This window comes from Oncorhynchus nerka, linkage group LG6 (genome assembly GCF_034236695.1).
Source record: "Oncorhynchus nerka isolate Pitt River linkage group LG6, Oner_Uvic_2.0, whole genome shotgun sequence".
Taxonomy (NCBI): Eukaryota; Metazoa; Chordata; class Actinopteri; order Salmoniformes; family Salmonidae; genus Oncorhynchus; species Oncorhynchus nerka.
In genome coordinates, this window is record NC_088401.1 from 52,321,287 (window position 1) to 52,392,593 (window position 71,307).

The 71,307-nt window shown below is 43.2% G+C and overlaps 4 protein-coding genes across 10 annotated transcripts; 1 reads left to right on the forward strand and 3 right to left on the reverse strand.

Moving 5' to 3' along the window:
* Nucleotides 1–5,734: 5,734 nt before the first annotated feature.
* LOC115130594 (protein phosphatase Slingshot homolog 3-like) lies at nt 5,735–33,140 on the forward strand. Of its 6 annotated transcripts, none has more exons than XM_029661885.2 (17): nt 5,735–5,908; nt 6,415–6,575; nt 12,651–12,688; nt 14,095–14,284; nt 15,787–15,902; nt 17,244–17,312; nt 25,436–25,501; nt 25,720–25,902; nt 25,994–26,087; nt 26,454–26,582; nt 28,596–28,642; nt 28,773–28,919; nt 29,112–29,312; nt 29,385–29,577; nt 29,701–29,811; nt 29,938–30,045; nt 30,125–33,140. In XM_029661885.2, exons 2-17 carry the CDS (start codon nt 6,528–6,530, stop codon nt 30,317–30,319), a joined length of 1,935 nt encoding a protein of 644 aa, XP_029517745.2. In that variant the 5' UTR covers nt 5,735–5,908; nt 6,415–6,527; the 3' UTR covers nt 30,320–33,140. The 6 variants fall into 6 exon arrangements, with proteins under 6 accessions (XP_029517745.2, XP_064875724.1, XP_029517742.2 ...); XM_065019652.1 differs by having other exon boundaries at nt 29,938–30,036; XM_029661882.2 differs by having other exon boundaries at nt 29,112–29,577.
* mrpl18 (mitochondrial ribosomal protein L18) lies at nt 33,141–36,494 on the reverse strand. The gene is made up of 4 exons (XM_029661887.2): nt 36,218–36,494; nt 35,906–36,074; nt 35,353–35,587; nt 33,141–33,337 (listed from the first exon to the last, which is right to left on the reverse strand). Exons 2-4 carry the CDS (start codon nt 36,064–36,066, stop codon nt 33,260–33,262), a joined length of 474 nt encoding a protein of 157 aa, XP_029517747.2. The 5' UTR covers nt 36,067–36,074; nt 36,218–36,494; the 3' UTR covers nt 33,141–33,259.
* A 3,897-nt stretch (nt 36,495–40,391) lies between these two features.
* LOC115130596 (V-type proton ATPase 116 kDa subunit a 3-like) lies at nt 40,392–55,132 on the reverse strand. Of its 2 annotated transcripts, none has more exons than XM_029661889.2 (20): nt 54,865–55,132; nt 53,915–54,049; nt 53,621–53,699; nt 53,189–53,427; nt 47,748–47,812; nt 47,460–47,586; nt 47,036–47,118; nt 46,826–46,919; nt 46,421–46,633; nt 46,045–46,195; nt 45,663–45,802; nt 45,387–45,544; nt 45,143–45,233; nt 44,824–44,942; nt 44,238–44,451; nt 43,843–43,953; nt 42,613–42,672; nt 42,298–42,418; nt 41,995–42,166; nt 40,392–41,829 (listed from the first exon to the last, which is right to left on the reverse strand). In XM_029661889.2, exons 2-20 carry the CDS (start codon nt 54,029–54,031, stop codon nt 41,736–41,738), a joined length of 2,448 nt encoding a protein of 815 aa, XP_029517749.2. In that variant the 5' UTR covers nt 54,032–54,049; nt 54,865–55,132; the 3' UTR covers nt 40,392–41,735. The 2 variants fall into 2 exon arrangements, with proteins under 2 accessions (XP_029517749.2, XP_029517748.2); XM_029661888.2 differs by having other exon boundaries at nt 42,586–42,672.
* A 7,346-nt stretch (nt 55,133–62,478) lies between these two features.
* LOC115130599 (pre-mRNA-processing factor 19-like) lies at nt 62,479–67,295 on the reverse strand. The gene is made up of 16 exons (XM_029661894.2): nt 67,092–67,295; nt 66,732–66,881; nt 66,474–66,550; nt 66,221–66,362; nt 66,056–66,129; nt 65,870–65,935; nt 65,690–65,731; nt 65,481–65,555; nt 65,311–65,386; nt 65,088–65,197; nt 64,766–64,921; nt 64,526–64,595; nt 64,263–64,436; nt 64,091–64,173; nt 63,848–63,953; nt 62,479–63,665 (listed from the first exon to the last, which is right to left on the reverse strand). The coding sequence occupies exons 1-16, from the start codon at nt 67,108–67,110 to the stop codon at nt 63,568–63,570; spliced, it is 1,518 nt and encodes a 505-aa protein (XP_029517754.1). The 5' UTR covers nt 67,111–67,295; the 3' UTR covers nt 62,479–63,567.
* Between the last annotated feature and the right edge of the window lie 4,012 nt (nt 67,296–71,307).

A 71,307-nucleotide genomic window follows, 5' to 3' on the forward strand; every position in this document is an offset into this window, starting at 1 on the left:
AATTTACAAACAGAAAACCACATTTTCGTACCCTACAAAAAGAAATTGAACTGTATTTTAAGACGGTTAAATGCTCTACTAACAAAAAAGCTGTTAGAATTGTAAGTATATGCATGTCCCTTAAGGTCCTTGTGTAATTGTAATGTGATATTGTACTCCTTAGCCCCGCCCCCAGCCCCACCCCTAGCTCGATTGTCTATTGTTTGTAATCTATGTATGCTTGTGTTCCCTCATGTGCTTTATGTATTGATTTGTTATTATTAAAAAATATATGTAAAACAAATAATTACAAAAATAATGTGTAAAGTGATCAAAAAAATGAAGTGAATTGTGCAAGACATTTTTATGAATAAAACAATAAGTAGAATATTGTTTTTAAACTTGTGCATGTTTTTCTCCTCTGACAAAACAAAAGCAGATTTAAAAATGATTATGCGTTAAAAATAGGATTTACATCAGTATCCTCGATGAAAGGTGGCTATTAACGAGAGGACACTTCTGTTTGCCTACTAAAGGGTGTCCACTAGATAACACAGCCACAAAGTCAAATGGTCTATTATCGTACAAATTCATTAAAAAAATATATACATTTTTGGTCTTAATTTAAGGTTAGGGTAAGTCTATCAGTGTGGTTAAGGTTAGGTTTAAAATACAATTTTAAGAAGATCAATTGTAGAAATAGGCGGGGCTTATGAGTTTGTGGCTGTAGTAACTAGTGACGACCCTACTAACGAAATATCACGCTCCTCGAACACGGGTCACGGAGGAGAGAGGATATGGAGGACCGTCTTTTTTTCCGAACGAGAATCTCTCTTGGATGCGTTTTGCTGCGTTCATATGCCGCATTTACGTGCAAATCGGAACTAGGAATCTCAGAAATGCCCGACATGCAAACTGGTTGTAGTTATACACGTGCCGCGTTCAATCAGTTAGCAAGAATGTCAGAGTTTCCAAGTTCCTGACTAGCACGTAAATCATAACGTGTGTACACTAGCACGTAAAACATAACATGTGTACAATGAATTGGTTAGAGAGAGGTCTCAAATACCACTTTAATTTGTATCCCCTGTAGCTGCATGCTGCGTTCCACTTGAACAGCCCTCCAACTGGCAATTACTAGTGGGAAACTCATCTATCATTCTATTGGTGCTTTCAAGACAAATGGGAAATCTGGTTCAACAGATCAATTCATGACGTCAGTATCATTAGGTCAGAAAGTTGGAGCTCTAGAGAGATGCTTGAGTTTCTGACTTGGAATTCCAAGTTGGTTCCTGAGTGGTGCAGCGGTCTAAGGCACTGCATCTCAGTGCTAGAGGTGTCACTACAGACCCTGGTTTGATTCCAGGCTGTATCACAACCAGCTGTGGGAGTCTCATAGGGAAAAGGTATATTTTAAGCTTAGGCGTTAAGTTTAGGGTTATGGTTAGAATTAATGTAAGGGTTTGGGGGTTAGGTTCAGGGAAAATATAATTTTGAATGGAAATGAATTTTAGATCCCCACAAGGATAGAAGAACATAACGTGTGTTTAAATGTGTGTGTGTTCTTCTATGCTAAACACTATTGTGTGTTTGCAGTTGAAGGACCTGCGGTTTGAGTGGACGAAACATAGGACTTTGCTGCTGAATGACGTCACACACCGTGACCAGGGGCTCCACTCTATCAAACTGTCCTCTGGATTCACCTATGAGACCGTTCGCCTCACTGTCTCAGGTTCAGGGGCTCCCAAGTGGCGCAGTGGTTGAAGGCACTGCATCTCAGTGATTGAGGCATCACTACATGCCCTGGTTCAATTCCAGGCTGTATCACAACCGGCCTTGATTGGGAGTCCCATAGGGCGGCTCACAATTGGCCCAGCGTGGTTAGGTTTTGGCCGGGGTAGGCCATCATTGTAAAAAGAATTTGTTCTTAACTGACTTGCCTAGTTAAATAAATAAAAGATGACTTGTTCAAAAAAAAATCCTAGTCGGAGCTAGTTTTTTTCAGAGTTCCCAGTTATCTTGAATGCACTGAAGTCGGATGTTGGAGATTTCTGAGCTCTGAGTTCCCAGTTCCCAGCAGTTTTGAACATGACATTAGCTCCCACTTCTCCCACATGTTGATCTCTGACGTCACCTACTAAGAAAATAACCTTGACGACAGCATTTCCGGCAGTTAAATGCAACAACAAAACTTTATTTTTTAAAATAAATCTACTAATATATTTTTTTTAAACCATAAATTGTTAACAAGCATGATAGCTGTACTTATAGTTTATGGTTTATGTAGCTTGTTTGCCATTAGCAAGTCAGCGTTTCTCAACAAGTTCAAAGCATGTGAATGCTTCCAACTGGTATTTACGACTTCACAACTGGTCAATTCCCTCCTCCCACTTGGTTACGAAAGCAGCATTAGTCCCTACACACTGAGTATACAAAACATTATGAATACCTGCTCTTTCCATGATTTAGACTGACCAGGTGAATCCAGGTGAAAGCTATGATCCCTTATTGATGTCACTTGTTCAATCCACTTCAATTGGTGTAGATGAAGGGGAGGAGACAGATTAAAGAAGGATTTTTATGTCTTGAGGCATTGTGTATATGTACCATTCAGAGGGTGAATGGGCAAGACAAAAGATTTAAAACCTCTACAGGATCGGTGTCCCTATACCGGGGCGGTTGATGCTAACGTGCGCTAACGTTTGCTAATGTGACTAGAAGGACGTTGTAAGTAACAGAACACTTTCGGGAACATAGACACGTCTTATATGGGCAGGAAGTTAAAACTCTCGTTAATCTAACTGCACTGTCCAATTTACAGTAGCAATTACTGTGAAAAAGGACCATGCTATTGTTTGAGGAGAGTGCACAACAACAAAAAATGTATCACGGAAACTGGTTTGATACATTCACCTCTGAAGGTGATTTGTCATCCTGAGGGTCCCAGAGATAAAATGTAGCATAGTTTTGTTTGATAAAATACATTTGTATATTCAAATGCAGGTAGTCTAGTGGTTAGAGCATTGAACTAGTAACCGAAAGGTTGCTAAAATGAAGGTAAAAATCTGTCGTTCTGCCCCTGAACAAAGCAATTAACCCACTGTTCCTAGGCCATCATTGTAAATAAGAATTTGTTCCTACCTACCTCATTTGCACACACTGTATATAAACTTTTTCTATTGTATTATTGACTGTATGTTTGTTTATTCCATGTGTAACTCTGTGTTGTTGTTTGTGACGCATTGCTTTGCTTTATCTTGGCCAGGTCGCAGTTGTAAATGAGAACTTGTTCTCAACTAGCCTACCTGGTTAAATAAAGGTGAAATTAAAAAAATTTAAAAACTGACTTGCCCAGTTAAATAAAGGTTAAATAAAAATACAAAAAATAACTGAACCCCTGCTGTCTCTGGCTCCACACCCACCCCGCCCAGCCATCTAGATGTGTGAAAGTTAGTGTGCTGTATAAGCTAATGATCCATCATGAATGACATTCCTGGGAGTGTGTAAACTTACATTTTGTATTACCATATCATGTTTGTATGTTCTCTATAGTTATGTACTTGAAAATGGATCAATTGACCAATTCGGCACATTTTGACAGACTTGATACAAAATACTGTGCAGTACTGCAATGCTTCACTGGGTCAATCTGCAACGTTGGACACACTGCTGCCATCTAGTGGCCAGAATCTAAATTGCGCCCAAACTGCAATATTAAATCATGGCCTTTTTCTTGCATTTCAAAGATGATGGAACAAGCAAAAAAAAAATGAAAACGCATGTTTTTGGTTTGTATTATCTTTTACCAGATCTAATGTGTTATGTTCTCCTACATTAATTTCACATTTCCACAAACTTCAAAGTGTTTCCTTTCAAATGGTATCAATAATATGCATATCCTTGCTTCAGGTCCTGAGCTACAGGACTTGGGTAAGTCATTTTAGGCGAAAATTGAAAAAAAAGGTTTGATCCTTAAGAGGTTTTAAGTGCCTTTTTAAAATGTATTTTTATTTAACTGGTCAAGTCAGTTAAGAACAAATTCGTATTTACAAAGGCGGCCTACAAAAGGCCTCCTGCCTTTTATAATATAGGACAAGATACAGATCATGACAAGAGAGACAACACCACACTACATAAAGAGAGACCTAAGACAACAACATAGCAAGGCAGCAACACAACATAACAACAACATGGTAGCAACACAACATGGTAGTAGCACAAAACATGGTACAAACATTATTGGGCACAGGCAAAAGCACAAAGGGCAAGAAGGTAGAGACAATAATAAATCACACAATGCAGCCACAACTGTCAGTAAGAGTGTCCATGATTGAGTCTTTGAATGAAGAGTTTGAGATAAAACTGGGTATGGTAGTAGGTGCCAGACGCACCAGTTTGTGTCAGGAGCTGCTAGGTCTTTCCCGCTCTACAGTTTCCCATGTGTATCAAGAATGGTCAAAGGAAATCGAGCCAACTTGGCACAACTGTGGGAAGCATTGGAGTCAACATTGGCCAGAATTCTGAAGGCATTTACAGAGTCATATTTGACAACAAAATCTTTCTTTGGCTGTACATCCCATATGTGATCTCTCATTTCGGTTAAAGCTATTTCTGTCTGTTGATTTGTTTTTGTTTGTTTTTCTGCTTTCCATAATGCCAGGACAATTTCTTGTTGTTGATCTAAAAAAATATAATAATTGGGTGGGTACTTAAATTTGTTCTATTTCACATGTACAAGTGTGTATTACATGCATATGTGAACAGTGGTGTAAAGTACTTAAGTCGTCATTTTTGGTATCTGTATTTTACTATTTTTATTTTTGAAAACTTTTACTATTACTTCACTATATTCCTAAAGAAAATAATGTACTTTTACTCCATACATTTTCCCTGACTCACAAAAGTACTTGTTACATTTTGAATTCTTAGCAGAACAGCAAAATGGTCCAATTCACGCACTTATCAAGAGAACATCCCTGGTCATCTCTCCTGTCTCTGATCTGGTGGACTCACTAAACACATGCTTCGTTTGTAAATTATGTCTGCGTGTTGGAGTGTGCCCCTGGCTATCCATAAATAAAAAAAACAAGACTGGTTTGCTTAATATAAGGAATTTGAAATTATTTAGACTTTTACTTTTGATACTTAAGTACATTTTATAAATCACATTTACTTTTGATACTTTTCTATCTTTTACTTAAGTATGAGAATTGGGTACTTTTTCCACCACTGTGTGTGAATTAGAAATATGTTTTTTTGCATATCCCAACTCCACTTGAGACACCCTCGAAGAGTGGAATCACGGCCGGGTCTGCCATTAGCAATTGGGGTTAAGTACCTTGTTCAAAGGCACATCACCAGATTTTCACCTATTCATCCTTTCCCTGCCTTTACTGATTTCTGGGCATCCAACGTCCAATGAATGAATAAATAGATACTCATAATAAGATGATCAATATGAAATAAATAAAAGCATCATCAGTGTTCTTGTTTGTTTATGCAGTAGCACATGTAACAGTTAATGAGATGGAAATATGTCAATACAGTTTGTTATAGGCCTACACAGCAGTTACGTAGTTATATAACAAGTATATGGTTTGTGGAAAGTAGCCTGCACTATACATAACTAAAATAACCGGATTCGTGCAGATAACTCACAAAAGCAAAACAACCTAAATCAATAGCATATTCATCATTATAGAAATCTTGCCATTTCCCCTTTAAGAAAACCCATCCTACATGCCCCTCCTTGTAGATTGCTTTTCTTTGCCGATGTCTTCCTTGTTCTATGAAATAGTAAACTCTCCATTAATTTGGATATCAGAGTGCCACATAACTTTTGCCAACGCGAAGGATTAAAACATACATATATCCAAGATCACTGCATGTGAGGGAGAAGCATCAGAAGGAGGCATTTGGTCGGAGGCAGGTAAAAATAGGAACTTTTGCTCTTTCTTTAACGTTTTCTCTTTCACACTTGTTTTTAGTTAGCTAGCATGGATCAGTTGCCTATCCACTGTACGCGTTAACAGCTTGTTGATTTGCAGACGATTAACAGCAGATTGTCCACTCAAACTGAGTTGATGCTTTACATGTTTTCCATATGACATCTAGCATATGAATGAACTTCATGCTCTAGATTCTCAAATGCTGCTATTTTTCAGAAACGTCTAGTCAGTTAGCCACATTGTTTCATTGTAGCAACATTCTATTTATTTTGTAGATGTACGCTCGGCCGCAGTGCAGCGCGCATTCATTTCATCACCATACGTGGTCGTTGTGAAGGAATGCTTTGCATGTAACTACAATGGCATATCTTCCATCAATGCCTATAACGTTACATGTCATTTTCTGTCTCCTCCACTATCCATTGTGTCTGCGGATAATGTGTCTTTATAAACTGGTATTTAATCATCAGCTCCAACTTCGTTCCAGATTTGTGTGAATACATCCATCCTATAGCCTCCACGCCCACACATTTGAGGGGAAACCGCTGCTTCTCACTCGCCTCTTGTTTTGATCGGTGAAAAACCGAGCGGTGCCTTGCCATGGCTCTTCTGACCCTGCATCGTTCGCCGTCCATCTCCACCGCTCCGGTAAGTTTCCCGCGAGCCCCACACATATCTCAACGCAGCTTTTACTGGCCTCTTTATTTTCCATGGCAGCGCCTTCACTTCACGTCATATAACGCTCTGTTTTACAGTGTGCCATTCGATACACTGGCCAAGCCTGCTATTGCCTATGATCCAGAATCCATTTGCTTTGGTTAATGAACAACAGTCTTTGCCTGAGGCTGTCCAATAACCTGCTTGGTGTATTCATTTGCGATGTCATCATCACAGCATTGTAGATTGTTGGTCATGTAAAGGGTATTTGAGGCTGTCTGGTAGCCGAGGCAGTGATTTGTATTGACAAGCAGCGATGACGTAACTAAGTAGAGGGCAAACATGCCATAAGCTGAGTATCCCTCACTACCACACTGACAGGGTTTCAAATGATAACCCCGTTCTTGTCGTGCTTTCACTTCTCTTTAAACAGTTAGAGCGACTTTAACAGGCTAATTTAAACTGTGTTGCTTCCAAGGCCTCGCTGGTATGTTACGAGTGTGTCGCCTGATGTTTTGGCATTCTCACTTTTGTTTTCCCAGCTTCCCCGGACAGGCAGACATAACGTTGCCTTCCTCCGTCCCCCTGCATACTACTACTCTGTCATCTCTACTACTGTTAACTCATCTCTTCCTTTCAAACCCTTAACGCTCCTCTCCAGCCTACCCTCTGTGTCTGTCTTGACATGTCTGCGCATTATGCCCTGAATATATTCTACCATGCCCAGAAACCTGCTCCTCTTATCCTCTGCCCCCAACGCTCTAGGCGACCAGTTTTGATAGCCTTTAGCCGCACCCTCATACTACTCCTCTGTTCCGCGGGTGATGTGGAGGTAAACCCAGGCCCTGCATGTCCCCAGGTACCCTCATTTGTTGACTTCTGTGATCGAAAAAGCCTTGGTTTTATGCATGTCAACATCAGAAGCCTCCTCCCTAAGTTTGTTTTACTCACTGCTTTAGCACACTCTGCTAACCCTGATGTCCTTGCCGTGTCTGAATCCTGGCTCAGGAAGGCCACCAAAAATTCTGAGATTTCCATACCCAACTATAACATCTTCCGTCAAGATAGAACTGCCAAAGGGGGAGGAGTCGCAGTCTACTGCAGAGATAGCCTGCAAAGTAATGTCATACTTTCCAGGTCCATACCCAAACAGTTCGAACTACTAATTTTGAAAATTACCCTCTCCAGAAATAAGTCTCTCACTGTTGCCGCCTGCTACCGGCCACCCTCAGCTCCCAGCTGTGCCCTGGACACCATTTGTGAATTGATCGCCCCCCCATCTAGCTTCAGAGTTTGTTCTGTTAGGTGACCTAAACTGGGATATGCTTAACACCCCGGCAGTCCTACGATGTAAGCTAGATGCCCTCAATCTCACTCAAATCATCAAGGAACCCACCAGGTACAACCCTAACTCTGTAAACAAGGGCACCCTCATAGACGTCATCCTGACCAACTGGCCCTCCAAATACACCTCCGCTGTCTTCAACCAGGATCTCAGCGATCACTGCCTCATTGCCTGTATCCGCCACGGAGCCGCAGTCAAACGACCACCCCTCATCACTGTCAAACGCTCCCTAAAACACTTCTGTGAGCAGGCCTTTCTAATCGACCTGGCCCGGGTATCCTGGAAGGACATTGACCTCATCCCGTCAGTTGAGGATGCCTGGTCATTCTTTAAAAGTAACTTCCTCACCATTTTAGATAAGCATGCTCCGTTCAAAAATGCAGAACCAAGAACAGATACAGCCCTTGGTTCACTCCAGACCTGACTGCCCTCGACCAGCACAAAAACATCCTGTGGCGGACTGCAATAGCATCGAATAGCCCCGTGATATGCAACTGTTCAGGGAAGTCAGGAACCAATACACGCAGTCAGTCAGGAAAGCTAAGGCCAGCTTCTTCAGGCAGAAGTTTGCATCCTGTAGCTCCAACTCCAAAAAGTTCTGGGACACTGTGAAGTCCATGGAGAACAAGAGCACCTCCTCCCAGCTGCCCACTGCACTGAGGCTAGGTAACACGGTCTCCACAGATAAATCCACGATTATCGAAAGCTTCAATAAGCACTTCTCAACGGCTGGCCATGCCTTCCGCCTGGCTACTCCAACCTCGGCCAACAGCTCCGCCCCCCGCAGCTCCTCGCCCAAGCCTCTCCAGGTTCTCCTTTACCCAAATCCAGATAGCAGATGTTCTGAAAGAGCTGCAAAACCTAGACCCGTACAAATCAGCTGGGCTTGACAATCTGGACCCTCTATTTCTGAAACTATCTGCCGCCATTGTCGCAACCCCTATTACCAGCCTGTTCAACCTCTCTTTCATATAGTCTGAGATCCCCAAGGATTGGAAAGCTGCCGCAGTCATCCCCCTCTTCAAAGGGGGAGACACCCTGGACCCAAACTGCTATAGACCTATATCCATCCTGCCCTGCCTATCTAAGGTCTTCGAAAGCCAAGTCAACAAACAGGTCACTGACCATCTCGAATCCCACCGTACCTTCTCCGCTGTGCAATCTGGTTTCCGAGCCGGTCACGGGTGCACCTCAGCCACGCTCAAGGTACTAAACGATATCATAACCGCCATCGATAAAAGACAGTATTGTGCAGCCGTCTTCATCGACCTCGCCAAGGCTTTCGACTCTGTCAATCACCATATTCTTATCGGCAGACTCAATAGCCTCGGTTTCTCAGATGACTGCCTTGCCTGGTTCACCAATTACTTTGCAGACAGAGTTCAGTGTGTCAAATCAGAGGGCATGTTGTCCGGTCCTCTGGCAGTCTCTATGGGGGTGCCACAGGGTTCAATTCTCAGGCCGACTCTTTTCTCTGTATATATCAATGATGTTGCTCTTGCTGCGGGCGATTCCCTGATCCACCTCTACGCAGACGACACCATTCTATATACTTTCGGCCCGTCATTGAACACTGTGCTATCTAACCTCCAAACGAGCTTCAATGCCATACAGCACTCCTTCCGTGGCCTCCAACTGCTCTTAAACGCGAGTAAAACCAAATGCATGCTTTTCAACCGATCGCTGCCTGCACCCGCATGCCCGACTAGCATCACCACCCTGGATGGTTCCGACCTTGAATATGTGGACATCTATAAGTACCTAGGTGTCTGGCTAGACTGCAAACTCTCCTTCCAGACTCACATCAAACATCTCCAATCGAAAATCAAATCAAGAGTCGGCTTTCTATTCCGCAACAAAGCCTCCTTCACTCACGCCGCCAAGCTTACCCTAGTAAAACTGACTATCCTACCGATCCTCGATTTCGGCGATGTCATCTACAAAATGGCTTCCAACACTCTACTCAGCAAACTGGATGCAGTCTTATCATAGTGCCATCCGTTTTGTCACCAAAGCACCTTATACCACCCACCACTGCGACTTGTATGCTCTAGTCGGCTGGCCCTCGCTACATATTCGTCGCCAGACCCACTGGCTCCAGGTCATCTACAAGTCCATGCTAGGTAAAGCTCCGCCTTATCTCAGTTCACTGGTCACGATGGCAACACCCATCCGTAGCACACGCTCCAGCAGGTGTATCTCACTGATCATCCCTAAAGCCAACACCTCATTTGGCCGCCTTTCGTTCCAGTACTCTGCTGCCTGTGACTGGAACGAACTGCAAAAATCGCTGAAGTTGGAGACTTTTATCTCCCTCACCAACTTCAAACATCAGCTATCCGAGCAGCTAACCGATCGCTGCAGCTGTACATAGTCTATTGGTAAATAGCCCACCCATTTTCACCTACCTCATTCCCATACTGTTTTTATACTGTTTTTAAAAAAAATTTATTTACTTTTCTGCTCTTTTGCACACCAATATCTCTACCTGTACATGACCATCTGATCATTTATCACCCCAGTGTTAATCTGCAAAATTGTATTATTCGCCTACCTCCTCATGCCTTTTGCACACATTGTATATAGACTGCCCATTTTTTTTTTCTACTGTGTTATTGACTTGTTAATTGTTTACTCCATGTGTAACTCTGTGTTGTCTGTTCACACTGCTATGCTTTATCTTGGCCAGGTCGCAGTTGCAAATGAGAACTTGTTCTCAACTAGCCTACCTGGTTAAATAAAGGTGAAATAAATAAATTTAAAAAACATGTCAGTAGAATAACACGTATTGTGTGATGGATTTTCATGAAGTTTTATCCATAGAATGGTCTTTTGGAAGAAGGATTGTTGACATGTTTGACATTTGGGCAATTCCACTATAACTGAATGATGATGATGACAACTTTTCACTTTAAAAGTATGACAAACAAAAACCATTGATTCCAAAGTTAAACAAACCATACAACTATGCAGAATGACTAGTTTTAACAATCAATATATTTACTCAAAGAACCGGTGTAAAGTTTGGTAACAGAATGACCCTAAAATCTCCCTCAGTTTTATGTGACCACCTACCAGTTGAAGTTTGGACATCACAGCAGAGTGCAGCACAGTACAGTACAGTTCAATACATAACAGTACAGTAAATTATACTGTGCTCTAGTAATGTACTGAACTCTACTGTACTGGCATAACTTGTGAAACAGACATCTATGATTGGTTCAGATTTGGACTGACAAATTTCAACCACTTTTCAATGTCCGGTGTGAGCATTTCCATGTAAAAAGCCCCATAAGCAATGTAATCCATAGAATGTTCCTTGACACAAACTTGACATTTATATCTAAAAGCATAGTTGAGAAATAATTAATGGAAGTTAGAATATTTTATATTTTGGCCTTACCCACGCCTCCTTTAAGACTCCTTCATTTTTCATCTGAATCTGTCACAAAGGAAAAATTGGTGTTGTATGAAGCTTTACCGCTTGCTCTGTAATATGAGGAATATTTCGAGTTATGTAACAATTTTTATTCAATTAATTCAAATCAAATAACAATGTATTTGTCACATACACATGGTTAGCAGATGTTAATGCGAGTGTAGCGAAATGCTTGTTCTTCTAGTTCTGACAGTGCAGTAATATCTAACAGGCAATCTAACAATTCCCCAACAACTCCTAATACACACAAGTCTAAAGGGGTGAATGAGAATATGTACATGTAAGTATATGGATGAGCGATGGCCGAGCGCTATAGACAAGGTGCAATAGATGGTATAAAACACAGTATATACATGTGATATGAGTTAAGTAAGATATGTGAACATTATTAAAGTGGCATTATTTAGTGGCATGTAGGCAGCAGCCTCTGAGTTAGTGATTGCTGTTTAGCAGTCTGATGGCCTTGAGATTGAAAAACAGCTTCTGTCTCTCGGTTCTCTCCTTGTCTCCCTAATCGTCTCCCTATCGTTGTAAATGCACATTTTACTCTTGATCCTGCTCATTCTTTCAGTACATGAACACTGAAATACCCACTTCTCAATGCCACATAACTGGTTTTAGAGATGAAATAAATCCCTTAATAAATCTGAAGAGGGTTGTCACTCTGTAATCAGCAGACTTCAATATGTGACACAAGATGGTATATTTAATAGATTGTAGTAAATTGTTTATAGCCTGGGCCCAGATCTGTTTGTGCTCTTAAGTTATACATTGCTGTCATTGTCAAGTGAAGTTTGGCAAGAGAAACAGACAGGGAGTTGGCATGATGGCACAAAATAACTGGCGCTAAGGCAGTGGCGGATGTCAATCTCTCAATATCAAGTTTCGCATGGACCCCCTAGTCATTTGATGTTGGGGCCCTATAATTTGTACACCGGACATCATTAGTCAATCGTGTTGTTTACATGAAAAAATGCGAAAGAACTCATGCTATTAGACACCTACAAGTGATTGCTGGGACGTAAGCAAATACTGTCCAATGGTTAGAGCAAGGATTTGGAGGCGTGGCTTATTGGGGTGCATGTCTTTCAGTTAGTTATTTTTGGTCACCTGTACGTGTGAATGTCTTTCCAGTTCATCTGGTCTGTTGACTTTGTTGCTCTTCTGATTTACGTTGGGGGTCCACTGATAAATCTAGTACGGGCCTGTGACGATGTAGTTACGCCACTGGGCTAAGGAGTTTGTTAGTAAATTAATCATCTTTCATATCATTTTTTTAAAGGATGAAAGCATCCCAAGAAGAGGGAGACTTCAGAAAAGGTAGATTAGTGGGGGTTTTTGGGTTGTGAATTTAATTTGTATGTACAGTGCATTCAGAAAGTATTCAGACCTTCCCTTTTTCCACATTTTGTTACATTACAGTCTTATTCTAAAATGGATTTAATTTAAAAAAAAATCCTCATCGATCTATAAACAATAACCCGTAATGACAAAGCGAAAACAGGTTTTTAGACATTTTTGCACATTTGTTAAAATAAAAAGCAGATAACTTATGTAAATAATGTTTCAGACCCTTTGCTATGAGACTTGAAAATGAGCTCAGGTGCATCCTGTTTCCATTGATCATCCTTGAAATGTTTCTATTAACAGTTGACAGTGCATGTCAGAGCAGGAACCAAGCCATGAGGTCGAAGGAATTGTCCGTAGAGCTCCGAGACGTGATTGTGACGAGGCACAGATCTGGGGAATGGTACCAAAACATTTCCGCAGCACCTTGGCCTCCATCATTCTTAAATGGAAGAAGTTTGGAACCAGCATGACACTTCTTAGAGCTGGCCACCCAGCCAAACTGAGCAATTGGGGGAGAAGGACCTTGGCCAGGGAGGTGACTAAGAACCCTATTGTCACTCTGACAGAGCTCCCAGAGTTCCTCTGTGGAGATGGGACAACCTTCTTTGCAGCACTCCACCAATCGGGCCTTTGTTAGAGTGGCGAGACGGAAGCCACTCATCACTAAGAGGCATTGACAGCCCGCTTGGAGTTTGCCAAAGGGCACCTAAAGGTCTCTCAGACTATGAGAAACAAGATTCTCTGGTCTGATAAAACCAAGATTGAACTTTTTGGGCTGAATGCCAAGCATCACGTCTGGAGGAAACCAGGCACCATCCCTATGGTGAAGCATGGAGGTGGCAGCATCATGCTGTGGCAACGTTTTCAGGGACTGGGAGACTAGTCAGGATCGGGGGAAAGATGAACGGTGCAAAGTAAAGACAGATCCTTGATGAAAACCTGCTCCGGACCTCCGACTGGGGCGAAGGTTCACCTTCCAACAGGATAATGACCCTAAGCACACAGCCAAGACAACGCAAGACTGGCTTCGGGACAAGTCTCAATGTCCTTGAGTGGCCCAGCCAGAGTAAAGTGTCTGAAAACATATGTACATTTGATAATTCCGTTTTTTTAATATACATTTGTAAAAAAAAAAAGTTTAAAAAGAGAATTCTAAAAACCTGTTTTTCTGTGTCATTATGGGGTATTGTGTGTAGATTGCTGAGGAAAAATAACAGTTTGATCCATTTTAGAATAAGGCTATAACGTAACAAAGTGGAAAAAGTCAAGGGGTCTGAATACTTTCCGAATGCACTGTAGTTTGGATGTGGTCATATGGAAGTTTGATTGCAAACATCTTTCAAAGTAATAATTCAGTCTTCCATCCTCCAAAACAGAGAGAGCTTTGCTCTGGTTAAAGGGGCCGTCCTTCTCCTGGAAGAGGGGGAGGGGGAGGGGCCACATGAAGAGACGTCGCCCAATCACTCCCCTTCACCCCTGAAGCTGGGGGGCGGAGCTTCAGACACACAGCACAGACAGCTGCACGCCATGGTGTCACTACTAAGACCAGAGGACACTATCAAACTGGTGAGACCTGTCAGCAGTCACATGCCCAGAGGTAGAATGTATAGAATAAGCATACAATGGAAAGGTCAGGCAGTGTGTGAAGAACTGGGTTTAAACTTGGGTCATCTGTAGTCTGCACACCACAAAGCTGGGTTCGTGCTTAGATAATGCCTGGGCATCAGCAAGTCTTCAGGTCTCAGGCAAGGTTACTTATCACTGTTGTGTGGTTCACCAAACCACCTTTGTTACAATAGCATGACTAGACCCGGCGTGATGCCTGGAGCACTCTGCAATGTCATGTTAAAAGCTTCTATGGGTCACATTCATGTAATGCGTTTCACTAGGTCTCAAAGTGCCTTTTACATTATATAAAGTATGGTAACTCACCCTTGTACACCTCCAACATGTAACATCCTAGCCTGGTGGTCCCAGATCTGATTGTGCTCTTGCCAACTCCATTACTTATTGTCAAACCAAACCTGTTTGGCATGACAAGGTGTTGGCGTGATAGCACACCAGACTGGCACTCGGGCTAGTAACATCCACCTACACATATATAGTGAACAAAAAGGACCAACGCATGTTGCGTTTTATACATCTTTCTTTCAATGAGCTGAAATAAAAGATTCCAGAAATGTTCCATACGCACAAAAACCTTATTTTTCTAATTTTGTGCAAAAACTTGTTTACATCCCTGTTAGTGAGCATTTCTACTTTGCTGAGATAATCCATCCACCTGACAGGTGTGGCATATCAAGAAGTGGATTAAACGGCATGCACATTACACAGGTGCACCTTGTGCTGGGGACAACAAAAGGCCATTAAATGTGCAGTTGTCACACAACACAATGCCATAGATGCCTCAAGTTTTGAGGGTGCGTGCAATTGGCATGTTGACTGCAGCAATGTCCACCAGAGCTGTTGCCACAGAATTGAATGTTCATTTCTCTACCGTAAGCTGCCTCCAGCATCGTGTCGTAACTGACTTCAATGGGCAAATGCTCACCTTTGATGCCACTAACACACTGGAGAAGTGTGCTCTTAACGGATGAATCCCAGTTTCAATTGTACCGGGCAGATGGCAGACATGTGGGCGAGCAGTTTGCTGATGTCAACGTCGTGAACAGAGTGCCCCATTGTGCGCCCCAGACGTGTCACACACTGAGCATGTTTGGGATGATCAATGTGTACGACAGCATATTCCAGTTCCCGCCAATATCCCACAAGTTCGCACAGACAATCAACAGCCTGATCAACTCTATGTGAAGGAGATGTGTTGTGCTGCATGAGGCAAATGGTGGTCACCTTTAAGGTACCTGTGATGAACAGATGCATATCTGTATTCCCAGCCATGTGAAATCCATAGATTAGGGCCTGTAACTCAGTAACATCTTTGAAATAGTTGTTTATTTGTGTTCAGTGTATAAATGCCCTTTACCCCTCTCTCAACCCTACCTGTACATGTCATCCCTTATCTCTCCTTTCTCTCCTCCCCTCTCTCTCACCTCCCTATCTCCATGCAGGCGGTGAGGTTGGAGTCGGTGAGTCCAGTCAGGGTACGGTATCTGATCATAGTCTCCACCTTCAGTAACAAACAGGAGAGCATTCTACTGGGGATGGACTTCCCCGACACAGACAGGTGTGTGTGCTGTTATCATTGTTTCAGTAGAGAGGTGTACAGCGGTTGTTGTTTTTTACCTTAGACCTTTTGCTGGGCGGTATTCCGTATTTACGATATACCAGTACTGATGCACGTACCGGTTTAGGTTTTTGCTTTACCTTCTATAACGGTATTTGAATGTTTGGTTTGTTAAATGTGATACGCCGTGTGTAACGTCCATTTTTATAGTTCGCTACTTGAGTCAACGCTCTCCTCTCTCTCTCTTTCTCTCTCTCCATGCCGATTTCCACACATACCTAGCCCTGCCTCCTGTCACTAAAGGAGCGCATTTTGTGGTCCTCGACCACGAGACACTTGTATTCAGTCTGCATGGTCAATGCAGCAATGTTGATGACAACGATACTGTTTTCACTTTCCTTCATATAAATCCATTAGCGTTCTATAATTACACTTAGTTTGCGCTTCTTACATCTACAAACAGCATGTTTGTCTTAGCAAGTTGGGCCTGAATCTTGTTTGCCGCTAATCGCTAGTTCGTTAGCTAACTAATAAATGTACTCAGTCAGAGCAAATGTAATTAGCTATACAGCCTGATAATACCGGTGATGGTGTAGACCTAAATCAGCATGTTGTTTGTACAACCGTATCGTCTAAATCTAGGAGGAATATGCAAAGCATGAAAATGTTAGCTACATGAAGTAGCTAAGAGAAAACATTCAATGTAGCCAAAGATTATAGGGTCCCCTAGTGAACACTTATCAACACTTTGGTTCCTAACCTGTCACAATAACTCCCCCCTGGCATTTTCATTCGTTGTCATATCAAACAACACTGTATTCAAAGTGCCCACTATACTACTCTAACTAGATAATTAGAATAATCATTCCATTTCCATAATTCAAAACTTAACCCAAGTGTTTTTGCTCTAAATCGTAAGTGCAATATTTGGTTAAAAATAATGGCTAGATTGTTTGCCCATATCTTGCAGCCCTACATGGCAGTGTGGAAATGATCTCAAATGGATGCGGAAATGGTTGAAAATAATTTTTGTTGAATTGAACAGTATAAAACAATCAGTATGGAGAAAGACCCATTGAAATAACTTAGAATGTATGTGTTGCTGCAACCCTAGGATTACGCACTACTCAAAGCAAATGTAGAACTTTTATTATTCAAAAACATAAAATACCATCATACAGTCCAATTATAAAATACTGTGATATGATATTTTGGCATTATCGCCCCGCCCTACCTTAGACCAGTCTAGAGAATGACTTGCGTTGATAGAAAATACATCTAGTAAATGTTGCCAAATGTTAAGAAAAATGTATTAAAATGGTCTGTCTCTGTTTCTTTCAGATGTCAGTGTACTATCGGTCTGGTTGTGCCGGTATGGAGCGACACACAAGTGTATCTGGACGGAGATGGGTAAGAGTTTAAAAACGTGTTGTGAGTGAAAGAGAAAGATGGAGGGGTGAACTGAAAGAGTCAAATGAGGAAACTAGGAAGTAGCTAGCTGAGCCTGTGACACAGCACGGTTGGCCTGGCATCTTGCTGGCTGGCCAGTCATGGTAATACCAATGAGTAATCCTTTTCTGTTTATGTACTTGGATGATTCTCATTCTGTTTCTGTCACTATGTCACCCCTTAGGGCAACACTTAAAACATCTGCATTCACTGCATAAGGACTTCCTAATCAAATCCAATAACATTTTGTCACATCGCTGAATACAACAAGTGCAGACTTTACCGTGAAATGCTTACTTACGAGCCATTTCCCAAAAATGCAGTTAAAAAGTAAGACTGTTAACAAATAGATAACTAAAATAACAATAACGATGATATATGATGCTATATACAAGGAGTACCGGTACAGAGTTGGGGTATGAGGTAGTTAGGGTGATTGATTAAGGTAATATGTACCTGTATGTTTGGTTAGGTGATAGATTGAAGTACATGTAGGTAGGAGGTGAGAAATAGAAGGTCCGGGTAGCCATTTAATGAACTGTTCAGTCTTATGACTTTGGGGCAGATGTTTAGGAACCTTTAGGTCCCAGACTTGGCGCTCCGGTACCGCTTGCCGTGCGTGAACGGACTGTGACTTGGGTGGTGGGAGTCTTTGACCCTTTTTAGGGCCTTCCTTTGACACCGCCTGGTATAGAGGTCTTGGATGGCAGGGTGCTCGGCCCCAGTGATGTACTGGGCCGTACGCAAGCAGTTGCCATACCAAGCGGTGATGCAGCCAGTCAAGATGCTCTCAGTGGCGCAGCTGTAGAACTTTTGAGGATCTGAGGGCCCATACCAAATCTTTTCAGCCTCCTGAGGGGATGAGGTGTTGTCGTGTTCTCTTCATGACTGTATTGGTGTGTTTGGACCATGATAGGTCCTTAGTGATGTGGACACCGAGATCCCTGTCTGGAACTGCGAGGAGTAACTGTGTAACCTACGTTGCCAGCTACCATGACAAAGACCAAAGCCGGCGGGATTACCATTGAGGACAGTGATGTGTCTATCACAGGTGAAGGATCTTTTAAACTAATAAAAAATAGTTATACAAGCAGTTGTTACAACATCAAGAAAATAGCTTCGAGTGTTTTTGTCCAAATACTAATAAAATAACAACCTGACCAGAGAGGTCCAGGACCTGAAGAACAGTTTGCAGTTCTCCCAGGGTCAGCTCGGTGAGTTCAAACAGGAGAATGGCAAGAGCACAGCAATCTGTATCATTGAGAGAGGACATCTGTTCTGTGTGGGAATCCATGATAACAATGACCGATAAATCTCGAGGGACAATCGATGTGGAACAACATGGTTGTGGACGGTATTGCAGAAGATTGAGGTGGAGCGCCCCCACAGGACTGGAAAACCCACCAAGTTTGTGAGGTTCAAGGACAAGGTAGCTGTTCTGGGAAGAGCCAAGAACTTGTGAGGATCACGGACAAGGTATCTGTTCCGGAAAGAGCCAAGAACTTGAGAGGAACGTATATCTTCCTCAACGAGGACTATCCTGAAGCTGTGCGCCAGAAGAGGAAAGAACTGATCCCACCCCATGAAAGCTGCCAGGGTACGTGGGGACATTTGCTTACATTCGCCATGACAGGCTCATTGTCCACTCTCCCTTCCAGAAGCCTGGAAGGGATGAAAGCCAAGCCTATGGGTTCGTAGCTTCAACCCCACAGCACACACACACCAATTGATAAATGAACTGCTAAATTTGTAGTATTCTTGCTTTGTTGGCTCTTTTCAGTATTATGTCTATCTCTGATAAGCTACCCAGGAAAGGGCTGAAAATAGCCCCTATTAATATATGTTGCCTTAGAAATAAAGTTCATGAAATCAATAATTAGCTAACATCAGATAACATTAATATATGAGCCATTTCTAAGACTCCCTTAGATAATTAATGTGATGATACGTCAGTAGCAATACAAGGCTATAACATCTATAGAGACCGAAATGCTTATGGGGGAGTTGTTGCTGTATATATTCAGAGCCATATCCCTGTAATGCTTAGAGAAGATCTTATGTCAAGTGTTATTGAAGTGTTCTGGTTGCAGGTTCACTTGGCATCTAAATCCTTTTATTTTGGGGTGTTGCAATAGGCCACCAAGTGCGAACAGTCAGTATGTAAACAATATGTGTGAAATGCCTGATAGTTTATGTGATGTAAACAGAGAGGTCTACTTTCTTGGGGACCTGAAATATTGACTGGTTTTCATCAAGCTGTCTGCTCAAGAGGAAGCTTCTCACTGTAACCAGTGCCTGTAATCTGGTTCAGGTTATTAATCAACCTACCAGGGCGTTTACAAACACTACAGGAACAAGATCATCCACATGTATCGATCACATTTCTACTATTACTGTAGAACTTTGTTCTAAAGATGTATCTGTACCCATTGGATGCAGTGATCACAATATAGTGGCTATATCCGGGAAAGCCACAGTTCCAACAGCTGGGCCTAAAATAGTGTATAAGAGCTCATACAAAAGATTTTGCTGTGACTCTTATGTGGATGATGTAAAAAAATATTTGTTGGTGTGATCAATAAGGAGCATCCAGACGCTGCACTTGATGAATTTGTGAAATTGCTTCTTCCAATTATTGATAAACATGCACCGGTTAAGAAACTGGCTGTTAGAACTGTTAAGGCTCCATGGATTGAGGAATTGAAAAACGGTATGGTTGAAGAGATGGGGCAAAAGGAGTGACTAATAAGTCTGACTGCACATCTGACTGACTGATTTACTGAAAATTAAGAAATTGTGTGACTAAACCCAACAAAAAGAATAAACTGTATTATGAAGCTAAGATCAATTATATAAAGAATGATATAAAAAAAGATTGGAGTACTTTAAATGAAATTATGGGTAGAGAGACATTCAACTCCATCTTTCATCGAATCAGATGGCTTATTCATCACAAAACCATTTGATGTTGCCAATTATTTTAATGACTACTTCATTGTCAGTGGGCAAACTTAGGCAGGAAATGCCAAACAACGAACAGTGAACCATCCTATTCATGCATAAAAAAACAAATGATGAAAGAAAAGCATTGCAAGTTTGAATTTTGCAAAGTTAGTGTGACAAACCTCCTGGCATTGACAACTTAGATGGAAAGCTACTGAGGATGGTAGCTGACTCTATAGTCACTCCTATCTGTCATATCTTTAATCTGAGCCTAGATTAGTCTTTTTCCTCAGGCCTGGAGGGAAGCCGAAGTAATTCCGCTACCCAAGAGTGGTAAAGCGGCCTTTACTGGTTCTAACAGCAGACCTATAAGCTTGCTCTTAGTGAACTGTTGGGGAAAAATAGTGTTTGACCAAATACAATGCTATTTTTCTGTTAACAAATTAAGACTTTCAGCATGCTTATATAGAAGGGCACTCACAAATGACTGATGATTGGTTGAAATAAATAGATAATAAGAAGATTGTGGGAGCTGTACTGTTAGATTTCAGTGCAGCCTTTGACTTTATTGACCATAACCTGTTGGTTAAAAAACTTGTGTTATGGCTTTTCAACCTCTGCCATAATGTGGATTCAGAGCGATCTATCTAATATAACTCAAAGGATTTTCTTTAATGGAAGCTTCTCTAATGTCAAACATGTAAAGTATGGTGTACTGCAGGGCAGCTCTCTAGGCCCTCTACTCTTTTCTATTTTTACCAATGACCTGCCACTGGCATTAAACAAAGTATGTGTGTCCATGTATGCTGATGATTCAACCATATATGCATCAGCAACCACAGCTAATGAAGTCACTGAAACCTTTAACAAAGATTTGCAGTCTGTTTTGTAATGGGTGGCCAGTAATAAACTGGTCCTAAACATTTATAAAGCAAGGATCATTGCATTTGGTACAAATCAAGTTCTAGACCCCGGCTGAATCTGGTAATGAATGGTGTGGCTGTTGAACAAGTTTGGGAGACTAAATTACTTGGCGTTCTCTTAGATTGTAAACTGTCATGGTCAAAATGTATAGATTCAATTGTTGTAAAGATGAGGAGAGGTCTGTCCGTAATAAAGAGATGCTCTGCTTTTTTGACACCACACTCCAAAAAGCACGTTCTGCTGGCTCTAGTTTTGTCAAATTTTTGTTATTGTCCAATCGTGTGGTCCAATGCTGCAAGGAAAGAACTAGTTAAGCTGCCGCTGGCCCGTAACAGAGTGGCACATCTTGCTCTTCATTGTAATAAGAGGGCTGATATAAATACTATGCATGCCAGTCTCTCTTTGCTAATAGTTGAGGAGAGACTGACTGCATCACTTCTTTTTATAAGAAACAAATTGTTTGCATAGTCAACTTACACACGACTCTGACACACACACTTACCACATCAGACATGCCACCAGGGGTCTTTTAAGTCTCCAAATCCAGAACAAATTCAAGAAAGGGTACAGTATTATAGAGCCATTATTGCATAGAACTCCGTTCCAATCTCATATTGCTCAACTAAACAGCAAACCTGATTAAAAAAAACAGATAAAGCAACACCTCACGGCACAACGCCTCTCCCCTATTTGACCTAGAATGTTTGTATGTATTGATATGTAGGCTGTGAGTGCCTTAAAAAACATGAATGTAGTTCTGTCCTTGAGCTGCTGTTGTCTAATGTTCTGTATTATTTCATGTTTTGTGTGGACCCCATGAAGAGTAGCTGCTGCTTTTGCAACAGCTAATGGGGATCCTAATAAAATACCAAACTTAACGCTCTCGACCATCTTCACTACAGCCCCGTCGATGTGATTGGGGGCGTGGCTCGGCCCTCCGTTTTCTGTAGTCCACGATCAGCTCCTTTGTCTTGCTGACGTTGAGGGGGGAGTTCTTGTCCTGGCACCACATTGCCAGGTCTCTGACCTCCCTGTAGGCTGTCTCATCGTAGTCGGGGATCTGGCCTACCACCGTCGTATCGTCGGAAAACGTAATGATGGTGTTTGAGTCGTGTGGGGGTAGGCAACAACACATCCGCCACACTGGTCCTCAACACGCAACCCTGAGGGGGCCCTGGGTTGAGGGTCAGCGTGGCGGATGTGTTGTTACCTACCCCCACCATCTGGGGGCGGCTTGTCAAAGTACAGTATCCAATTGCAGAGGGAGGTGTTTAATCCCAGTGTCCTTATCTTAGTGATGAGCTTGGATGGCACTATGGTGTTGAGCGCTGAGTTGTAGTCAATGAACAGCATTCTCACGTAGCTGTTCCTTTTGTCCAGGTGGGAAAGGGCAGGGTGGAGTGCAATAGAGATTGCATCATCTGTGGATCTGTTGGGGCGGTATGCGAATTGGAGTGGGTCTGTGATGATGGTGTTGATGTGAGCCATGACCAGCCTTTCAAAGCATTTTCATGGCTACAGATGTGAGTACTACGTGGCGATAGTCATTTAGACAACTTACCTTAGTGTTCTTGGCCACAGGGACTATGGTGTTCTGCTTGAAATGTGGGTATTACAGACTGGGTCAGGGAGAAGTTGAAAATGTCAGTGAAGACACTTGCTAGCTGGTCAGCGCATGCTCTGAGTACGCGCCTGTTTTATGGTTCGTCAGAGGGTGTAGCAGGATTTTGTTTATATAAACTTCCGGATATGTTCCGCTCCTTAAGTGGCAGCTCTAGCCCTTAAGCTCAGTGCGGATGTTGCCTGTAATCCATGGCTTCTGGTTGGGATATGTACGTACAGTCACTGTGGGGACTACGTCATCGACACATTTATTAATGAAGCTGATGACTGATGTGTGTAACTCTTCAATGCCATCGGATGAAACCTGGAAAATATTCCAGTCTGTGCTAGCAAAACAGTCCTGCTTCATCTGACCATTTCCGTATTGAGCGCGTCACTGGTACTTCCTGTTCTGAGTTTTTGCTTGTAAACAGGAATTAAGAGGATGGAGTTATGGTCAGATTTGCCAAATGGAGGGCGAGGGAGAGCTTTGTATGAGTCTGTGTGTGTAGAGTAGAGGTGATCTAGAGCCTCTCGTTGCACACGAGACATGCTGGTAGAAATTACACTACCGTTCAAAAGTTTGGGGTCACTTAGGCATGTCCTTGTAGTTTGAAACGACAGATTATTTTTTAAATGGAATATCTACATAGTTTTACAGAGACCCATTATCAGGAACTATCACTCCTGTGTTCCAATGGCACGTTGTGTTAGCTAATCCAAGTTCACAATTTTAAAAGGCTAATTGATCATTAGAAAACCATTTTGCATTTGTTAGGACAGCTGAAAACTGTTGTGCTGATTTTAAATAAGCAATAAAACTGGCCTCCTTTAGACTAGTTGAGTATCTGGAGCATCAGCATTTGTGGGTTCAATTACAGGCTCAAAATGGCCAGAAACAAAGTACTTTCTTCTGAAACTCGTCAGTCTATTCTTGTTCTGAGAAATGAAGGCTATTCCATGCGAGAGATTGCAGAGAAACTGAAGATCTGGTACAACACTGCACTACTCCCTTCACAGAACAGCACAAACGGTCTCTAACCAGAATAAAAAGGAGTTTGGAGGCCCCGGTGCACAACTGAGCAAGAGGACAAGTACATTAGTGTCTAGTTTGAGAAACAGACGCCTCACAAGTCCTCAACTGGCAGCTTCATTAAATAGTACACGCAAAACACCAGTCTCAACGTCAACAGGGAAGAGGTGACTATGGGATGCTGGCCTTCTAGGCAGAGTACCTCTGTCCAGTGTCTGTGTTCTTTTGCCCATCTTAATCTTTTCTTTTTATTGGCCAGTCTTGGATATGGCTTTTTCTTTGCAACTCTGCCTAGAAGGCCAGCATCCCGGAGTCGGAACACAGGAGTGATGGTTGCTGACAATGGCCTCTTTACACCGATGTAGATATTCCATAAAAAAATGTTCCGTTTCCAGCTACAATAGTCATTTACAACATTAACATCTACGCTGTATTTCTGATCAATTTGATGTTATTTTAATGTGCTTTTCTTTCAAAAACAAGGACATTTCTAAGTGACCCCGAACTTTTGAACGGTAGTGTAGGTAAAAATGGATTTGCAGTAAAATCCCTGGCCACTAGGAGCGCTGCATCTGGTTGAGCATTTTCTTCTTTGCATATGGCCAAATATAGCTCGTTGAGTGAGGTCTTCGTGCCAGCATCAGTTTTTGATGGTAAATGGACAGCTACGAAAAATATTGATGACAACTCTTTTGGTAAATATTGTGGTCTACAGCGTATCATGAGGTAATCTAACTCCGGCAAGCAAAACCTTCCTTAATATTAGAAATCACCTACCCATCAACAGCTGTTGACCAAGAGACAAACTCCCACTCCCCTCAGATTACCAGACACAGCTGTTCTGTCCTACTGATGTATAGAAAACCAACTAGATTTATATTTTCCATGTCCTTGTTCAGTGGCGACTCAGTGAAACACCGGCTATTACAGTTCTAGAGATCACGTTGATGTTCGCCAATAGAACACAGGCTAATGGTGACTTATCCAGTCGCCGTCACAGTTTCGTTAAGATATCCTGCACAGCGACTTCTGCAGCTCCGCTTCCTCGCAGTCAACGGGGCTAGTCTGGGATGAGCATTATGTCCTTCGCCTCCGATTCGTTGAAATAGAACTCCTCATCCAAATTATCCAAATTGAGATTAGTAATCGTTGTATTCATGTCCAGAAGCTCTTTTTGGTCATATGAAAATAACAGCTTTTGTCTGTTGTGGTGGGAATGTGTTACTTTGTTGACCTGGGTGTGCAGCAGTGTCGGCTCAAGGGAGAAGATTCTGTTTACCACCGATCTAGGATCAGATTACTCCAATCTTACCCAGGAATAAGAAACCACGTTAAGTTGATGTTGTAGCACTGTCTTGTTCTGTTGTAGAGGTAATAGGGCTCACATGCTGTCTCTGTGATGTCTCTGTCACACCATGATTCTCTCACACCCACTGACTGGGTGTCTGCCATTAGCAGGATCATACCTTCACACTGCAATGATCCTCTCTCACACACACCATCTGTCTTGCACTCCTCTCTCTCTCTCTCTCTCTCTCTCTCTCAATCTCCCTCCCTTTTTTTTCTTCTTTCACCTTCTCAGTGGTTTCAGTGTCACATCGGCAGAAAAGACGAGAATCTTCAAGCCTGTTTCCATACAGACTATGTGGTAGGTTTTAATCAATCCTGTTTCCATACAGACTGTGGTCGGTTTAATATTGTCTGACAAATACAGTAAACACACACACACAAAATACTCCCTTTCTGTACTGTAGTAGGATGACCTAAAACCTCTACGCTTTCATCCATAATGGCCTTGTCTGAATTTGCGTCTTTTGCCTCCTTCCACTGTGTAGACCCTGATGTGTGTGTCTCCGCTGTCCCCAGGTCAGTGCTGCAGGCGCTGCATGGCTGCTGCGAGCGGGCAGTGAAGGGGTCAGTGATCCCAGGCTGTGGGCTGGACTGGGCACAATACTACTACGGTCATGTGGAGTCTGACCGCCTCTGTCTCAACGAGTGGGGAGCCATGACGGGCCTGGAGTCAGTCAGGAGGGACAGTGCCGGGCAGAGGTGTGTGTGTGTGTGTGTGTGTGTGTCAGCTCGATGTGGAAGAGGATGCAGGTAGTCATACTCTTTCTCTCTCGGTCTTGTCTGTATGCAGCTCGACAGAGAGGGTGTCTGTGGAGCGGCAGATCAAAGAGGAGCTCCGAGACATCATGAGAACAGAAGACCTAGAGAATATCACGTCCAAACAGGTACCACGGAGGGAGACCGATGGAGATGGAATATAATACACTTCAAGAAATAAGCCCGATACTTGTCAAGGTCACAGGCGACTGGAATAGTTGCCACAAGTGGCTGAAATGCAACCAGAAGTAGATCACTTGATAGAATTGATCACAATCCATCTGGTAATATACAGGGAGTCTATGGCCTAAATGACTTGTAGAGTCTGTGTCCGTATCTATGACACCTTATCTCTAACACAAGCCATTTATACCGGTCAAGTCAGAACCAGAGCTCAATAGTTTAGTTTAACCTCATGGATGGATTGAATGCTCATTGGGAGCAAACATGGCGTTGTGCTGTTGTTCGGTTGGCCATCCTCCTCCTTTCTCCAGGTCCGCAGTGCCCTGGAGACCAGGATAGGCATGGACATGAAGAACTACAAGGAATACATCGACAACGAGATGATGGTCACTATGGCGCAGATGGACAAGCCCTCCAAAATATTTGACTACTTGTTCCTGGTGAGTCCCATCTGACCCTTTAATAATGTCACCTTTGACCTATGCCACACGGCAGTAGCCCCTAACCACAGATCTGATCAGCTTACCCGATCCCAAATCCCTAACCTTGATCACGAGGAGCGGTAAAAAGTACTGTACCTCCATTCATTTCGATGGGTTGCTTTAGACGAGTCTCGTGACACTTGTGGGGGTCGTAGAGCGGTCATATTGTAGGCCAAACCGTTCGAAATGCTGGAGATGTTTTTGTGAGAAGACCGATAATACCGATAAACAGCGTTGTAGCTCTGCCACTTTCCACCACAGATGCGGAAGGGTGACATGGAGCAGATGCAGGGGATTGAGATGCGGAAGGGCGACATGGGGCGGATGCAGGGGATTGAGACGCGGAAGGGCGACATGGGGCGGATGCAGTGGATTGAGATGCGGAAGGGCGACATGGGGCGGATGCAGGGATTGAGATGCGGAAGGGCGACATGGGGGCGGATGCAGGGGATTGAGACGGAAGGGCGACATGGGGCGGATGCAGTGGATTGAGATGCGGAAGGGCGACATGGGGCGGATGCAGGGGATTGAGACGCGGAAGGGCGACATGGGGCGGATGCAGGGGATTGAGACGCGGAAGGGCGACATGGGGCGGATGCAGTGGATTGAGATGCGGAAGGGCGACATGGGGCGGATGCAGGGGATTGAGACGCGGAAGGGCGACATGGGGCGGATGCAGTGGATTGAGATGCGGAAGGGCGACATGGGGCGGATGCAGGGATTGAGATGCGGAAGGGCGACATGGGGCGGATGCAGGGGATTGAGATGCGGAAGGGCGACATGGGGGCGGATGCAGTGGATTGAGATGCGGAAGGGCGACATGGGGAGGATGCAGGGGCGGATTGAGATTGGGAAGGGCGACATGGGGCGGATGCAGGGGATTGAGATGCGGAAGGGCGACATGGGGCGGATGCAGTGGATTGAGATGCGGAAGGGCGACATGGGGCGGATGCAGTGGATTGAGATGCGGAAGGGCGACATGGGGCGGAGGCAGTGGATTGAGATGCGGAAGGGCGACATGGGGCGGATGCAGTGGATTGAGATGCGGAAGGGCGACATGGGGCGGATGCAGGGGATTGAGATGCGGAAGGGCGACATGGGGCGGATGCAGGGGATTGAGATGCGGAAGGGCGACATGGGGCGGATGCAGTGGATTGAGATGCGGAAGGGCGACATGGGGCGGATGCAGGATTGAGATGCGGAAGGGCGACATGGGGCGGATGCAGTGGATTGAGATGCGGAAGGGCGACATGGGGCGGATGCAGGGATTGAGATGCGGAAGGGCGACATGGGGCGGATGCAGTGGATTGAGATGCGGAAGGGCGACATGGGGCGGATGCAGGGGATTGAGATGCGGAAGGGCGACATGGGGCGGATGCAGTGGATTGAGATGCGGAAGGGCGACATGGGGCGGATGCAGTGGATTGAGATGCGGAAGGGCGACATGGGGCGGATGCAGGGGATTGAGATGCGGAAGGGCGACATGGGGCGGATGCAGTGGATTGAGATGCGGAAGGGCGACATGGGGCGGATGCAGTGGATTGAGATGCGGAAGGGCGACATGGGGCGGATGCAGGGGATTGAGACGCGGAAGGGCGACATGGGGCGGATGCAGGGGATTGAGATGCGGAAGGGCGACATGGGGAGGATGCAGGGGATTGAGACGCGGAAGGGCGACATGGGGCGGATGCAGGGGATTGAGACGCAGCCCATGTAAAAATATAAAACAACAGAGATCTCTAGTTTAAACTGACAGATTTTGTTTGGGATTTTTTAAATTATGTTACTTAGATTGACGCACCACTCTAGGGGATTTAAGTTGCGAAATCTCCTCAGGGATGATCATCACAGGAAGTGTGCTATAAGAGTTGGTCACATGACTCGAGCCTAGTGTTTACAGCTGGTAAATAGAAAGCTCTGACCCTCCTCTCCAGGCTGGTGAATTAGGCTCTGTGTGTCTCTGTCTTTTAGGGCTCTGAGTGGAATGCTGCCAACTTTGAGGAGCTACAGAAAAACAAGTAAAACTTGAATGTACTGTGTGTGTGTGTGTGTACACTTGCTATTGACTTGTATAAGGTGCGTAAGCAAACGAGCAAGCCAATGTGTTGTTGTTGCTGGGTAACTAAGTGTCTGCCAATGACATTGCAGTGTGGGCTACATCCTGAACGTGACGCGGGAGATTGACAACTTCTTCCCAGAATCCTTCAGCTACATGAATATCAGAGTGTACGACGTGGAGGCTACAGACCTGCTGTCACACTGGAAAGACACATACTCCTTCATCAACACAGCCAGGTAGTCCCACCCTGCTCTCACTCTTAGACCTTCTCCCTGCATTGCACTGTAATGATATGGATTTTAAGTCGTACAGTCTAATCTAGAACATTGTGCCTCCCTGAATAAGCAAGTGAAAGTCTCAACTATGGCACTGTTCATTTTAGTCACACAATGATGACCCATCCCCATTCTGCCCCCCCCCCTCTATAGGCAGAGTGGCCAGGCGGTGCTAGTGCACTGTAAGATGGGCGTGTCTCGCTCTGGTTCCACGGTGGTGGCCTACGCCATGAAGCAGCAGCGCTGGCCCCTGGAGGTGGCTCTGTCCTACGTCAGGGAGCGCAGGCCCATCGTCCAGCCCAACGACGGCTTCATGAAGCAGCTCCACACCTACAGCGGCATCCTCAACGCCAGGTTAATTAACGTGTGTGTGTGTGTGGGTGTAACCTATCATAGCCTGTATGTTTACTGTACCCTCCATTCCAGTCAGCAGCGCCACAGCGCTCTCTGGAGGTGGAAGTCACGGGCAGAGAAGGAGCAGCGAAAGATTGAGAGAGCGCAGTCTGCTGCTTCACACAACAATGAGGAGGAGGAGGAGGAAGAGGAGGAGGAGAGCGAGGATGAGGAAGAAGAGTTAGAGAGTCCAGATGAAGTCGATGAGGCAGATATAGAGATGAAGGTTAGGAAATATTTATGGTTAGGATGATATTGTCAAGATCCAGATGAATTTTATTTTGTGGCAATTTAATTATATTTTTAATTATTTGAAGCAATCATAAATCTCTGTCCCTCTCTTGACCAGGTACTTGAAGAGCCTGCCCACAAGTCTGAGACTAACCCAGAAGCTCCACCCACAGAACCGGCTGCTCCATCCACGGAACCGTCTGTACCCAATCCCTTCATCACTGTACAGGTGGGCGACCTCTCTCACAAGTGTAGTGACATGACAATACCTTCTCTAACATTTATATTACACTGAATCAATGTCAAAACCAACCCGTTTATCCATCTCTAATACCCTCCCTGCCATCCTCTCTAGGTGGCTTCTCACAGCCCCAGTCGCAGTGGCAGGATGAACCTCTTCTCTCTCATGCAGTCCATCAACGAACTGGAAGACGAGGACCTAAGGAATGAACAGGTAAGAGAGGTAAAAGACGGGGAAGGATTGAAAGGGTAGAGTTGAAAGAGCAACAGTTTTTCTTACCCGTTGTCATTCGCTGGCGTAGATTGCCAACAGTCACCGGAGGTCTCCAGGGCAACGGAGGCGGAGTTATAGACGGAAAGGCCTCATGCATCAGAGGGCCCATGTGGACGTTTCACCCGAGCCAAGCCGCCTATCGGGACTCAGAAAACTGGAAGGGGCGGGGCCAAGCAAACCTGAGACCGGGGAAGGAGATGCCAAGACAACGGAGGTGCGGTAAAGAGGAACAGAAGACGAGGCGGCGGGGGAAGGGAAGGAGAATGAGAAGCCTAGAGGAGACACTAATAGGACGAGATTAAATGTTCTGCCCACTTTCAAGCTATAAACATGAAAGAATTACCCTAATATAGTTCTATACATCAGACCTTAAGACTCTAACTATCATCGTTATATTATAGATTTTTTAACAGTCATGCCTTTTGCACAGTATTTCCTGTTTTGGTTCTTTCAATGTAGTGGTCACCAACCGATCGATCACGATTGACTGGCTGATCTTCAAGCCATTCTAGTCGATCACCAAACACTGTAAAAAAACACACACACACAAAAAAACAACGATAAGGCCTTGGATTCCCCTTTTCTTTTCATTGTTCTTTTTTTTCTCTCCCTCTAGCACTTTTGACAGTAGGTGCACTTGGAAGGTAAAGTGTTCATATTTTTAACCATTTCGGGAAGGTAAAGTGTTCACATTTTTAACCATTTCATGTGTCTGAAGGTAGAACTCCACTTACTCGGCCGGCCCAGAGAGCAAATCAAGTGCAGCTATAGGCCTACCGCTGGCCAATCGTATAGCTCAGATCACCGTGTCTGCAGTGTCCTCGCGCTGTAACAAGACTGTAAGAAGAAGCCTCGAACCCACAGCAAAGTTGATCATGTTGAGATTTAAAAACTTTTAAAAACCATGACTAAAGGGACTCAACGAATACAGCAAAGAGCTGCTGTTAGAATGAGTATGGGCTCATTGTAATGGAATAAATGGAATGGTATCAAACACATGGAAAACAAATGTTTGACTCTGTTCCATTCCAGCCATTACAATGAGCCCATACTCCCATAGCTCCTTCCACCAGCCTCCACTGCTGTCAACACTTTGTTCAACCGTTTTATTAAGACATAAAAATGCGTGTTTCGATAAGCTTGCGTTATTTTCTGCTCGTCCTTTTTAATATAGAGGAATATTTCACTTTCTCTGATCAACATGAATTGGTGCTTGAGGCTGAAATAATGCAGTGCGACTTAAATTTCCCCTCAGATGGATTAAGACTGTCCCTCTTTCTCAGCGACGAGAGGGTACGCTGCTCCCTTCCTCCCCTCAGACTAACCATCAGTCCAGTAAAAAATATATAATGCTCACTCAGCTGTGCCTCAAGTAATACAACAAATGATATATTACCCGTGTGATCATATACCTATAATGTTGAAATATAATTTAAAAAATGGTCTGAGAAGAATAACATTGGCTGGGCAATTCAAGGGTCGACAATATGCAGTGATAATGTTTTGGGCCTATAGCCTACTGCACAAACTTCATTGCTACAGAACTGTGTTTAATTGGTTGTTGCATAGGCTTATTTTTGTTTTGTTTTCATCTGAGCGGTAGATCTTGGCTTGCATTTTGACTCAAAGGTTGGTGACCTGTGTTTGTGTATCACTGTTCACCAAACCATTTACACGCAATTGGTAGTGATGGCTCATTGTTTTAATGTCACTGCAGTATTACGACACCAATATGTGTCTGACAAAAATGTTGTATTTCTGGTTAAGACTTACCTACGGTCCATAGAAGTTGGAATGTGTGTACATTTTGTCTTCTGAATTTCAGTACGTATCATACCACATGCACATGTGGTGTTTGCCCGCCCTCTCTCTCCTCATGGCACATCAGTGGTTTAATGATATCTATGCAATGATTCCTTAAATTCACAGAGAAGACAGATGGTAGAGGCTGTATGCTGCCAGTTGGGATTGTTATTGTATGCATTAAGTGCCATTCTCTATTCCTTTATTGGATTTTTAATTACGCACATACCTGATCTTTTTATCGTTTCTGGTAATGCATACGGGCCCAATGAAAAGTGTTCTCGGATGTTTCAAAATAGCGGGACATTCAAAAGTATTAACTGGGAGATTATAATATTGAGTGACTGTTGTAAACTGTTATTCTGGACTAATCCAAGGGCACCAAACTGTATGCCAGTGTGTTCCTCTGTGCCAATCAACTTTGTCCTTGAGTTCATCTCAAGACGACATATTTACTGAGGATCTTTAGAAAACTTCTACCGTTTAAAAAAACAAAAAAAATCTCGGGTGTTCAATTTATTTGGTGTGTTTTTCTGTCACACTGTCATTCCACAAATAGCCTTGCTGTATGAGTGCCTTGGACGTGGGACCAAAATAACAGGTCTTTCCCGAAAGACCCTAAATGAAAGTATTTATAATATTTACTGTATATTGCTATTTGAGGTGGTGGCATTATTTCATATTGATTAAATGTATTTAGTTTTGTTCTTTGACTGGGATGATGTTATTGTGCAGTATGTAGCTACTTGCATTGAATGTGTTCCTGTGTGTATGCTCTGGCTTTGCTGATTATGACCAGGTTCATGCCATCCATGTTTTGAACTTTGGGGGGTGTTTAGGGTAGTTTTTTTTTTTTTGTATGAGTATTTATCTATTTGGGACTTTGAGAGGATCAAGGTAGATTCAGCATTATGGTGTTTCTGAACTTTCCGCAGTTGACTGGATGGACCTTCTGTTCTTTATCGATCCAATGATTTATTTTTATTTTTTAAATGTATTCAGCTGGCCTTGATTTGTATATTCACCAATGATGTTTACACATTTTTAGGTTGAGCACACTTTCTTTCTATACTCACAATTAAACCATCATAACAGGTTTCCACCACCACATCATGCCATTGACACTGCCTGAGCCAATCTCTGCTGTTCTAAGATCAAATAGATAAATGACCTGTCATCTATGGCTGCGTTTACAGCTATACTGTTTGAGTGAATTAATAAATGATTATACTGAAACCATGTCACGTTAATTTGTCTGCCTTTTTATTAAATAACAATGTAAATCAAATTAAAAATGGGCCATTTGTGTCAAGACAAACAGGGAGAATATTTCTTTATAGGCTATTAGGAACCTTTGCAGTTAGTTCCCAATGAATTTCTGCCGTGGTTCACTGAGGGTGACTCCTCCCTCTTTCATTGCTGTCCGGAAGGACTGAACCTACAAAAGAGAAACACAAACGAACACTTTATTTTACTAAGCAAGTCGGTTAACACGTTCTTATGATGGACAATGCTGGGCCAATTGCGTACCAACCTATGGGATGCCCAATCACAGCCAGTTGTGATACAGCCTGGATTTGAGCCGGGGTGTCTGTAGTGACGCCTCTAGCACTGAGATGCAGTACCTTAGGCCACTCGAGAGCCCTGAGGGGTATACTACAAATCAAGCTAGATGGACTCAGGCTTTTCTGAAATGAGCTAGGTTCAGTTAGTGCCACATTCCAGCTCAGGCTTCATCCATGTTACAAATGTAGATATTTATAGTGCACCCGCCGGCTTACTCAAGCTGGACTTGTTCATGTCGCACATGGCTACTCGAACGCTTCATTGTGACTACTGAAACATCAATCCACGGGCCAGTTAGTGCCACATTTTCGTTTGCCGAAATCAAAATGAAAAAGGTTCACCTGCAAATTCAGCATGCTATGGTATGAAAGTGTCTTGTGTGCTTATCAATGCACAAGTCCCCTTTCCCCCACTCCAATCGATTAAAGAATTTTATTAAGTCATACGAAAAAGTTTAAGTCAGAGGCGTCACTACAGACCCTGGTTCAATTCCTGGCTGTATCACAACCGGCCGTTATTGGGTGTCCCATAGGGCGGCGCACAATTGGCCCAGTGTTGTCCGGGTTACGCTTCGATCACACCGACGTTGCATTTTGGTACACCAGAATTACATTCTAAGCGTTAGGGTTTGGCCCGGGGTAGGCCGTCATTATAAATAAGAATTTGTTCTTAACTGACTTGCATAGTTAAATAAAAGTTCAAATAAAATGACAGTGCAATATGTATTTGAATATTACTCTTAAACATGATCAATAAAATATTTAAAGCTGCCATGTGTAACCCCACCAAATTCACAGATCTGTCCTTCTCATTGAAAGCAAGTCTAAGAAGTGGTAGATCCACAGAACAGACATTTCACTGGAAGTATAGATGTGAAGCATCCGCTTGGTGTTTCCACTCACTACCAAATATGGTAGAATTGCGATATTGCACAATCGCACTTCACAGAGTAGACGTGATAGGAGCACAAAACACGATACAAACATTATTGGGCACAGACAACGGGAAAGAAGGTAGAAACAACAATACATCACGCAAAGCAGCCACAACTGTCAGTAAGAGTGTCCATGACTGAGACTTTGAATGAAGAGATTGAGATAGAACTCCAGTTTGAGTGTTTGTTGCAGCTCCCATGGCGCAGGACCTGTACACAATTCCTGTAAGCTAAAAATGTCCCAGTTCTTCCATGGCCTGCATACTCACCAGACATGTCACCCATTGAGCATGTTTGGGATGCTCTAGATCGATGTGTATGACAGCGTGTTCCAGTACCCGCCAATATCCAGAAACTTCACACAGCTATTGTTGAGTGGGACAATAGTCCACAGGCCACAATCAACAGCCTGATCAACTCTATGCGAAGGAGATGTGTCACAGTGCATGAGTCAAATGGTGATCTCACCAGATACTGACTGGTTTTCTGATCCACTCCAACGTTTTTTAGGGTATCTGTAACCAACCATCTGTATTCCCAGTCATGTGAAATCTATAGATAGGGGCCTAATGCATTTATTTCAATTGATTGATTTCCTTATATGAACTGTAACTCAATCTTTGAAATTGTTGCATTCATATTTTTGTTCAGTATTCTTTGATTGGTCCTCAACTCACGGCTCAAACGCTTCATTCAGGATAAGTTAAGTGGAGTTAGCAGGTTAGCTACGAATAATTAATTGCCGTAGAAATTGACCTGGCTAAAAGGTGGACCTAAGTTACCTCAGCTAACTCCTCAAACCAGATGTATAGTATAGGGCTCTGGATCTTCCTAAACTTGGCTGTATCCAACTACTCAACAACATGAAGCCCATTTCTCACACACACACCTCTGTACTCACAGCATTCTACTTGTACTGTCAAGGTATGTCACAACCCCCCACTCGTACTTACAGCATCAGAGCGATACTGCCAGGGGATGTGTCTGTACACCATCCTAGTGATGCCAGCTTGATGACACCTCTGTGCTAGTACCTCACCCACAGCCTGGCTGGCTGCCACACAACGGGTAGAACCCAGCTCACGCTTCAGGGCCCACTCTTTGGTGGAACACGACAGCACAGGGACTGCATCACCGTTGGCAAACACCTCAGCTGTTACATAGTGCTGGGAGCGAGAGAAAACCAACCTGAAGGAGGAGAGAAGAGTGGGGGATCGGTGGAAAAGCAAGGGGTAAGGGCATGAAGACAGATGGCAGAGAAGAGTAGGGGAAAGACAAAAGGGGTTATAAAAGGAGTGTCAATCTGTATGTCTGCCTATCTAGTGTCAATCTCTTCATCCAAAGTGTGAACACACAGATCCTTACTTAGATGTGTGTATTGTTGTGAAATTGTTAGATATTACTGCACTGTTGGAACTAGAAACACAAGCATTTCGCTACACCCACAATAACATCTGCTAAACACGTGTATGTGACCAATAAAATTAGATTAGATTTGAGACACACCTGTGGTAGAACTTTTGGGAGGGCCAGGTTGTTCTCCAGCCCCTGTCCTTCACCGCTAGAGCCATCTGCTCCAGGTTCCGCGGGTTTCTGTTCACAAATGTCGGGCTCACGGCTTCATTATCATCTACAGTTGGCTGAAGCTTGGGCGCCGCCAGGCTCATACAACGGACTGGAGAGAGAGAAGTGGGACCAAGAGAAGAGCATGGTAGTGTATAAAGCAGCATTAGGAACATGCTAACCCAATAGACATTTTCATAAACATGATGATTTACACAACACACTTAGCATCAACGAGGAGCAGTGTTTTCTTACCCGATTTCTGATATTGGTTGATTGCAGACCCACTCTGCCCGCACCTTTGAATTTGACCTAGTAATAACCGCACGGTTCGATTTAAATCACCAAAACTGCCATCCTCTCGTTCCTTATGTGGTCATATATGAGTAATAACGTGCAGTCTATACTTGATTATCCACTTTAGTGGCTCATATCATAGAGAAAACAGTATAATTTTGTATATTATTTAAGCAGCATTCGCCTTGACATGTGTGCCGCCATCTTTGACACTTTGCATGGACCACTTCCTTCTTCGTCATCTTTGACAACTTCCGGTTCTACCTCGTAAAAGAGAGACGTTGTTGCGCTCTACAAATAACACTATCCATAATTTAAACATTGATGGTGTTATTACAGATTACCAAAAATCACTAACTACTGTAGCAATTTTTATAGGAAATTGTATAGCTCTACGTGCTCTCAGGAATCCATATATATGTTTTTTGACTTACTGAATAATGTTCACTCTATCAGTGACATAGAATCTAAACAGTGTGATGAACACATCATAGTTGAAGATATTATCGACTCTAACAAACATCTAAAAAACAATAAATCCCCAGGCATTGATACGGCAGAATTTTATAACGACAGAAATTATTTTCTGAACAAGTAGCTCCCTTCCTACTTAATCTTTTTCGAGAGTATTAAAACAATGTTCTCCCTCCTACAATGACTCAGGGGTTAATAACACTGATATCTAAGCCTAAAAAAAAGTGCTGCTCATCAATAACTGGCATCCAATTTGTCTTCATAATAATGACTACAAGATATTAGCCTTACTAATTGCAAAAATAATTAAAGAAGTCCTGGATGCAATAATTGATGAAACACAGACTGGCTTTATGAGGGACAGATATTTCTAACAATATCAGTCTAGTATTAGACATACTTGACTACTCAGACCTAATAATCGAGGATAGCTTCATATTATTTTGGATTTTTATAAAGCATTTGACACAGTGGAGCATCAGTTCTTCTTCCACTCCCTTGAGAAATTTGGCTTTGGGGATTTTTCTGTAACCGAGGAAAAGACAGATTCAGGCTGGATATTCGACGGATATTCGCCTGTAGCTTTCCTTACGTCCACCAATATCAGTTAGGGACCGTCAACATAGTGACAAATCAACATTTTCACATTTCAATAGCCCTTTAAAACCATTACTCCTAAAACTTTCAAAATTGGTTATAGCTAACCCGATGGGATAGACACACATTGCACACACTTTTTTGTTGTCGGTTTACATCTCACACTATTTAAAAATAAAAATAGGAAATCAATAGCGCCTCGGTCATGTGACCCACACACCTCAAACAAGGTTCATAATGTACACTCAGTGAACTTATACATTGCACACCCTTTTGTTTGTCCATTTGAATCTCATGAGACTTTACAATAATGTTTAAACAGTTCAAATTTCAATAGCTCCTCTGTGACCTACAACCCTCAAACTACTTTCAGAATAACCACTGAGTAGCCGTATATGTAGCACAACCTTTTGCTAATCCATTTTCATCTCACATGATTTTACATTCATTTGCAATGTTTTTTGAATTTCAATAGCTCTCTGGTCATGTGACCTACAACCCTCAAACTGCTGTCATAATATCCACTGACAAGCCTTATACTGTACATTGCACACCCTTTAGTTTGTCCATTTTCATCTCACACAATTGTACATACATTTTTCTAAATGTTAAATTTGCCCGAAGAGAGGGGCCCAAGCCCTGGAAAGTGTTCCGGTAGACCCTAGTCAGATTCCCATATCGATCAATGTGATATAATCCTTTTCCGAAGCATCTGGCCTATATCTTAATATTAATAAATGTGAACTCATGTCAAAGATTGTGTGGCACCCTCATATTACGGCATTCCAGTGAAAGAAGAACTTACATATTTAGGCATGAACATTACTAAGGATCAGAAGTCTAGATGCTTACTAAATTTTAATCCTCACATAAAAAAAAACCCAGAAGAAGCTAAATCAATGGCTACAGAGGGACCTACCCTTAAAAGGAAGAGTCCTAATAACCAAGGCTGAAGGGATCTCTAGACTAGCATATGCCGCTCTATCTTTATATCTTGACGATAAAATAAGCAAGGAGATAGACCAGATGCTTTTCAACTTTCTGTGGAGAAACCCTACCCATTACATTAGGAAAACTGTTGTAATGAACACATGATTTATGGTGGGCAGAATTTTCTGGATTTTACTACTTTAAATAATCATTTTAAGATCAATTGGATAAAACAGTTCCTAAGAAGACCCACGTCTATATGGAATTTTATTCCTCATCATGTCTTCTCTACTTTTGGTGGCCTTAACTTCATGTTGATTTGCAATTATAATATTGACAAAGTTCCAGTGAAACTCTGCTTTTCATCGGCAGGTTCTTGTCATGGTCCTTAATTTATAAGCATTATTGTATATTGTATGAAAATACTTCTTGGAGTGTCTAGTTTGAGAAACAGACGCCTCACTAGTCCTCAACTGGCAGCTTCATTAAATAGTACCCACAAAACACCACTCTCAACGTCAACAGGGAAGAGGCAACTCCGGGAGTTCCTCTGTCCAGTGTCTGTGTTCTTTTGCCCATCTTAATCTTTTCTTTTTATTGGCCAGTCTGAGATATGGCTATTTATTTGCAACTCTGCCTAGAAGGCCAGCATCCCGGAGTCGCCTCTTCACTGTTGACATTGAGACTGGTGTTTTGCTGGTACTATTTAATGAATCTGCCAGTTAAGGACTTGTGAGGCATCTGTTTTTCAAACTAGACACTAATGTACTTGTCCTCTTGTTCAGTTGTGGACCGGGGCCTCCAACTCCTCTTTCTATTCTGATTAGAGACAGTTTGCGCTGTTCTGTGAAGGGAGTAGTACACAGGATTGTACGAGATCTTCAGTATCTTGACAATTTCTCGCATGGAATAGCCTTCATTTCTCAGAACAAGAATAGACTGACGAGTTTCAGAAGAAAGTTATTTGTTTCTGGCCATTTTGAGCCTGTAATTGAACCCACAAATGCTGATGCTCCAGAAACTCAACTAGTCTAAAGGCCAGTTTTATTGCTTCTTTAATCAGAACAACAGTTTTCAGTTGTTCTAACATAATTTCAAAAGGGTTTTCTAATGATCAATTAGCCTTTTAAAATGATAAACTTGGATTAGCTAACACAAAGTGCCATTGGAACACAGGAGTGATGGTTGCTGATAATGGGCCTCTGTACACCTATTAAAAATCTGCCATTTCCAGGAACAATAGTCATTTACAACATTAACAATGTCTACACTGTATTTCTGATCAATTTTATGTTATTTTAATGGACGAAAAAAAGTGTTTTTCTTTCAAAAACATGGACATTGCTAAGTGACCCCAAACTTTTGAACGGTAGTGTATATCTTATGTCATGCCTTATTGGAATGGTTTTATTGATAACGTCAGTTGGAAAAAAGTTTGGATGTTGCCACACACATACATACTTATTAACAAAATTAAGGAAGTTTCTTAAATTATTCATAAATATTATCCTACCAACCATTGTATGAAGAAGTAAACAAAAACATAAATTAAAATTGTACCTTTTGTAATGACCACCAAAAAACAGTGTTGCATCTTTTTGGGAATTGTATTCATGTAAGGACTCTGTGGCAAGACATCAGTAGGTTTATAATTTAACACATTTATGAAGGTTTTACACTATTATGGAGAGATGTACTGCTTGGATTCTTTACCTACGATAGAAATAAGTTGAAACAATTTTAGGTATTTAAATTTCATTATTCTTTTGGCCAAATGTCATATTCACCAATGTAAATTTACAAACAAAACACCACATTTTATTACCTTGCAAAAATAAATTAAACTATATTTTAAGGCAATTAAATACTCTGCCAACAAAAAAGCTGATAGAATTATCAATGTGTGTATGCCCTTAAGGTCCTTGTGTAATGTGATATTGTACCCCCTAGCCCAAATGTCCTTGTATATTCTTTATATATACTTGTGTTCCAATGTACTTTTTGTATCGATTTGTTAATAAAAAATAAATAAATACAATTCTATATTTTTTTAAATAAATTAAAGAAGATGTTTGACTTGCCTAATTTCTACAATAGGAACAAGTCAAATCGCACACCCACACAAGAACCGTCAGGAAAAAAAACTGTCTTTAATTTCATTGCAGCCCTAGAGTTAAACACAGTGATAGTGCAAAGAGACAGACAGTACGATGTGAACCATCATACAGAGAATGCGGAAGAACAATGGCAAAACATTGATCTTCATTCAGATGGTTCTCTGCTCAGATGAAACAGAATGTGAATGACACATGAGTTTACAAGTTTCCCTTTCCATAATTATTAACCGTGTTCAAATATGACACAAGAAAGAGGTGTTGAGTACCATGAAGGGTTGTTCGTGTTACCATCTGTAGTAGGATGTCCCTTGGGGATACCCGTAACGAGGTATGACATGCGAGGGCTAGGTTAGTAAACATGCTGGAGCTAGAACCTCGTTGTCATGAGTCCTTATTTGAGATAATACTACACCATCATAGCAAAATCATGTCTATGTGGACTCTCTTCAAGACCACAACAGATGAGTTAAGACAATTGGTGTGTGCCTTATCTTTACTGAACTTTGAGATCACGGTCATGTGTGAAAGTCAATAGCGCCAATTTCCTGAGTTATTCAACCATTTTCAAATAATGCTTTGAACGATAAACAGGGAGGCTGTGAATGTATTACTGTTAATATATGATTTAAACAACATATTATCTAAAGGTACATTACTGGAAGTTGAGACACATGGGGTGTGTTCGTAAATTCACTCTGGAGTGCGCTCTGGGCTTTCATAAATTCAGAGCGTTGTTAGATTGTCCTTTCGTGAATTCAGAGCGTTTTGCTCTCGGGGTGTTCAGAGCGTCTGGCTGAGGAGTAGGGTTGATCCGAGCGTTCTGACCTCACAACAGCAGTCAAGCACCCGAGCTAACTGGCTAAAGGTGGCTAGCTTGCTAGCTACATCCAAACACAAATGAGAGAACACCTAACTCTGACCATTTTATTCACCCTAGCAGAGCTGGTTAGACTATTTTCGTGTTATCTAGGGCATTGGTGACTAACTGTACTGCTGGCAACAATTGAATTTAAAAAAATTGCAGACACCAGTCATTCAACGGGTGTTGCGTCTTCGTAAATTCCTGAAATCAGAGTAGACAGCCAGAGTGAATTTACAGACCCACCACATGATCAGTGCAAAGAAGGAACAAGAAAGAAATTCTGATTTTGATGACACAGCATGCATGCTGAAATAGGCACATAAACACCCCATAGCATAGTGCAAAGGCCTAAATGTATTCTTGTACATTGAACACATTTTACAAAACAGAGTGTACAAAAAAGACAGCAATCATTCTGAAATGTGTGCAGTGTGATAGGTGCAGAGCAAGTTAATATAACCATTTGGCAATCATAATTCATTGATCGTTTAAATGATCACAGAGCGGACGAGGCGTGGATTATGGAAGAGAAGGAGAAAGGGTTCAGCTTGTAACCTGTTCCACTGTAGAATTTATTCTGGAACTCCACCCTAGGAGAGACAACATTTTCAAAAATCAACAGACAATATTACATTACATTTTTTTTCATGAATAATATATTTTATCTTATTCTCCATTCACACACTCCTCTCCCCTTCGACTAATTCCTTCCCACCATCTCTCACTCATTCTCACCCTCGTCCCCCTTCTCTCACCAGTGCAGACGCAGGGCATGCAGGAAGGCAGACAGGCCCTCCATGACCAGCAGGACGGAGACTGTCAGCACCGCGAAGACGATGAAGAACAGAAACAGGATCACAGATCCCATGTTGCCTTGCCAGGTCAGGGCGTTATGCAGCACCATCGTCCAGAGCACCTCCGACAGCTCTGGAGGGTGAAAGGGGACACACTGAGTAGGCGCTAGAATGAGTTAGCACTCTTAAAGAAATGAGTCAGTGTGCGATCAGTAAGTCACTGTAAATCAGTGGGGAAAGTGTGTGTGTGCGTGTGTGACTCACGTGCGTGTGCAAGGCTGAGGGCCCACAGTCGTAGGTAGGAGGCTGTGTTGGAGATGCAGCCTAGACAGTACTCTATGGTGTGGATGGCCTGGTGCATGAACGCATCAGCAGCGTCAAAATCCTACAGAGATGCACAGAGATTTAGCTTCTTTTTTTTTTTAAGACAGGGAAAATGGGTAGAGAAGTTGGACGGAGTAATATGTTATTCCTTGTGACACTAGCTCGGGCTATGAGTATATTGAAACGGAGCTAGCACGGGTAACACAATGATGACTCGCTCCCTCTCACCACCACCTCCTCTCTGTGACTCCCCACCTCTCCCTGATGAGCATTGATGGAACTGTTTTCAGCCAACAGGGGTCGTCTGTCTCCTGCCTGGAAGACACAATCACATCAGAAATCACGCACAGAACGAGCAGTATGGCTGGTGGCATTGTCATGCTGGAGGGTTATGTCAGGATGAGCCTGCAGGAAGGGTACCACATGAGGGAGGAGGATGTCTTCCCTGTAACACACAGTGTTGAGATTGCCTGCAATGACCATAAGCTCAGTCCGATGATGCTGTGACACACTGCCCCAGACCATGACGGACCCTCCACCCCCAAATTGATCCCGCTCCAGAGTACAGGCCTCGGTGTAACGCTCATTCCTTTGATGATAAATGCTAATCCGACCATCACCCCTGGTGAGACAAAACCACGACCTGTCAGTGAAGAGCACTTTTTGCCAGTCCTGTCTGGTCCAGCGACGGTGGGTTTGTGCCCATAGGCAACGTTGTTGCCGGTCTGGTGAGGACCTGCCTTACAACAGGCCTACAAGCCCTCAGTCCAGCCTCTCTCAGCCTATTGCGGACAGTCTGAGCACTGATGGAGGGATTGTGCATTCCTGGTGTAACTCGGGCAGTTGTTGTTGCCATCCTGTACCTGTCCCTTAGGTTAGATGTTCAGATGTACCGATCCTGTGCAGGTGTTCTTACACGTGGTCTGCCACTGCGAGGACGATCAGCTGTCCGTCCTGTCTCCCTGTAGCACTGTCTTGGGCGTCTCACAGTACGGACATTGCAATTTATTTCCCTGGCCACCTCTGCAGTCTTCATGCCTCCTTGCAGCATGCCTAGGGCACGTTCATGCAGATGAGCAGGGACCCTGGTCATCTTTCTTTTGGTGTTTTTCAGAGTCTGTAGAAAGGCCTCTTTCGTGTCCTAAGTTTTCATAACTGTGACCTTAATTGCTTACCGTCTGTAAGCTGTTAGTGTCTTAACGACCGTTCCAGAGGTGCATGTTCATGAATTGTTTATGGTTCATTGAACGCATGGGAAACAGTGTTTAAACCCTTTACAATGAAGATCTGTGAAGTTATTTGGATTTTTACTAATTATCTTTGAAAGACAGGGTCCTGAAAAAAGGACGTTTCTTTTTTTGCTGAGTTTACGTATATTACACATACAGATGTTATACACATAAGACTAAACAAAGTCATCCTAGATACTTACACTCAAATCAATAGGCATAGCACACGCCCAGACAAGACAACACAGTTGCTCACCATGTGCCGGTGCTTCCTCTTGTGTGTGATGTATTGATGGATGGGTTTCCCCAGCAGCAGGACTGGAACAGAACACAGCGCCAGTACCACCAGGACCTTCTGCACCACCAACTACAGTACAGAGAGAGAGGGAGTTAGGACGTCTCACACACACACACACACACACACACACACACTAGTGCAGGTTGTATTTTGGAGAGAGCATGCTGCCATACCATTGTTTACCTATAGATTATATTTTCAAGGACTCAGGTAACATTAAGCATACTTTAGACAAATAAGTACATTGGAGTGAGCACGTTGTGTGCCCTTCCACAAACATACCAGTCCTGTACAGTGGCATCATGTTTCCCCACAAAACACACACATTCAGACAGACACATTCAGACAGACACCTGTCCTCTGTAGAGGGGCGGGTTGTCCTTGTTCTCGGCGAATAGGAACATGTCTATGAAGTGGATGAGGATGCTGGGGGCGGAGTTAGAGTGGGTCGTGTCGAAGGCCAGCCACTTGAAGATGACCATGAAGACCAGGTAACCAAACAGACACAGCAAGAAGAACAGCTCTGGGATCAGTACCAGGAACACACTGCTCAACTGGTTAAAGTGTCTGGCGGGATGGGGGAGTGAGGGATGGGTAGAGTGGGAGAAGGATGAATAGAGAGAGAGAAGTTTGTGGGTAGAGGGATTAGTAGAGAGAGATGGGTAGAGAGAAGGAATGCATAGGCAGAAGGATGGGTTTGAGTAAAGAGAGGGGTAGGGATAGCAAGAGGGATGGTGAGAAAATTATTAGATTACAGTGATACTCCCTTGCAGTTCCATTCACACCAGGATTGGGGTCAATTCAGGAAGTACACTCAAATTCTAATTCTCTACAATGCTTTTCAATGAAAAAAATGTGAAATTGGAATATGGTTTACTTTCTGAATTGAAATGGAATTGACCCCAACCCGTACAGGCACACACACACACGTTCCCTCACATGTAGTTGAAGAAGGCCAGACAGACCCCGAAGGTCATGTGGATGACCCCGATAATGACAGACATCTTCATCTTGTAGGAGTTGAGGAACGTCAGGTGGTTGTTGGACATACCCCAGACCTGAGAGGGACAGACAGACAGTCAGTCATGGAAACAATCATTACAGAGAGATGTGGAAGAGATAGATTATATATTCACTTTGTATGTTGTCTACCTCACTTGCTTTGGCAATGTTAACACGTTTCCCATGCCAATAAAGCCCTTGAATTGAATTGAAGAGTGAGAGAAAGATGGAGGCAGTGTGAGGTGCATTTCCATACCGGGTCGATACCAAAAGGATAGGGTCCTGTAAAAACCCCAGTGATGTTAGGGTCCAGGGACAGGAAGTTGTTCTCTTTAACAGTTGTTGGACTAAGAGAAGAAGAGAGAGAGAGAGAGAGACACAAAACTCATATTGTAAACATAACATACAGGACAATCAGAAAAGTGATTGAGGCGCTGTTATGCATGTGTGAGTGACGGACATGGGCACACGTGTATGTGTGTGTGTGTGTGTGTCCTTACTTCCACTCTCCGTTCTCAAACATGGGTCCTACATGCCAGCCGGAGCTGAAGGGGCTGAGTCCTCTGCTAAAACACTCATTGTAGATGGCCCCAGTGTAGACAGAGAACAGTCCCATCAACAGGATCAGATAACGTCCTCCAAACATCATCCGCCAGATCTAAACCACACACAGAGAGACAGTATATTAGGACTGTTCCTGTGAATCAGATTTGTCAGTCTCCCAATTTAAAGGGTGTGTATGAAAAGGTGCGACTGTGTGTGTGTGTCTGTGTGACCTCATTAGTGTTGTTCCTGAGTTTGGGGTCCTTCTCCTCCAGAACCATCCAGAGCGCAGCCAGGGACATCAGCAGACCGTGACCCACGTCCCCAAACATCACAGCAAACAGGAAGGGGAACGTGATGATGGTGTACACCGCTACAGAGACAGAGGGGAGGAGGGAATGAGAGAGAGGGGGAGGGAGATATGGGGATGGAGAGAGGTTAGCCAGAGAAAGTAGGAGAGGAGAAAACAGAGAGAGGGGCGAACGAGAGAACGGGGGGGCATGATAGTTCTGATCGTTGACATATACCAGAGGAGCTGGTTCTTCCCTGGGTTGTTGGCTGGTTAGAGGTTGGAAGTGACCGCTAAACTAATTGATGTATTGATTGGACTGATACCTGGGTTGACCTCGCGGTAACTGGCCACTCCGTAGGCGTCTACAATGTTCTGGAAGCCTGCAGTGAAGGAGTTGGTGGGAAACAGTGTAGGAGGAGGCGTGGAGCAGGGGAGGCGGTTGTAGAACGAGTCCACCCCGCTGCCACTCTTCCTCTGATAGGGGGAGAGACAGAGAGCAGATGAAGGGGCTTAAGGTCATACACATTTAGGGTACTGTGTAAAATGACATCCATTCCTACATTTAAACAGAGTGACGACAACATACAACTAACTCGCTCTTGTTGCGTTACTCAACCGCACACAATCTCTGTCCCTCCTCTATTCTCCCTTCTTCTGTGTCTCCCATCTCCCCGTCCCTGTTTCCTTCCCCTCGCTCACCCCTCCTTCCCTCAGGGCGCTCTGCAGCTCGGGCAGCTTGCGGACGGGACACCAGGCTTCAGCGATCAGACACTTGTCGGTGACGGAGGGGCTGCAGAGGTTCAGTACGGCCTGGACTGCCTTAGACTTCTGGACCCGCACCTTCCACTGGGGCAACACCGCTACTGTACGCACCAACATCTGCTGGAGGAACTGCTCTGTCTGAAAGAGGACCTGAGGAGGGGAGGGCAGAGGGGTGAAGGACGAAAGGGGGAAGGTGTGGATTAGAGATGGAGTTCGGAGGAGCTTTACAGACAGTAAACGTTCGCTCTGTTTGCTGCACCCAATGATTTCTAGTGAAGTTTAGTGATAGAGCATCAAAGTTGAAGGTAAATGCATTTTATACAGCGCTCGTGTCTGACTTACTGATTTGATGTCTTCAATTCTGCCCTGCAGTCCCTGGAGAATCTCCTCTCTCTCCGTGGGGCTGTCAGGATACTCAAACACCTGCGCGTGGAAGCTGGAAATGCAAGTTATCCAGGAGGTGCAAGAAAGACAAAGGTCATTAAACAAGCATGTACATGGACCACCGCAATGTGGTAAATGACGCCACAAGAAGTGGACAGGTTTACTTACCAATCACAGATCTTCTTGACCTTTTGTCCGATCTGATCTCCCCAGTAGGATACGAGGAACACTGTCCACTGCACCATCTCCCCCTGCAATCCCATCACATATTAGAAATGTTGATGCATTGACCATCTTGTTTGCCACTCTTACTTATATGAAAATTCCACCCCAAAAACTTTTGTTTTCTGTTTTCGATTTGTTTCAAGATATATAACTTCCAAAATACAGAAATACAGCCGGTATTATGCATTTAGCATATGATGCAACTTGATTGCCGATATGCAAAACATTTTGGGACTATATCAATTATGGACTAATGAAACAAATACCGAAAGATAAATTAAACAAATACCAAAATATAGGGTGGAGTTTTACTGTAAGTATAACTTTTCTCTTTATTTCATTCCTCCTCCTCTCCCTCTCTCCTCACCGTGACAGGATGCTCCAGCTGCTCCTCCATCTCTCTGAAGTCCACGACGACGTACCCGCGGCATGCTCGCCATAGCAACCGCTCAAATGATGGGACTTTCCAGGGGTGGACCACACCGGCCACAAAACTGCAGAAGAGAGAAGGATGAGAGACGAGCAAAGAAATAGGTAAGTTGGCAAAAGAGGATGTTGACCAACTTGAAAATCAATCATTTTCCAGAGCCAATGTAAAAAATCAAAATAATAAGGTGGAAGGACACTGGCAATCACTTTGACCAATGATGCTTACCGGAGGTGGACATCCTGTCGGTTAGGCTCCAATATGCCTACTGTTTCACGTAGAGGAGGTGGAGCCTGTGAGAGGAAACAATAAAAAGGGTTCGGGAGACTTTAACACATCCAAACAGTCGTTTAGGTTCTCTGAAGGAGTGTGTCTGGTTGTGTGAGAGAGAGCGAGAGAGACAGAGAAGAGAGAGAGAGAGAGAAATTAAATAATAAAATATACAGACAACAAATTCCAATTGGCTGTACTTAAACTCTTTAACATCATCCTTAGCTCTTGCATCTTCCTGGGACGGCAGGTAGCCTAGTGGTTAGAGCATTGGACTAGTAACCGGAAGGATCTGTCGTTCCGCCTCTGAACAAGGCAGTTAACTCACTGTTCCTAGGCCGTCATTGAAAATAAGAATTTGTTCTTAACTGACTTGCCTATTTAAATAAAGGTAAATAAATAAAATTCCCCCAATATTTGGAACCAAGGACTGATCGCCCCAATCCACAAAAGTGGAGACAAATTTCACCCCAATACCGTGGGATATGTGTCAACAGCAACCTTGGAAAAATCCTCCACATTATCATTAACAGCAGACTGGTACATTTCCTCAGTGAAAACAATGTACTGAGCAAATGTCAAATTGGCTTTCTACCAAATTCCTGTACGATAGACAACGTATTCACCGTGCACACTCTAATTGACAAACAAACAAAACAAAACAAAGCCACAGTCTTCTCATGCTTTATTAATTTAAAAACAGCCTTTGACTCAATTTGGCATGAGGGTCTGCTATGCAAATGAATGGATAGTGGTGTTGGGGGGGAAACATACTACAGTCGTGGCCAAAAGTTTTGAGAATGACACAAATATTAATTTTCACAAAGTCTGCTGTCTCAGTTTGTATGATGGCAATTTGCATATACTCCAGAATGTTATGAAGAGTGATCAGATGAATTGCAATTAATTGCAAAGTCCCTCTTTGCCATCCAAATGAACTGAATCCCCAAAAAACATTTCCACTGCATTTCAGCCCTGGCATAAAAGGACCAGCTGACATCATTTCAGTGATTCTCTCGTTAACACAGGTGTGAGTGTTGACAAGGCTGGAGATCACTCTGTCATGCTGATTGAGTTCGAATAACAGACTGCAAGCTTCAAAAGGAGGGTGGTGCTTGGAATCATTGTTCTTCCTCTGTCAAACATGGTTACCTGCAAGGAAACACGTGCGGTCATCATTGCTTTGCACAAAAAGGGCTTCACAGGCAAGGATATTGCTTCCAGTAAGACTGTACCTAAATCAGCCATTTATCGGATCATCAAGAACTTCAAGGACAGCGGTTCAATTGTTGTGAAGGCTTCAGGGCGCCCAAAAAGTCCAGCAAGCGCCAGGACCGTCTCCTAAAGTTGATTCAGCTGCGGGTTTGGGCACCACCAGTACAGAGCTTGCTCAGGAATGGCAGCAGGCAGGTGTGAGTGAATCTGCACGCACAGTGAGGCAAAGACTTTTGGAGGATGGCCTGGTGTCAAGAAGTGCAAAGAAGCCACTTCTCTCCAGGAAAAACATCAGGGACAGACTGATATTCTGCAAAAGGTACAGGGATTGGACTGCTGAAGTCATTTTCTCTGAATCCCCTTTCCGATTGTTTGGAGCATCCGGAAAAAAAGCTTGTCTGGAAAAGACAAGGTGAGCGCTACCATCAGTCCTATGTCACGCCAACAGTAAAGCATCCGGAGACCATTCATGTGTGGGGTTGCTTCTCAGCCAAGGGAGTTGGCTCACTCACAATTTTGCCTAAGAACACAGCCATGAATAAAGAATGGTACCAACACATCCTCCGAGAGCAACTTCTCCCAACCATCCAGGAACAGTTTGGTGACGAAAAATGCCTTTTCCAGCATGATGGAGCACCTTGCCATAAGGCAAAAGTGATAACTAAGTGGCTCGGGGAACAAAACATTGATAGTTTGGGTCTATGGCCAGGAAACTCCCCAGACCTTAATCCCATTGAGAACTTGTGGTCAATCCTCAAGAGGTGGGTGGAAAATCAAAAATCCACAAATTCTGACAAAACACAAGCATTGATTATGCAAGAATGGGCTGCCATCAGTCAGGATGTGGCCCAGAAGTTAATTGACAGCATGCCAGGGAGGATTGCAGAGGTCTTGAAAAAGAAGGGTCGACACTGCAAATATTGACTCTTTGCATCAACTTCATGTAATTGTCAATAAAAGCCTTTGACACTTATGCAGTATTTCATACTAACATCTGACAAAAATATCTAGAGACACTGAGGCAGCAGACTTTGTGAAAATGAATATTTGTGTCATTCTCAAAACTTTTGGCCAAGACAGTACATTATAAAATCCATGTACACAAACAAGTATGCGGTTAAAATTGCCAAAAAACACACATTTCTTTCCAAAGGGCCGTGGGGTGAGACAGGGATGCATCTTAAGCCCCACCCTCTTCAACATATATATCAACTAATTGGCGAGAGCACTAGAGCAGTCTGCAGCACCCGGCCTCGCCCTAATATAATCTGAAGTCAAATGTCTACTGTTTGCTGATGATCTGGTGCTTCTGTCCCCAACCAAGGAGGGCCTACAGCAGCACCTAGATCTTCTGCACAGATTCTGTCAGACCTGGGCCCTGCCAGTAAATCTCAGCATAACAAAAGTAATGGTTCTAAAAATGGTCTAGTTGCACGGACCACAAATACAAATTCCATCTTGACACCGTTGCACTAGAACACACAAAAAAACGATACATACCTCGGCCTAAACATCAGCGCCACAGGTAACCTCCAAAAAGCTGTGAACAAGCTGAGGCAAGGCAAGAAGGGCCTTCTATGCCATCAAAAGGAACATAAAATTCTACATAATTAGGATCTGGCTAAAATTACTTGAATCAGTTATAGAACTCATTGTGGTTGTGAGGTCTGGGGTCCGCTCACCAACCAATAATTCACAAAATGGGCCAAACACCAAATTGAGTGTTCCCAAACCTTCCATAACAAAGCCATCACCTTCAGAGCGATGAACCTGTAGAAGAGTCCCCTAAGCAAGCTGGTCCTGGGGCTCTGTTCACCAACACAAACAGACCCTGCAGAGCCCCAGGACAGCAACACAATTAGAGCCAACCAAATCATGAGAAAACAAAAATATATTTACTTGACACATTAGAAAGGATTAACAAAAAAACAGAGCAAACTAGAATGCTACTTGGCCCTAAACAGAGAGTACACAGTGGCAGAATACCTGACCACTATGGCTGACCCAAACTTGCTATTGAGAAAGGCCGCCGTGGGCAGGACTGGCTCTCAAGAGAAGACAGGCTAAGTGCACACTGCCCACATAATGAGGTGGAAACTGAGCTGCACTTCCTAATCTCCTGCCAAATGTATGACATTATGATATGTATGATATTAGAGACACATATTTCCCTCAGATTACACAGATCCACAAAGAATTCAAAAACAAACCCAATTTTGATAAACTCCCATATCTACTGGGTGAAATACCAGTGAGCCATCACAGCAGTACATTTTGTGACCTGTTGCCACAAGAAAAGGGCAAACAGTGAAGAACAAACGCCATTGTAAATAAAACCCATATACAGTGGGGCAAAAAAGTATTTAGTCAGCCACCAATTGTGCAAGTTCTCCCACTTAAAAAGATGAGAGAGCCCTATAATTTTCGTCATAGGTACACTTCAACTATGACAGACAAAATGAGAAAATAAATCCAGAAAATCACATTGTAGGATTTTTAATGAATTTATTTGCAAATTATGGTGGAAAATAAGTATTTGGTCACCTACAAACAAGCAAGATTTCTGGCTCTCACAGACCTGTAACTTCTTCTTTAAGAGGCTCCTCTGTCCTCCACTCGTTACCTGTATTAATGGCACCTGTTTGAAATTGTTATCAGTATAAAAGACACCTGTCCACAACCTCAAACAGTCACACTCCAAACTCCACTATGGCCAAGACCAAAGAGCTGTCAAAGGACACCAGAAACAAAATTGTAGACCTGCACCAGGCTGGGAAGACTGAATCTGCAATAGTTAAGCAGCTTGGTTTAAAGAAATCAACTGTGGGAGCAATTATTAGGAAATGGAAGACATACAAGACCACTGAAAATCTCCCTCGATTTGGGGCTCCACACAAGATCTCACCCCGTGGGGTCAAAATGATCACAAGAACGGTGAGCAAAAATCCCAGAACCACACGGGGGGACCTAGTGAATGACCTGCAGAGAGCTGGGACCAAAGTAACAAAGCCTACCATCAGTAACACACTACGCCGCCAGGGACTCAAATCCTGCAGTGCCAGACGTGTCCCCCTGCTTAAGCCAGTACATGTCCAGGCCCGTCTAAAGTTTGCTAGAGAGCATTTGGATGATCCAGAAGAAGATTGGGAGAATGGCATATGGTCAGATGAAACCAAAATATAACTCTTTGGTAAAAACTCAACTCGTCGTGTTTGGAGGACAAAGAATGCTGAGTTGCATCCAAAGAACACCATACCTACTGTGAAGCATGGGGGTGGAAACATCATGCTTTGGGGCTGTTTTTCTGCAAAGGGACCAGGACGACTGATCCGTGTAAAGGAAAGAATGAATGGGGCTAGGTATCGTGAGATTTTGAGTGAAAACCTCCTTCCATCAGCAAGGGCATTGAAGATGAAACGTGGCTGGGTCTTTCAGCATGACAATGATCCCAAACACACCGCCCGGGCAACGAAGGAGTGGCTTCGTAAGAAGCATTTCAAGGTCCTGGAGTGGCCTAGCCAGTCTCCAGATCTCAACCTCATAGAACATCTTTGGAGGGTGTTGAAAGTCCGTGTTGCCCAGCAACAGCCCCAAAACATCACTGCTCTAGAGGAGATCTGCATGGAGGAATGGGCCAAAATACCAGCAACAGTGTGTCAAAAACGTTTGACCTCTGTCATTGCCAACAAAGGGTATATAACAAAGTATTGATATAAACTTTTGTTATTGACCAAATACTTATTTTCCACCATAATTTGCAAATAAATTCATTAAAAATCCTACAATGTGATTTTCTGGATTTTTTTTCTCATTTTGTCTGTCATAGTTGAAGTGTACCTATGATGAAAATTTATTTTTAAGTGGGAGAACTTGCACAATTGGTGGCTGACTAAATACTTTTTTGCCCCACTGTATATGTTTATTTATTTTCCCTTTTGTACTTTAACTGTTTGCACATCGTTACAATACTGTATTTGGATATAATATGACATTTGAAATGTCTTTATTATTTTGGAACTTCTGTGAGTGTAATGTTTACTGTTCATTTGCATTGTTAATTTCACTTTTGTTTATTTATCTGCTTCACTTGCTTTGCCAATGTAAACATATGTTTCCCATGCCAATAAAGCCCTTAAATTGAAATTGAATTGAGAGAGGGTGGTGATGGGAGGTGTAGTTTTGACCTGTGAGGCGGTGAGGGAGTGGGTCTGGGTGAGAACTCCTTTGTACTGGCTGAGCTGGATCAGCTGGGCTCTGAGACCGTCTCTGTTCCTGGACACCTCTTTGAGCTCCCTGGCCAGCCTCTCACTCTCCTCCTCAATGGTGAGCAACTCTCTGGGCTGGGGGGCCGAGGGGTTCGGGCAGGGGGTCGGGCCATGGAGGGTGGGCAAAAGGGACCTATTGATCTCCTGCTCCAGGAACGCTGAGTGGAGAAGGATGAAAAGACAGAGAGATGGAGGGAGAGACAGGGAGAAAGATATGGAAGGATAGAAAGACCGGAGAGAGAGAAAGAGAAATGCATAGGAGAAAACTGTCAAACATCATTTTCCTGTATTAGTATAGGGGTTTTAATGAGCGGTTTAGGAGACGATAGTGTGAGAGATCTAGATACTCACTGAAGGTTTTCTCCAGTTCCTGACATCGTCTCACCTCCCCCACAAACTTCCTCTGGAAGGAGTTGACATTGGGGTTCAACTGATTCACCACGGAGGGAATTAGCAAAAGAGACAGTTAGTTACTCACATGTTATTCACACGAGGCTTGATTTAGTTGACACGTTGTTAATGTCAAACTTAGTTATTCATAGCGAGACGGTTGAGATATTAGTTGCAGCTATTAGTTCTAAGCCAGTGAATCTTTAGTCACGCGAAGATATGAGACAAACGAGATCAGGGGAGAACAGAACTCACGTCTCTGAACTCGACCAGGCCCAGTTCTCCCAGTTCACTGACACAGTTATAGGCTGAACCAGACTGGAGGAAGAGCTGCACCAGGCACACCTCCTCACTACGGAACATAGAACCCATCACCACCTAGAGATAGGCCTAGGAGAGCAAGAGAGAGAGAGAGGGAAGGTGGGTAAGGTCGAGAAAGAGACACAGTTGGAAAGCAGATTGGATAGGAGGAGTAAAGAGTAAGGAGAGATAAGGAGAAGAGATAGATTGTGGTAATTGTATTAAGGTGCACGACACCAGCAGAGCAATAGGCCTACACCCGTGGCTTCAAAAACAGCTGACAGAGGACAGTTGCAGAAAAGGGAAGGATGTATTCAGGCCCCCTCTGCCTAACTGAAAAAGTCACATGAATTGCAAAACAGTGGAATTTCCACTCAAGCTGCGCTTCCCAACTAATGACATGCTGACAGCAAGTCAATACATCTAGCCGTAGGTCTCAATACACGACCACCCTTCATGTGGGTAACGAAACTAGGTCCATAGTGAGGTATTTCAAGGACTTCTCGGAGAGACTGGAGAGAGACTGAACGAATAGACTACACAATGAGTGATAGGTTCGGTTTCGCTTTACCAGAAAAAGGTGCACCACCCACAAATGCCGCGAATTCGTCCAGCATCAATCATTTCAAACTAAATTAATGTAACAATTTTGCGGGGAGAGTTGCTGTCATCATGAGACATTGTTGGCAACATTGTATGCAAAAGTTGGCAAATGTTCCCCCCTCTCTTGTCAGTCAAAACCCCAAAAAACGGATCATGTTTGGCGACTATGTTTCCATATAGTGCCTTATTAGGCTATAAATACGTTATTATTATTACATCATTTATTATTAGGCAACATATTTTTTTTTCCAATGTCAGCATCTCAAATAGCCTACAACAGAAGGTTCAAGTTATCCACATACCTGTAACTGAAATCAGACAACTTGTTGACCGACCACCATATACGAATCTATCCTTTGAGAACAAAGCACGTTGCAAATGTACAAACTTGACCTGTTTTCTTCAATCTGTCCCGCTCGATCGAATGTGACGGCTGCTTGTGAGAGTTAGCTCCAGATGACAGAAAAGAACACCAAACAGTGGCAAACAAATCTCTTTTGACGGTAAAGTCAGCTTCTTAACATTCTTACTGTACTGTCACCGGCACGCCACCAGTATTCTGCCAGCAGCAAAAATGATGACGTCACGTTCGTTGCCTTAAAAAAAACAACTTGCATTTCAAAACATTGCAATGTGGATAATTAATTCAAAAGATTGATTAAAATTCTATGACCACTTCTATTGTGACAATAAGAAAATGCACTGGGTAATTTATGAAAACAGATACAAATTATGTATTAACACAAGTAATGACAAAATACATTGTTGAAGCTGGTATGTTGAGAATATTGGGCTGTAGAAAGAAAACATTTCTACCTGTCTCAGCTAAAGTGGGGTGGAAAATACTCAGTAGGGTCTCTACTACCAAATAGGGTTAGTTTTGGAGTGGGACTGTGTCATACCCAGGAGCACTTTATTCTCAGCTCCCTCCATAACCCCCATTGACTGTAATAGACTGTAAATGTGATACATATTGGCTTGTAGAGAGAAAGCCCCCATACAAAGAAAACCTTATTTGGTAGTAGAGACCCTACTGAGTATTTCCCACCCCCCTTTAGCTGAGACAGGTAGAAAGGTTCTCTCTACAAGCCAATAAGTATCCCATGTACAGTCGATTACAGAAAACGGCATTGGGCGCTATAAAGGGGGTAGAGAACGAAGTGCTGCTGGGTATATATGACACATTCCCCCTCCAAATCTACACAGTTTGGTTAGTAGAGACCCTACTGAGAATTTCCCCCTAGCTGAAACAAGTAGAAAGGTTCCCTCTACAAAACAATAAGTAGAACTGTGCATTGGGTTGCAGGAGTGGGTGGAGTACGGATTTTTTAATTTTATTTAACCAGGTAGGCCAGTGGAGAACAAGTTCTCATTTCCAACTGCGACCTGGCCAAGATAAAGCAAAGCAGTGCGACACCAACAACACAGAGTTACACATGGGATAAACAAATGTACAGTCAATAACACAATAGAAAAATCAATATACAGTGTGTGCAAATGTAGTAAGATTAAGGAGGTAGGGCAATAAATAGGCCATAGTGGTGAAATAATTACAATTTAGCAATTATACACTGGAGTGATAGGTGTGCAGAAGATGAATGAGCAAGTACAATCGGGGCCAAAAGTTTTGAGAATGACACAAATATTAACTTCCACAAAGTTTGCTGCTTCAGTGTCTTTAGATATTTTTGTCAGATGTTACTATGGAATACTGAAGTATAATTACAAGCATTTCATAAGTGTCAAAGGCTTTTATTGACAATTACATGAAGTTGATGCAAAGAGTCAAAATTTGCAGTGTTGACCCCTCTTTTCAAGACCTCTGCAATCCTCCCTGGCATGCTGTCAATTAACTTCTGGTGGCAGCCCAGTCTTGCATAATCAATGCTTGGAGTTTGTCAGAATTTGTTGGTTTTTGTTTGTCCACCCGCCTCTTGAGGATTGACCCCAAACAATCGGAAAGGGGATTCATCAGAGAAAATGACTTTACCCCAGTCCTCAGCAGTCCAATCCCTGTACCTTTTGCAGAATATCAGTCTGCCCCTGATGTTTTTCCTGGAGAGATGTGGCTTCTTTGCTGCTCTTCTTGACACCAGGCCACCCTCCAAAAGTCTTCCCCTCACTGTGCGTGCAGATGCAGTCACACCTGCCTGCTGCCATTCCTGAGCAAGCTCTATACTGTTGGTGCCCCGATCCCGCAGCTGAATCAACTTTAGGAGACGGTCCTGGCGCTTGCTGGACTTTCTTGGGCGCCCTGAAGCCTTCATAACAATTGAATCGCTCTCCTTGAAGTTCTTGATGATCCGATAAATGGCTGATTTAGGTGCAATCTTACTGGCAGCAATATCCTTGCCTGTGAAGCCCTTTTTGTGCAAAGCAATGATGACGGCACGTGTTTCCTTCCAGGTAACCATGGTTGACAGAGGAAGAACGATGATACCAAGCACCACCCTCCTTTTGAAGCTTCCAGTCTATTATTTGAACTCAATAAGGATGATAGAGTGATCTCCAGCCTTGTCCCCGTCAACCCTCACACCTGTGTTTAACGAGAGAATCACTGACATGTCAGCTGGTCCTTTTGTGTCAGGGCTGAAATGCAGTGGAAATGTTTTTTGGGGATTCAGTTCATTTGCATGGCAAAGAGGGACTTTGCAATTAATTGCAATTCATTTGATCACTCTTCATAACATTCTGGAGTATATGCAAATTACCATCATACAAACTGAGGTAGCAAACTTTTAAAATTAATATTTGTGTCATTCTCAAAACTTTTGGCCACGACTGTAGAGATACTGGGGTGCAAATGAGCAAAAAATAATAACAACAATATGGAGATGAGGTAGTTGGGTGTGCTATTTATAGATGGGCTGTGTACAGGTGCAATGATCGGTAAGCTGCCCTGACAGCTGATGCTTAGTCAGTGATTTTCGCAATTTGTTCCAGTCATTGGCAGCAGAGAAGGCCAAATGGGGAGTTGGCTTTGGGGATGACCAGTGAAATATACCTGCTGGAGCATGCTACAGGCAGGTGCTGCTATGGTGACCAGTGGTCTGAGATAAGGCGGGGCTTTACCTAGCAAAGACTTATAGATGACCTGGAGCCAGTAGGTTTGGCGACGAATATGAAGAGAGGGCCAGCCAACGAGAGCATACAGGTCGCAGTGGTGGGTAGTATATGGGGCTTTTATGGGGCTTTGGTGACAAAACAGGTGGCACTGTGATAGACTACATCCAATTTGCTGAGTAGAGTGTTGGAGGCTATTTTGTAAATGACATCAAAGTCAAGGATCGGTAGGATAGTCAGTTTTACGAGGATATGTTTGGCAGCATGAGTGAAGGATCCTTTGTTGCGAAATAGGAAGCCGATCCTAGATTTAATTTTGGATTGGAGAATCTTAATGTCTGGAAGGAGAGTTTACAGTCTAACTAGACACCTAGGTATAAGGAGTCACCAGTACTCTGTATTAAACCTAGTGCCCAGCACAAGAGACACATTTAAGTTTTGCAGATACTAATGAGTAATTCCAATAACATATTTATATTTTATTAAAAGTGTATTTAAAAGTGTATTTCTTTAAATATAGCCTACATAAAAGCTTTGAATATTCCAGTATTTTTTTTTTCTAAATAAATTCTGGTAGAAATAATACAAAATTAAAATACGTCAAATTATACATGGATTTCTTCAGAGGTTGTTGCAATGCTGTGATTTTGAAAAATGTTTTATTGCTAGTCAAAGTTTAGCATGTCTTTGCCGGGGGACTTTTTTTTAGACATACATTTTGCAATGGTCCTGCCAGCATAATATCCTGCCGGTAGGAGAACAGTAATCACGAGTACTGTCTTTGGTGAAGTTCTTAGGGGAAGGAGCGAAAGAAATGACTCGCCCTTCCTGTTCGCTGGTTTCATGTCACTTTATTTGTTAATGTTCCCAAATTTGATTTACATAGGTCAGAGGCCTATGGACAGACTGGATAGATGGCAAGTGGACGTTTAAAAACATGTTGAGTTTTCTACCCTACAGTATATATATTATTCTATATTCTTCCCTATCTTAGCCCAAATTCCTCAATCAGCCTTATTAAAAAAAAACACAAAGTTGCAGCTGCAGACTGGGACATGCATTGGACCCTGGCATTTTATCCACACCAGCCCACGTCACTGTGCATGTCTCCATACACACACCCTGACCCTACACACCCTACTTAGACAGGCAGTAGTGCTGACACAAAACATTGGCAGTTCAGTACAGTGTTTCTCAACCACTTCTGTTCCAGTGTCTGGCGAGATCCGATCCTCCTCCTTTTTAACCAGATCATGTTTAAAACAAATACAATATGTAAAAGCACCACTGGAGATACAACTCACCACTACAACAGTGTCTCTTATCTAGAGATACAACTCACCACTATAACTATCTCTCTGTCTGGAGATACAACTCACCACTATAACTGTGTCTCTGTCTGGAGATACAACTCACCACTACAACGGTGTCTCTATCTAGAGATACAACTCACCACTACAACGGTGTCTCTGTCTAGAGCTACAACTCACCACAATAACTGTGTCTCTGTCTGGAGATACAACTCACTACTATAACTGTGTCTCTGTCTAGAGCTACAACTCACCACAATAACTGTGTCTCTGTCTGGAGATACCACTATAACTGTCTCTGTCTGGAGATGCAACTCACCACTATAACTGTGTCTGTCTGGAGATACCACTATAACTGTGTCTCTGTCTGGAATAACCACTATAACTGTGTCTCTGTCTGGAGTAACCACTATAACTGTGTCTCTGTCTGGAGATACAACTCACCACTATAACTGTGTCTCTGTCTGGAGATACAGCTCACCACTATAACTGTGTCTCTGTCTGGAGATACAACTCACCACTATAACTGTGTCTCTGTCTGGAGATACAACTCACCACTATAACTGTGTCTCTGTCTGGAGATACAACTCACCACTACAATGGTGTCTCTGTCTGGAGATACAACTCACCACTATAACTGTCTCTGTCTGGAGATACAACTCACCACTACAACGGTGTCTCTGTCTGGAGATACAACTCACCACTATAACTGTGTCTCTGTCTGGAGATACAACTCACCACTATAACTGTGTCTCTGTCTGGAGATACAACTCACCACTATAACTGTTCCTCTGGAGATACAACTCACCACTACAACGGTGTCTCTGTCTGGAGATACAACTCACCACTACAACGGTGTCTCTGTCTGGAGATACAACTCACCACTATAACTGTGTCTCTGTCTGGAGATACAACTCACCACTATAACTGTGTCTCTGTCTGGAGATACAACTCACCACTATAACTGTTCCTCTGGAATACTCACCACTACAACGGTGTCTCTGTCTGGAGATACAACTCACCACTAACTGTCTCTGTCTGGAGATACAACTCACCACTATAACTGTGTCTGTCTGGAGATACAACTCACCACTATAACTGTGTCTCTGTCTAGAGATACAACTCACCACTATAACTGTTCCTCTGGAGATACAACTCACCACTACAACGGTGTCTCTGTCTGGAGATACAACTCACCACTATAACTGAGTCTCTGTCTGGAGATACCACTATAACTGCGTCTCTGTCTGGAGATACAACTCACCACTATAACTGCGTCTCTGTCTGGAGATACAACTCACCACTATAACTGTCTCTGCTCTAGACATATGTGTTGCCTCCATGTTGTGCTGTCTGTCTCAGCATATTCTCTGCTGTCACTCTGTGCTTCTTCTTGTTCTCCGTCTGTCTGTCTGCTTAAGCCATATAAGTTATACAAGCCAAGCTAATGACTTAGGCTATATTGCAAATTAGTGCCTGTCATTTGTGCTCCCCTGAATCAACACCTACCCTAAGTGTTAATTACTATTACAGGGCTCCAGACTAACATGTTCCCCTGAATCAACACCTACCCTAAGTGTTAATCACTATTACAGGGCTCCAGACTAACATTTTCCCCTGAATCAACACCTACCCTAAGTGTTAATTACTATTACAGGGCTCCAGACTAACATGTTCCCCTGAATCAACACCTACCCTAAGTGTTAATTACTATTACAGGGCTCCAGACTAACATTTTCCCCTGAATCAACACCTACCCTAAGTGTTAATTACTATTACAGGGCTCCAGACTAACATTTTCCCCTGAATCAACACCTACCCTAAGTGTTAATTACTATTACAGGGCTCCAGACTAACATGTTCCCCTGAATCAACACCTACCCTAAGTGTTAATTACTATTACAGGGCTCCAGACTAACATTTTCCCCTGAATCAACACCTACCCTAAGTGTTAATTACTATTACAGGGCTCCAGACTAACATTTTCCACTGGTGTCAATAACTTTTACAGGTGGTGGCAGTGTCCCAGTCATCCATGCTTTATTAAGAAGTATAATACATAGGCTACTGAGATATTCAATAACTAAGTTGTTTCATCTAACACATCCAAGCAGAAATGCATGATTCAAGATATTTTGATGCGCAACATAATTCAGTAATTTGTCATGAATTTTGGGTTGACAATTAGAATATAGTTGCTATATTTTACTGTCAATTTATTTTATTTTTTTAACCTTTATTTAACCAGGCAAGTCAGTTAAGAACAAGTTCTTATTTTCAATGACGTAAGTATTCAGATCCTTTGCTACGAGACTCAAAATTGAGCTCAGGTGCATCCTGTTTCCATTGATCATCCTTGAGATGTTTCTACAACTCGGAGTCCACCTGTGGTAAATTCAATTGATTGGACATGATTTGGAAAGGCACACACCTGTCTATATAAGGTCCCATAGCTGACAGTGCATGTCAGAGCAAAAACCAAGCCATGAGGTTGAAGGAATTGCCTGTATAGCTACGAGACAGGATTGTGTCGAGGCACAGATCTGGGGAAGGGTACCAAAACATTTCTGCAGCATTGAAGGTCCCCAAGAACACAGCAACTTCCATCATTCTTAAATGGAAGAAGTTTGGAACCACCAAGACTCTTCCTAGAGCTGGCCACCCATCCAAACTGCGCAATCAAGGGAGGTAACCAAGAATCAAATGGTCACACTGACAGAACTGCAGAGCTCTGTGGAGATGGAAGAACCTTCCAGAAAGACAACCATCTCTGCAGCACTCCACCAATCAGGCCTTTATGGTAGATTGGCCAGACGGAAGCCACTCCTCAGTGAAAGCAACATGACAGCCCACTTGGGAGTATGCCAAAGAGGAGCCTAAAAAGGACACTGACCACGAGAAACAAGGTTCTCTGGTCTGATGAAAACAAGATCGAACTCTTTGGCCTGAATGCCAAGCGTTATGTCTGGAGAAAACCTAGCACCATCCCTACAGTGAAGCATGGTGATGGCAGCATGATGCAGTGGGGATGTTTTTCCTGTGACCTTAACCTCACTCTCCTAACCTGCTATGTTAATAATAATTTGGTGGGTGCTTATACTTGTCCTATTTCGCATGTATTATATGCATGTGTGAATTGGAAATGTGTTTTTTGCATATCCCAACTCCCTGAGACACCTTCGGAGAGAGTGGGATCACGGCCAGTCAGCCATTATCAACCCAGTAGCAATTAGGGTTAAGGGCCCCGCTCAAGGGCACATCAACAGATTCACCTCGTCAGCTCAGGGAGTCTAACAGACAGATATTTCACCTTGGGGATTTGAACTAACAACCTTTTGGTTACTGGCCTAAAGCTCTAACCGCAAAGCTAATTCACCTAACCTCCTACATTAGATCTTCTAACCAGCTATGTTAATTATCTTAACCTGCTATACTAACAAACCATCATCATTATTACCACACCTGCCATTGCCCACCGATCAACCAAAGGCTCATTATAGATTAGTATAACAGAGAAATTATTCATTTTTTTATCCAACCATGTCACCCTTTTCATTGTTTTATTTTTATATATAAAACATTGTCAATTTCAACCAGCTAGATGACCAACAGAGACAACAAGTAGAAAGCAGAGCATACAGTCTATTGGGATCAAAGTCATACTGGTGCCTCAGACAGGCTGAAACGACAACCTGAGGCATATACAATACATTCCATTGATCAAACAAATAGCTGGCTGTTACTACAAAAATAACTTGATTTATTGGAGGTGTACAAAAGGGAGGAAGGGAAAGGAGACCTTTGAATAAACACAGCAATATAGAGAATTGGCAAACACAATGTGAAAACAGTTACAACAAATGATATTTCAAAAGCTGAGAGCGGTTGGTCTAACCACTGAAAGGAGAAGAACAGACGTCTGGAGAGGGGATTTAAGACGAATACACGAATGGAAAAGTAAATACCGTAGAACCGGTTCCTCCACCCACTCCAGGATCCTAAATAACTACAGGTCAATTTTCAAAACGCTAAGTTCATAATCTGACTAAAAAGCTCCTGCCTAGGCCAGAGGCGAGGTAAACAAGGCTTGCTGCCAGAGTAACAATTTCAGTTGAACGATTTGAATGAACATTCCAAAATGTTAGTGAAACAGCTAATTTTTTTTTTTTTATAAAGATCACTGTGGCTTTTTAGCAACAATATTCAAAACTGAAAACGACTTACCTACTCCTACAAAATATAGTAGAAAGTCTACATGGCCACTTGATTGTTTTTAGCAGCAGTTTAGACCAGAAACAGACACTTACGTTCACCGTACACTATATTCTCAGACGCTTAGCTAACGGTCGCGGCTAACACAAAACAAATGGAATATGTTTGCTAAAGTTTGCAAACTATTTCCCTTATTGAACGCACCTCAGATAGGGATTCTGATCTCAGCAATACAAGAACATCAAATAAATCATAGGGATTCAACCGTCTAACCACTGGTCACCGGTCCATATTTCACAAAACGGATAGCTGTGTAGCAAGGTCAAAATGATCACACTGGTCGAGATTAGGCCTAACCAGAACCCTCCAATCTTATCCTCGCTCTCTTTCCTCTCACTTTATCCATCTGTCTGTACTAATCTACAGGCTGTAGAACTTGAGGCTTCTGTCCATTCCAGCGGAGGAAAGGAATTGAGCATTGTCTCCGAATGCCAGCCCTGTCACCAGGCCAGAATGGTCTGGGGAAAAAGAGGAAGAAAAATGTTTTAAAATATATATGTTTAAGGTAACTCGGTGTAAGATGATGCATGCAATAGGACACAAGAGTTTTTCCTAACCGTGTGTACGTATGATTTGTACAGTGAGCACACAAGGTCTGATGAAAGTTGAGTTAAATATTCTGTTCAGTTGTTTTTCTCACCGCTGAAGTTGAGGACCTCCGACCACTGCTTGCAGATGTACACCCTGATGTCGGATCCACCCACAGCCAAGTATGTACCACTCTGATCAAACACCAGAGACTTAACCTGAGAGAGTAAATAAGATTCAAGTGAAAAACTCTGCAAGAAATAACCATGTTATTTGCAGTACATGAGCTAAATTAGTGAGAAGTTGACCCATATCTGTAGCTAACAGACTCCACTCCGCACAGTCTCATTCTCACCTCATAGTTGTTGTCCAGGGCGATGGTCTTGAAGTTCTTCAGTTTCCTCAGATCCCACAGCTTCACAGAGCTGTCCTGGGCACCTGGAGCACAGAGCGAGAGACTGGGTCAGGGAATCCATGAGAAATCCAACATTATTTACACTGTTTTGTGAGGTTGGAGAGCGACTGACCTGTAGCCAGGTAGTATCCGTTCTCAGAGAAGGCGATGGAGGTGACAGGGCCAGAGTGGCCAGGGAAGTTGGCCACGTTTGTGCGCTCCTTCAGATCCCAAATCTTGATCTGGGAGTCGGCGGTTCCCGTCCCGAAGATCAGACCGTCGGGGTGGAACTGAGCACAAGTCAGAGCTGAGGAGGGCAGAGATATGAGACACAGACAAAAATAGTAACCCATCTTTCATGTCCATACGCATAGACCTGACCACAAACACACTTACCAACACCAGCAGCCTCATCTGTGACTTTGGTAAGGACTTGGCCAGTTTGGATATCCGAGAAGGCCCAGTACTGAGAAAGATAGAGAGGAATGCCGTGTTAACATGCATCCACCAACACAAAGGTGCTGTTACATTTACTATTGACAACAGTGCAGCTGGTGCCATTCTAGTCAACGGACCAGTGGACTCAGGACTTCAAACAACATGCTGGACTCAGGTGTTCTACCAGTACAGACTTACCTGGTCTTCGGAAGAGCTGAGAAGGTAGTCCCCAGTTGCGTGAAGTGACAGCCCGGTCACACTCGCCTCGTGAGCTCGCACCACCTGGATACAGTTGCCCCCAGTCACAGACCACACCCGGATGGTGCTGTCTGGAGAGGCAGAGAACACCACAGACTGGAGAGGAAAGAAAGATGGAAAATACAAATAAAAGAAAAAAACTAAAGTGAGGAAGGAAATTAGGCAAGGGATACATGATGTTGAAAAGTAGAATATAAAGCATAATTGAGTTAATTTCCATAAAACGTTAGGAGCTAGACAGGTGTATACACAGGTCTGTTACCTGGGAGGGGTGGTAGATGACAGAGGTGACCTTCTTGGTATGACCCTTGAGGGTGGCAATGATCTGCTCCTCCTTCTTATCAAATACCACCACATTCTTATCAGCCCCACCTGGCAACACAAGATAGTCATCAATGACAATTAATTGATAGTTATATTTAGATATGCAAGAAAAAGAGACAGGGTGAAAATAAAAAGCTGTTAGAAAAAGCAGGGGTACTTACCAGTGAGTACTTTGTTGGTGTCTGAAGGACAGAGGTCCATACACAGGATTCCTGGGACACTGGCACTGTGAAGTCCCTGAGACATTCAAAAGAACATGGTCACTATATGGGCTAAGCAGCACAGGCAGCCCCCTACAGGTTATTACAGTCCTACAGATAGTAGTACTCACAGCGTGGGAAGCCACTTGGCGGTACTTGCTCAGATCCTCAGCCCTGACCAGCTCCTCTGGCACGGTCTTTCCTCTCTGGTTAGTGAGAGAAAGGGAGGCGTGAGCAAACATAAGGGACAAAATAAGTTTATTAAAAGATTGAGTGGTTTATCATCCATCTCTGCAAGCCTACAACACATGACAGACATTTTCTTGAATGAACATCTTACCTTCTTTCTCTCTGTGGTAAGGACAGTAGCCTTATCTTGAAGCTGAAAACAGAACAGTAGAGGAGCAGAAAAGAGACTAATGAGAATTCAATGAATCACAAATCCATTCCCATATTGAGAGGGTCTCCAAGTAATGAGAACACTAATCACAGGGGGTAAAAAGATGAAATGAGCTCTTACCTTCTGGATGATCTCTGGAGTCATTCCCACCTGCACACTAACCTCCATTGGTTCCCCACCAGCACCCTGAGAAAAGGAGGCAAAACAACAGAGAGAAGAATACTTAGAAAAGAGAAAACATCTATCCTCAATCTCTGATGGACAGGAATCCTGTTTGATGGATGGGAATCAGCGCTAATCACTCACCCCAGCGGCTGGCTGAGAGGCGGGCATAGACTGAGGGGCCACCAATCCGGCTTGGGGCTTGAGTGTGGCCAGGGCTGTTGAATGGGAGAATGGGCAAAGAGTAAGCATTTTGCCTTCACAGGTCAGTGAATGAGAGAAGGTGAGGAAGCGACTTCAGACTCTTACCCTCTCTAGCTGCAGTGACCTCCTTGGTAAGACGAGCAATGACTCTGCAGGCTGCGTCATGCTGGTAGAGGGCGTGAGAAAGCTCCTGGCGAGTCGTCTGCAGCTGCTGCCTCAGAGTGAAACTGTGCAACATGACCGCATCCTTGAAAGAGACAGAAGACATTAAGGGAAATATGTAATAATACAGAGGAAGAGTATTCTGTTGTAACACTGTCCACAGGTAGACTACAAACCAGTCTGCCTAGACACTCACCCACTCATCTTGCAGAGCCTTGAGTATGGCAGGGATACTGGTAGAAGAGGGAGCCTTTGGTCGGATAGGATGAGACACTGGGCAACAGAAGGCAGCACAACATAGATTCAAATCCATTACGAAAATATCTCTTCGAATACATGGAACCTACTTAGGATTTCCGTCTAAGCCAAAACTAAAATCTAAACTAAAATAAATACATACATGATGTAATCGATTCGACTGATTACGTTAACTGTCTATTCCCGCCCTGTTTACCTTTTATATCGATAAGTTGCTCTTCCGACAGTGGTTGGCTATTCATGGGATCCACTCCATTCTCTGCAATATACTTCTCGATCAGTCGGCGCTCGAACACCTGGTTAGACACCGGGGACACGCAAGGGTGCTCGGGGACCTCATTGGAAACTGAGTGGGATAACATAAGTGGATACATACAATTGTTAGCTATTGTTTCATGGCTAGATAATATAACTAGTAAGCCACCATAAATACCATGTTGCAGAAAAGTGACAATGAATCAGTTACTAACTCGCCAGTTAGCCACACTAACGTTAGCTAGCAGGGTGCTAGGTAAGCGATCTAGCTCATTCAACTTCAGAAGCATGTTCAACTTACTTGCGCAAACCAAAGACATATTTCAAGTGCACGTCCCTCTGTAGCTAAACACGATTTTTTTGTGTTACGCTTGATGGCAAACTATCTTGAAAGTCTTGCCTAAAAGGCAACTATTCTGCCGACTTTATTTTTGTTTTGTTCCAAATTCGCACGCTGGCGTTTCATTGCCGCTTCGAAAACAGTGCACGCTGGGATAGCACCAGTCCTCCAAAGCGAGCTCTTCTTCGTTCCCCCACTGTCATGACTACGACAACTTTCATAACTAGATTGAATTCGTTTTATTTTCTAGAGCTTCATTCATTACTTGACTAACAAACCAATGATACGTTAATACACAAATCATTGGGAAAGGTATATGACTTCAAACATATTATAATCCATTCTATAAAACCTCAATGACAACGTGAATACCTGGTGAAATAATTGAAATTGAATCATGTACACCATTTTATGGCAATCACAAACAACGTATATCTTATGTAAATATATGTAATCTAATAAAAGTATATTTTTATTATTTTGTGTTAATTTACTTGTTTAATAGGAGGTAACACATGCAGTTAGATATGCTTTTAAATTGAGAGGCAATTCCCATATTCTATTACAAAATCAGACAATTCCTCATCTCTTCTTTAACGTTGACATCTCTTCTCCATCCTAACATAACTTCAATATATTTACACATATATACAGTAATCTATAGCTTACAGTACAGGTTTAAATGTGTGGTCCTGAGGGTTCCTTGGTGGTAGGTATCAGAAAGTAATCGGCAGGTTGATTTTTGAAAACATTACCAATCCAGTTGTACAAAGGAGTGATATGCCAAAATGTAGGATATTGCTCATCTCATTCTTAAAAGGAATGATAATGACATGATAATAAAGAAATTATAGGAAGTAATATGCAATACCCAAACAGATCCAAATAGGGTTCTGAAAGCGAAGGCACTATAATGATGAAATCACCCGTGAACAGTTTAACAATATCGCCCTCCACTATTTTCTCTCTGCCCGCTCTTTCTTTACCTCCACTCTTCTCTGTGCTCTATAAGAAGTTGAGTTTTTCAGAAGTGTAGATGCTGCAAGTCTCCAAGGTATCTGTGTCCAGTGGAAGTGTGGAGAAGTAGACTTTTGCTTTGCTCTCCTTGTCTCCCTCTTTCTTGATCTGGAACTGGAAGCAGTCTTCAGATGAGTGGAGGCAGTCTGAGGTGCCAGCGATGGAAAAGGAGATCTCCCTCTCTCCGTCAGCAGTCTCCTGAGAAGAGAGAGGGAGTCAATGATAAAAAGAAAGAGCAGAATATAACTTAATTGTCTATTGTGAGACAGAAAATAGAAACAGTGTGTGTATTTACCTTTTCACTAGGAGTGTGAGTAGTGGCAGTCTCAACTCTAAGTCTATCTGTCTCCTGTTGTCTCGTTGTCCTCACTGGCTCAGGGGAGGGCTGTGGTGCACTGACCACGACAGGAATGTAACCCTGAGAAAGACACATGATATAGAAATCTATAATAATGGTGAAAAGAGCCTACATTTACAACTTCACCCGCCTACCTACCGAATGTGTAGGTCTGGGGCTCCATATTTTTGGCGTTACAATCTGCTTTGAATGACTGTAAATGCCAGAGGGCTGGAGACTGGGTGGACTGTAGTCCTGCAGAGGAAAAACAAAACAAGTATGTAAATATAAATATAAATATTGCGTAGACAGACAGGGGAACGCACAGCGAAACAAACAAACAATCCACAGAGAAGCATGAAGCTATGTGACCACTGACCCAATTTAAATGTGTAAGGAACTGATGCAGGAGGAGATTCAAACTGGCGCAAAGGACTGCTTCTACTTTTACTCTGACACTGACAGAATTCTATAATATCACACAGTTGAAATGGATGGAGAACATAGTACCATGACAACAGGCTCATTGCATTGCCCACACAAGCCCTCCAATAACCACTCATAACCCCACCATATTTCTTCTACCTACCAAGCTCACAAACATCTCTCACTCTACAGCTGTCAAGCTCATTCAGAACATCCCTTCACCTGGACATTGACTCTTGGAAGGTTAGATGCCGGTGTATGGTGACCTCTTAGGCCGTTGATTATCATAGCGAGGCTGCAGTTAGGGTAGCGCTTCATAAATAAGATGAAACCAGCCAAAGTCACAAACATGCCAGAAGGAACGCTGATGGACTTGAGAACTGCTCTCCATCTAGCAGTCTTATCTGGAAAGAGAAAAAGGAAGGGAGAAAGAGTGAGTGAGCGGGGAGATCAAGAAAGATATCTCTGTATCATGTAAAGGGAAAAGATCCTGCTCACACACACACACTGTCACTCACCGACCACATGGAGAATGGTGGATGACACCAGGTTGCCGCCCTGATCTCGGATCTCATACATCCCATCATGCTTTGCACTCAGCCTGGTGATGACCACCTCGTTGACAGTCCCGTTTCTCCCCAGAGAGAGGAGGCCCCAGTACCGGGGGTCCTGGTCCACAATCTGGCCATCCTTGATCAGCTGCACGGGGCGAGAGTACTGGGACTCAAGGGGCACATTGGAGGGATTGGAGAGGTGCAGGGACGGGGTAAAAATGAGGTGGACATGAGAGACAGGGAGAAAAAGGGGAAGGTTTAGAGACTCCTTGAAGAAGCGGGTGACATTGAAGTTGTGCCCTGCACCCACACAGGGGATAATGAGAGAGAGAGAATTGGAAAGAGTTTAAAGGAAAAGAAAAAGGAGAAATTAAGGAAGGGACATGAGGACGATGAGGGGCATCAGGATGAAAGAAAGAATCAGATACAACTAAGAGTCAGTTTGGATTATGAGTCAGTTTGTACTGTATGTCAGATCTAATATCGCAATCTCTTCTCTCCTAGCCTCCGATCCCATCTCCCTCTCTCCATCTCCCGTTTAATTTCCCTCACCCCTTCATCCAGATCTCTTTGATCTTTCTAGTGCTCACCATTGACAATCAATTTGCTGCGGGAGATTACTTTCCCATTCTCGTCTCGGAGGGTGTAGTTTCCCTGGTCTGCCTGGGTCACTCTCTCTGCCACCCAGACCCTCCCACTTGACCCTAGCCTCCCCCGGCCCGCCTCGCTGGTCTCAGGGTCCATCCGGTTCCACAGTACCATCTGGGAGTCAGAGGGGGAGCCCTGGGGAGAGAACTCCAGCACGGAGACATATTTAGGGATGTTGTGCTGAAAGGTTTCCCCATAGCCCAGACGGAAGGTTTTTATACATTCTGAGAAAGGGTGAAAGAAAGCAAAACAGAGATTATCTTGAGAGTTATACAATGTTTCAAGATTCATACAATCAATTTCAACAGATACAATGAATCATTATACAATATCATAGAGAAATAGAGAGACAGAATAGAGAGCAAGAAATAGATTTTAAAAAATAGACAAAGAAATGGAGAGAGGTATTCCCTGCGGCAGAGTTTTTAAAAATATATTTTTATTTTTATTTAACTAGGCAAGTCAGTTAAGAACAAATAATTATTTACAATGACGGCCTACCTCGGCCAAACCCTAACCACGCTGGGACAACTGTGGGTCGCCCTATGGGACTCTCAATCAACGTTGGTTGTGATACAGCCTGGAATCGAACCAGGGTCTGTAGTGACGCCTCTAGCACTGAGATGCAGTGCCTTCGACCACTGCGCCACTCGGGAGCCCCTGAGCCCCTGAGCCCCTGAGCCCCTGTACCTGAGACAGTGAGGCGAACGGTCTCATAGGTGAATCCAGAGGAGAGTTTGATAGAGTAGAGCCCCTGGTCACGGTGTGTGACGTCATTCACCAGCAACGTCCTATCTTTCGTCCACTCAAACCGTGGGTCCTTCAACTGCAAACACACAATAGTGTTTAGCATAGAAGAACACACACACACTTAAACACACGTTATGTTCTTCTATCCTCGTGGGGATCTAAAATTCATTTCCATTCAAAATTATATTTTCCCTGAACCTAACCCCCAACCCCTTACACTAATTCTAACCATAACCCTGAACTTAACACCTAAGCTTAAAATAGCCTTTTTCCTTGTGGGGATGTAGGAAATGTCCCCACAAGGGAGAATGTTTTACTATCCGTGTGGGGACATTTGGGGATTTGAGGTCCCCACAAGGATAGACCCACACACACACACACAACCTACGTTGTTGTTCTCCAGAAGCACTCTTCTTGGTCCTGGAGGGTAGCTGGGGGTAAAGGT

Coding starts and splice junctions, on each gene's coding strand:
- LOC115130594 (XM_029661882.2), top strand. CDS start 6,528: ATGGCTCTTCTGACCCTGCATCGTTCGCCGTCCATCTCCACCGCTCCG. Junction 25,502..25,719: donor GTTTCCATACAGACTATGTG/GTAGGTTTTAAT, acceptor CGCTGTCCCCAG/GTCAGTGCTGCAGGCGCTGC. Junction 29,812..29,937: donor ATCCCTTCATCACTGTACAG/GTGGGCGACCTC, acceptor CATCCTCTCTAG/GTGGCTTCTCACAGCCCCAG.
- mrpl18 (XM_029661887.2), bottom strand. CDS start 36,066: ATGAGCCTGGCGGCGCCCAAGCTTCAGCCAACTGTAGATGATAATGAA. Junction 35,588..35,905: donor TCCCAAAAGTTCTACCACAG/GTGTGTCTCAAA, acceptor CTCCTCCTTCAG/GTTGGTTTTCTCTCGCTCCC. Junction 33,338..35,352: donor GGCAGTATCGCTCTGATGCT/GTAAGTACGAGT, acceptor TCTCTTTTGTAG/GTTCAGTCCTTCCGGACAGC.
- LOC115130596 (XM_029661888.2), bottom strand. CDS start 54,031: ATGGGTTCTATGTTCCGTAGTGAGGAGGTGTGCCTGGTGCAGCTCTTC. Junction 46,634..46,825: donor GAATTGAAGACATCAAATCA/GTAAGTCAGACA, acceptor TCCCCTCCTCAG/GTCCTCTTTCAGACAGAGCA. Junction 42,419..42,585: donor GTCACAGAGAGGAGGTGGTG/GTGAGAGGGAGC, acceptor GCATCTCTGTAG/GATTTTGACGCTGCTGATGC.
- LOC115130599 (XM_029661894.2), bottom strand. Junction 66,551..66,731: donor GCAACTTATCGATATAAAAG/GTAAACAGGGCG, acceptor TCTGTTGCCCAG/TGTCTCATCCTATCCGACCA. Junction 63,954..64,090: donor CCCTGGACAACAACTATGAG/GTGAGAATGAGA, acceptor TTACTCTCTCAG/GTTAAGTCTCTGGTGTTTGA.